Here is a 72,089-nt window from a genome sequence, read left to right as displayed (position 1 = left end):
TGATCCCGCAGTCGCCATCTTAAGCGCCACCTCGTAATTCTCACGCTGCCTGGCTCTGCATATCTCTATTTTTAGCCGCGGTCTGCCTTATCTTCGCACACAGGTCGGACCCAGGAAGGGGGTCCGCTGCCGTTTCTGCTACAATTAGAGGTGCCGGGGGCTCAGGATAATGTCATATGAGGAAGCCCTGGTCTGGAGCTCCTAGACCCAGCTTCCTCCTACATTGGCGCATGCGCATGTTGGACAAACTGGAGAACAGTTGGATTCGCTTCCTAATGCTTGATTTGAATGCTATTTTACCTGGGTTGACCCACCCGGGTTGTTGAAGATGATATCAGTCCATAACAGGGACTCAAGTGAGTTGGCTCTAGCCTGCCTCAACTTGTGACCCGGTTTAAGAAGGTCCCTGGCGCTTTCAGAGAGTAATTTACAAGACCAAGCTCAAGACGAATCTGGGCTGTGGACGAGGTTTTTGGTAGATGCAGCACCTTTTTGTAGATTTTAGTCTCATGTTGATTAAGTGCAATGCTGAGCTTGCCCAAAGAGATCTCATAGCGGTAAGCCAAGGTGGGACCTATTGTGGCCCAAAATTACCTCCAGCACTGAAGTTAAGCACGGACCTATCAGCTTTTAGAGAGTTTGGAGAGAATGGCTTGGAGAGCCAGGGCTTTCATGGCAATTTGACTATGATGTTTTAGTAAAGTGCCCCTTGAGTCGATGTGAAAACCCAGGTATTTATAGGTTTTTCCCGTTGAAATTTGAAGGTTGTTGCACGACCAACTACCACCTCTATAAAACTTCCTGACCACAATGACTACTTGAGTTTTCTTTAGGTGTACCTCCTAGTTGTTTGTGGTGGTGTAGCTATATAATATATTCAGCAGGCATTGCAGTCCGACTCTCGTGAGACTGAAGAGAGCGAGTTCATTGGCATATAGGAGATTGCTGAGCCGTGCATCACCGATCCTCTGAGCGTGGCTGCTTTTTACATCCAACTCTGCTGAGATGTCAGATAGAAACAGGTTAAAAAGCAGGGGAGCTAGCACACATCCCTGTTTAACTTCCCTTGACGTCGATACTTATCTGGATAGGTGAGAACCGGGGCTGATCCAGGTGATGGTATGGGGCTGGATGATTGACACCAGTAATTTGGTCAGAATTCCCCACTTCCTGAGCCTAACCCAGACACGTGATCAAAAGCTGCTTTGAAATCTACAAAGCAGCAAAAGACCACGTAGAAGAAGTGTTTGCTTCATCACTGAGAATGGATAAGGCTAGGAGGTTGGTCAGTATTATGTTTTGTTACCAGGGTATTTGTAGAGCTCGCAGCTACTCGGCTGAGTGTCCCGGTGCTGAGGGAGTGTGGCAGGCTGACTCAATAGAAGATCGTCGGTCTATTGCTGGAACAACCAAGTTTTAAGGGCCTTCCTGAAGGGGAGTAGAGTGCATCTGTCTTAAAGTAAGCGGCATGCAATTCTAAAGTTTGGCTACTTGTACCAGGAAAGATCGACCTCCAGTACGAGAGTGGAGAAACCCGGGGATGCTTACTAGTGATAAGGACGAGGGGCGCAAAGAGCGCCGTGGCTGCAGTGTTTTGGACCACCTGGAGGTGGGTGAGTAGGTACTCTGGTAGTCCAATATATAGAATATTTACATAGTCCAGCCTGGATCCGATCAAGGCCTGGACTACTGTTTTCCTATGGGGGACCGGGAGAAGGGGCAGAAACTAATTTATGTTATGTTATGTTATTCGCTTTTATATAGCGCTCAAATCACCTGGGGGCATCTCGGCGCTTCACTCTAAATCAACTCCAAGGGAGGACCGCACAAGGAACAGGGACGGGTTTAGTACAGGAAAGCTTTTAAATGTTTTCTGAAAATAAGGTAGGAGGGGGTTTCTCATAGAGAGAGTGGAAGGCTGTTCCAATATTTGGGGGCAATATACGAGAATGCCGTGCCTCCGTATCTAAGGAGTCTAATGTGGGGCACCTGAAGCAACTGCTGCGTGCAAGATTTTAGGGGGCGAGTAGGGGCATATCTTTTCAGTTTATTCTGGAGATATAGTGGCCCCTGACCCTGAAGCGCACAGAAGGTAAGGCAGCATATTTTAAAGAAGGATCTCTGTTTAATCGGAAGCCAGTGTAATTTTCTCAGCAGTGGTTGAGAGGGGGTGCCGGCTGGCATATTCAAAACCAGACTGGCTGCCGTATTCTGAATAACCTGTAGTTTTTTCAGAGATGTGGTTCCCACTTCGACCAGCAGGGCGTTCACGTAGTCCATGCGGCTCATAACTAGGGCCTGGGTTACGGTTCTACAATGTTCCATGGGGATGAACGGCAAGATCTTTCGCAGTAATCTTAATCTGTAATAGCATGCCCCTGATATTGCGGTCACATGGTCTTGCATGGACAAAGACTGATTTAATTTTATGCCCAGATTGTTGACACATGGTTTCGGCGTTGGGGGGGACCTAGTTGTAGCGGCCACCAATCATTCAACCATACTGCTGAGGCCTTCCCAAGAAGCATGACTTCCGTCTTGCTTGGATTTAACTGTAAACAGTTGTTGGTCATCCACTCGGAGATTGCCGAAATTCCCGTAGCAAAGTGGAGTCTGTCAGCTTCAGGGTGTTGGCTGATGTTAAATCTGCATATGATATTATTTCAAACCCCAGGGCTTCCACCACCTTTGCCAAAGGAGCCATATATATATTAAAAAGAGTGGGGCTAAGGCAGTAGCCCTGGGGGACACCCTTGTCTAGTGATGTTTTCTCTGATTGGTGGGGTCCCAGTATGACCGTTTGGGAGCGGTCTGCCAAAAAATTCCATAGCCATTTATGAGCCAGTCTCTGGATACCGCAGGAGCTTAGCCTCTCCGCAAGCCTGGAGTGAGATATAGTATTAAAGGCCGCGTAGAGGTCAAGCAGAATCAAGACCCCTGAACCCCCCGCGTCCACTATTGTTCTCAAGGAGTCAGTCACCGATAACAAGGCCGTTTCTGTACTGAAGCCTCGACGGAAGCCGCACTGTGAGGAGTCCAGAATATTGTTAGATTCCAAATAGCTATTTAATTGCTTGTTAATCAGGCTTTCCAATATTTTACCCAAAAGAGGGAGCAGGGAAATGGGGCAGAAATTGGACAACTCAGACGGGTTGGCCATAGGTTTTTTTAAGATGGGGCGCGCAGAAGCTTCCTTCCAAGGTGCTGGAATTGTCCCTTCCCTGATGGAGCAATTAAAAATCTTCTGTACTGTGGGGGCCAAAGTCTGAGATAAAAGTGCCCAAATTTTAGGAGGGCAGAGGTCCGCTGGTGACCCTGATTTGGCAGAAATTAACGCCTCCTGGGTCTCGAGAAGAGTAATAGGACTAAAGTGTTCGAGGGAGCACTCGGACCCTAAAGTATCATCGTCCGGATTAACGATGACCGGTAGACTATCCAGATTGTCTATGGGAAAGTTAGCATATATTTTTTCGATCTTCTCATGAAAGAACTCGGCCAATGAGTCACAGAGATCCTTTGACTCAATAGCCGGCTGTTTACACACCGTAGGTTCCACAAAGTCTTTTACGACGTCAAATAGGGCCTTGGCAGAATTATTAGACTGCTCAATTTGGTTTGCAATGAACACGCAACGTGCAACCTTAAGGTTTCTGTGGTATGTTGCCTGGGCACATTTACATAGTTGTTTAGATTGGCCCGTTTTATTGCGTCGCCATTGTCTTTCCAGTTTTTTACAAGCGGACTTTTCCTGACTAAGTTCTTGGGTAAACCGTTTAGCTGAAATTCGGCTGGGGGTGGATCTGGGTTTATGTTTCATAGGGATAATAGTGTCCAACACTTTCTTCACCCTTCGTTGAATTCTATCAGCATATTGTCCACATCTTGATCTTCTAGTTGTGCGGTGGTCCAGGAAGCTTCCTCAAAGGCTTGAGGGGTAAGCTTGTCCCACTACCTCTGTACAATGGGGCATCTTCCTGCGGACTGGCCGCAGGGATCCTGAACAGGCAAGAGGGACGAAAACTTGATCATGAATGATCCGACCAGACAAGGGGCTGTGAGAGTTCGTATTTGAGAGCCTCAATGTTGGTAAAGACGAGGTCAAGAGTGTGGCCACCGTTATGTGTAGGCCCTTGTATTCTTTTGTGGATGCCCAACTGCTCCATGTCTGTGAGGAGTTTGTTTAGTTCTGGCAGGGCCTTGAGTTCCCCGTGGAAATTAAAGTCCCCGAGTGCCAAAAACTTAGTTGCTGCCAGGGCGTGCGTGGCTATCAGATCTATACTATAAGTGTGTCCGTAAAATCTGTTTTTTGCCCAGGAGGCTGATAAACTAATGCTCCCGACCAGCTCTCTGAGGCTGAGAACAATACTTTAAAAATGCCGATTTCCAACTCCTCATCCATGTGTACATTTAACCATGAGATATTAATATGATGTTTGCAGGCAATGGCTATGCCCCCCCCCCGTTTTACCCGTCCTGTCAAGATGAAGAAATTTTTAATTTTCGGGGGTAGCTATTTTAATTGTCGGATGATTCGTGGAGTTCAGCCATGTTTCGGTCATAAAGCAAATCTCAGGGGAGTGGGAGTTTTGCATGTCCCATATTTCAAACTGGTGTTTGGCGAGGGGCCTCACATTACATAAAATAAAAGTGTGCGCCTCCTCCGTGGTGGACCCAAGAGTATGTCTGAATGCAGTATGACTTAAGAGTTTATCGCCTTGAAAGGCACAGCAGCGACATGCTACTGGACCTTCGAGCTGTGCCCGAAACTTAGTTGGGCAAATTAGCATCACCCCCCTGAACTCAGTGTCGTCCTCCGGATTTCTCGAAGTTCAGCTGAGGTGTAGACTAAAGCGTTGTCACGATTTAGGCACTTATGGGGAAACTACAGGTCCCAGAATGCCTGGAGGCTAGTCTGTTTTCCCTTTCCTTTGTTCTGTCATTCACATTTCTATATCTGTGTCTGTGTGGAAGCCCTCGGTGCTTGTCACCTGTGTTTAGCCACTATTGTGTAGTTGCAACATTGCTGAGCGTTATATCCTACTACGGGAGAATCCCTGCTCTTCTGTGACCCGCCTTTGAAGCCGCGCTGAGACGCGCTGTGACTCGCCTTGGAAGCTGCGCTGAGACGCGCTGTGACCCGCCTTTGAAGCCGCGCTGAGACGCGCTGTGACCCGCCTTTGAAGCCGCGCTGAGACGCGCTGTTTTGGTTATGACTATTCGGGTGAAAGGATGACTCGAATCCAGATCCCCCATTACCTCATTTGATTTTCCGCATTTCCTGGAACTGAAGCTAGCGGCGGACTAGCGTGCACAGTGTGCTTTTGTTTTGTTCTGCTCTACTTCCTGCTTTTGGATTAAACCGAACTTTTGGAATTTCCTTGGAGCTGTTGAGTAGTTCGGACTGAGTATTCTTCTCAAGGAACTTTTGCAGCTGACCGGTGTTTGGTCGAGTTGCACACGCAGAGAATACACTACGCTTCAGATAAGTAGCGTTTTATATTGACTATGAGTGAATCACAGAGACTTCTGTCATATTTTTCCGTTTAGGGTTCATGGGCAGTTCCCTACTATTTTTGTTGTTTACTTTATTTTTCCTACTTTTGCCCTGATGAGTTGGAATGCTTGCTGGAGCCTAGACATGTAAGTGTACTTGAATACTTAACGATTGGCAAGTAGAGGTGGCCTTGCATGTGAGACAAAGAGTGATTTCTGTGTGTTTTGTGTCTCCACACAGGAACCTGTACACAGACATAAGGCATGGTGCTTCTCCTCTTGTCGAGCCCTGTGGATGGTTTAAGGCTGCCAGCCTTTTTCTATTTTATTTCTCCATTTTTCCCCTTCCCTGGGTGGGGTCCTCTCAAGTGAAGGTCAGCTACAGATTCACTTGCGGTACCACATCTAGGGAGGAGAGAAATTAGCTGCGACATCGCTCCCGCTGTATTTGAACAAACTAAGGTTAGTCAATCTGCAAATCGTGACAGAGTGACAAGCCCAAGGTATATTACGGCCTGAGCGATGGACACCAATACTGTCCTGGCTACTATGCTAGACACTCTTAATGCATTACGAGTGGAGGTAGATGCAGTGAGAGTAGAGAACCATGATAAGAGAACTGAAATGACTACTCTTCGACAAGAGGTAGCAGGGATAGCACGGTCTGGTCCCGCTAGTGGTAGAGGAGCCCATTACATTAGAGAAGCCACGTTAGCTCCTCCTCTTCAGTCCCAATCCTCTGTTACTCAAGGAGCTCAGGGACCTTCCACCATTAATGTCATACAACCTATGCAGTTGCCTTTGGCACCCCCAGAAAGGTTTTTAGGGGAGCCTAAAAAATTCAGTACGTTTTTGGGACAGTGTAGGTTACATTTCATGTGCAAACCCGCTGTCTTTCCTGACGATCATTCCAAAACGGCTTTCATGTTATCCTATCTAGGGGGTAATGCAGCTAGTTGGTCATTTCCTCTGATTGAAAGAAAAGATCCTGTTCTAGATGATTTCGAGGAATTTTGTGAAGAGATGAGGAAGTTGTTTGATCGTAAGGCACATATGCTATCCTTAGATAGGGAATTAATTACGCTTAAACAAGGCTCACAAGATCTGCTGTCTTACATCACACAATTTAATCGTCTTGTTGTTGAAACTGATTGGCCAACAGCAAAGAGAGTATCCTTGTTTTACCAAGGACTGAAAGGAGAATTGAAGGACGTTCTTGCCCAGGTGGTGTCTTTGCCTACTACGTGTGAAGAGTTAATAGATCTCACAGTTCAATTGGATCATAGATTACAAGAACGGAAAGGCGACAAATATCGACATGAGTTCCGCTTCCCATCTACCAAACCCAGAGCAGTCTCAGAAACCCCTCCTACCTCAGATACCACAGAACCTATGCAAATAGGAGGGATACGAGGTCCTTTGAGTCCAGAAGAACGTACTCGTAGAAGAAATCAGAAACTCTGCATGTATTGTGGAAAACCTGGACATTTTATCAAAGATTGCAGAGCCAAGACAAAAGGGGCAAGAACTCTCTCTGCGTTGGAATATCCTGTATATACTTCGGGAAACGAGAACGCTCAAACGAGTCCAAGACCCCTCGTTTGAGCCATGATAATGAAAAAGAGGTCTCTCACGCTGTCGCAAACACTATGCAACCTGCTGTGCCTCATATGAATGTATGCGTCACCATCACGTGGCCAGGGGAGACACCTGTGATGGTACATGCTATGCTGGATAGCGGAGCTACAGGCAATTTTATTGATCGTCAATATGCCAAGAGGTTGGGGGTCCCATGCATCCAGAAAGACATACCTGAAGCTGTGAAGGCTGTGGATGGGTCTGATTTAACATCAGGACCGGTGTGTTACCATACTCGACAATTACTAATGCAAATAGGACAAAATCATTACGAACTCATTTCATTTGATTTGATAGATGCCCCTCAGTTCAACTTAATTCTGGGTATGCCGTGGTTAACCTTACATGACCCTGTAGTGAAATGGGCTGCTCGTACCATCACCCTTAGTTCTGTCTACTGTTCTGAACATTGTGCCCTGCCTTGCTTTTCTGAGGAAATCCGGATGGAAACTCCTGCAAGCACTCTAGCGAGTGGAGGGAGGACTTTGAGCGTGAACGCCATCTCTGTACTTCCAGAGGTCTACAGGAAGTACCAGGATGTTTTGAACGAAAAAGAAGCCAAAAAGTTACCCCCCCACAGGGAATATGACTGTGTGATAGACCTGGAACCGGGGGCCAATATACCATGCAGCAGAATATATGCCCTCACAGAGGCAGAAAACACCTATCTGCAACAATATTTATCGAAACTATTGGCATCAGGTTTCATACGCCCCTCTTCCTCTCCAGCCTCGTCGCCTCTGTTCTTTATACCAAAGAAGGAAGGGGGCTTGCGTACATGTATCGATTATAGAGCTCTCAACAGAATTACCAGAAAGAACCGGTATCCTCTCCCTCTGATACCTGTCCTATTGGACCAATTGAAAGACGCTAAAATCTTTACCAAGCTTGACCTGCGTGGTGCATATCATCTTGTGAGGGTCCGCTGTGGGGATGAATGGAAGACCGCTTTCCGCACAAAGTACGGGCTCTACGAGTACCAGGTCATGCCGGTTGGCTTGTGCAATGCCCCTGCTGCATTTCAATTTTTTATGGATGAGGTGTTAAGGGGCTTGCTGGACGTGTCATGCATCGTCTACATAGACGATATACTCATCTACTCGGCCACACGAGAAGAACACATTCGGCATGTGATGGAAGTTTTGGAAAGACTACAACGACACAAACTCTTTGCCAAATTAGAGAAATGCCTCTTCCATACCAAGGAGGTTGAATTTCTAGGGTACATCATTGGTCCGGATGGACTGCGAATGGATCACAAGAAAACACAAGCTATAATACAATGGGAATCCCCTTCTTGTGTGAAGGCCTTGCAAAGCTTTTTAGGCTTTGCGAACTTTTATCGCCGATTCATTCATGGATTTTCTACTGTCATCCAACCTCTGACTCATTTATTGAAAAAAGGAGTAATCTTCAAATGGACGGAACCTGCTGAACAGGCGTTTCAGGCGTTGAAGGCCCGTTTCGTGTCCGCACCCATCCTTCGTCATCCAGATGCCGCTCAACCCTTCGTGATGGAAACAGATGCGTCACATTACGCTATTGGAGGCATCTTATCCCAAAGACATCCGGATACAGGCCAGCTTCATCCCGTCGCCTACTTCTCAAGGAAATTGTCCTTCAGCGAGATTAATTACAGCATCTCAGACAAGGAGTTGTTGGCCATCAAACGGGCTTGTGAAGAGTGGCGACATCATCTGCTGGGGGCTAGACACACCGTAGAAATCTTTACAGATCACCGTAATCTTCTTTTCCTGAAAAGTGCTAAGGCGTTAACACCTCGCCAGTTACGGTGGTCTTTGTTTTTCTCGGATTTTGACTTTGTAATCAAATATCGCCCTGGCCCTCAAAACGGGAAGGCTGATGCTTTATCGAGACCTGAATCAGTCTCTTCGGAGCCGGCTTTGGAAGCTGAAGAACCTCCCCTTCTTCTTCACAAAGCGACATTTAGTCCGTTTGTGTCAGCCATAACCTGTCCCACAGATTTCCTGAGACATGTGGAAGAAAAGAGTGCCTTGGTTGATGCTCCCTCCTGGATAGCTAATGAACCCAGACAAAGAATACAAAAAGGGAGACTTCTCTTCAGAGACAAACAGTTGTATCTCCCTGATCAGGACTCACAGCATCTAGTTTTGCAATGGACACATGATTCTTCCTTGAGTGGACATCCAGGAATCCTCAAGACCCTCCAGAATACATCGAGGTACTTTTGGTGGGAAAACATCCGGAAAGATATAGAAGAGTATGTAGCCAAATGTCCTATATGCATTCAAGCCAAAGCTCAACACCAACGAAGCAGTGGGTTACTGCGTTCTATACCGGTACCTCCAGCCCCATGGCACACGGTTTCGATGGATTTCATCGTGGAAATGCCTCTCAGTTTCGGCAACAACACAATTCTAGTGGTGGTTGACCATCTCACTAAGATGGGTCATTTCATTGCCCTGACTAAGTTACCCACATCAGGAGAATTGGCCCTAACCTTTATGCAGAATGTGGTACGTTTACATGGCATTCCTTCTGTGCTTATCACAGACAGAGGCTCACAGTTCACCTCCAAATTCTGGAAAGCTTTGTGTGAGGTTTTGAAAATTGATGCGCGACTCTCAACAAGTTATCACCCTCAGACAGATGGTAAAACGGAAAGACTAAATCAGACGCTAGAGCAGTATCTGAGATGCTTTACACTGCAACAGGGAGAAGAATGGAGAACGTTGTTGTGGATGGCAGAATTTGCCCACAATAACACCACTCATTCTTCGTTAGGATGCTCCCCTTTCTTCTGTCTTACGGGTTATCATCCCAATTCTTTGCCTTTTGACCATCCATGTCCTTCTTCACATCCCACTATACAGCAACATCACGAGCATCTTCATTCTGTTTTACATGATGCTAAAGAACAGTTGGCAGCAGCCAGGAACCGTGACAAAGTACAGGCCGACAAGAGGAGAACTCCAGAACCGGCCTATGCTGTGGGCGATAAGGTGTGGTTGAGTACCAAACATTTGAGGCTTAAAGGGAATACACGTTTGCAACCCAAGTTCGTAGGTCCCTATCCCATCATGGCCGTAGTTAACCCGGTCGCCATGAAACTAAAACTACCTACTTCCTGGCATATACACCCCGTGTTCCATGTATCTCTGATGAAACCCTATGTGCAGGGCACGAGACCGATGGTCAGACCGCAGCCGGTGGACATAGAGGGGGATGTTGAGTATGAAGTGAGAGCTGTACTTGACTCCTGACGGGTGAGGGGTGCCTTGCAATATTTGATAGATTGGAAAGGGTACGGACCTGAGGAGCGCTCTTGGGAACCTCTCTCTAACTTACATTGTCCTGGGTTATTGAGACGTTTTCATTCCAGATATCCTTCTAAGCCTGGTGGACCGCCGGGACGTCGGTCATTGAGAGGGGGTTCTGTCACGATTTAGGCACTTATGGGGAAACTACAGGTCCCAGAATGCCTGGAGGCTAGTCTGTTTTCCCTTTCCTTTGTTCTGTCATTCACATTTCTATATCTGTGTCTGTGTGGAAGCCCTCGGTGCTTGTCACCTGTGTTTAGCCACTATTGTGTAGTTGCAACATTGCTGAGCGTTATATCCTACTACGGGAGAATCCCTGCTCTTCTGTGACCCGCCTTTGTAGCCGCGCTGAGACGCGCTGTGACTCGCCTTGGAAGCTGCGCTGAGACGCGCTGTGACCCGCCTTTGAAGCCGCGCTGAGACGCGCTGTGACCCGCCTTTGAAGCCGCGCTGAGACGCGCTGTTTTGGTTATGACTATTCGGGTGAAAGGATGACTCGAATCCAGATCCCCCATTACCTCATTTGATTTTCCGCATTTCCTGGAACTGAAGCTAGCGGCGGACTAGCGTGCACAGTGTGCTTTTGTTTTGTTCTGCTCTACTTCCTGCTTTTGGATTAAACCGAACTTTTGGAATTTCCTTGGAGCTGTTGAGTAGTTCGGACTGAGTATTCTTCTCAAGGAACTTTTGCAGCTGACCGGTGTTTGGTCGAGTTGCACACGCAGAGAATACACTACGCTTCAGATAAGTAGCGTTTTATATTGACTATGAGTGAATCACAGAGACTTCTGTCATATTTTTCCGTTTAGGGTTCATGGGCAGTTCCCTACTATTTTTGTTGTTTACTTTATTTTTCCTACTTTTGCCCTGATGAGTTGGAATGCTTGCTGGAGCCTAGACATGTAAGTGTACTTGAATACTTAACGATTGGCAAGTAGAGGTGGCCTTGCATGTGAGACAGAGAGTGATTTCTGGGTGTTTTGTGTCTCCACACAGGAACCTGTACACAGACATAAGGCGTGGTGCTTCTCCTCTTGTCGAGCCCTGTGGATGGTGTAAGGCTGCCAGCCTTTTTCTATTTTATTTCTCCATTTTTCCCCTTCCCTGGGTGGGGTCCTCTCAAGTGAAGGTCAGCTAAAGATTCACTTGCGGTACCACATCTAGGGAGGAGAGAAATTAGCTGCGACATCGCTCCCGCTGTATTTGAACAAACTAAGGTTAGTCAATCTGCAAATCGTGACAAGCGTTCACCGGGATCGCGACTATCGAGATGTAACAGGGGATTTAGCCCCTAGCCCTGTCCGGCTGTGGACGGGCGCAGACGGGCTTACCTTTGGCACACCTTCGGCGCGCAAAAGGCGCGCCCGCTGCCCGCGTCCGCTGCGCGGAGGCATCACCCTGTTCTTATAGTGATGCCGTTCGCGTCAGCTGCCTGTGCCGCACCCCCACCGCCCCGCCTGCGAGGTGGGTGTGGAGTGTGTTCGCAGCGGTAGGGAATGGTGTGTACACCGCGCCTAATCGGCGGAGCCTGTGGATTCAGCACTTCTAAGGTGCAAGTAAGTTTACAATTGCAAGGCAAGGTCTCAGAAATGAAAGATTACAAAGTTTAAAATTAAAACAAACACACGAAGCCTAACTTCCGGCTTTCCGCCTCAGGAGTGACAGAGTAGGGCGATCTGAGCCTGATAGGTCCTTATGTAGTGACACCGTTCGCGTCAGCTGCCTACGCCGCATTTTCATGAAGTCAAAACATTGTCCGGCAACCGCTTGAATCTGGATTTTCGTACTTAGGGTGTCATCCAGGTTCACCCTCAAGTTTGTAACTGACCGGACCGAGGTGGTGGGCGGATGCATGTCCTGTGGCCACCGGCTACGCCACATATCGTTTGGGGTTAGGCCAAAGAACATGATTTCCGATTTATCGGAATTGCATTTTAGTTGGTTTAGTTGGAGCCAGGCAAAACACCTCCGATAAACAGGAGTTGATCTCTTTGACATTGAAATCAATGTCCTTATTGCAGGTGAAGAGCAGCTGCATGTCGTCGGGGTATGACACTATTTTTGCTCAAAGAGATTCAGCCTGATTCGCTAGGGGGGACATGCAAATGCTAAACAATGTGGGGCTGATAACAGTGCCCTGCGGGACTCCCACTTTTAAAGGGGGAATGGGAGCGGAGAATGGCGGAGCCCCAAAAACTTGTTGGCGGTCCGATAGAAAAGAGGTAAACCCCCCGAAACCAGACTCCTGGAGTCTCAGCAGGAGTCGGTCATGAGGGACGGTATCGAAGGCCGCAGATAAATCCAATAATATCAGCACGACTTTGCCGCCCCTGTCAAGGACTCAGAGATTTCGAGGAGTTCCGTTTCAGTGCTGAAATGTGGTCTGAAACCAGATTGACTCTGGTGCAGTATGTTGTTGGTTTCTACAAACGTGGAGGTCACCAAATTAACATATTTTTCCAATGTTTTGGAGAAAAATGGTAGAGGGGATATGGGCCTATAGTTAGAAGCCAGTTCCGGGTTTAAAGTGTGCCAATATTAGCCATAAAACTTCAGGCTCCTCACCCACGCACACAAAGCACTCCACAACGCCGGACCAGCCTACCTGAACAGCAGACTCAATTCTACACCCCCACCCGCCAGCTCCGCTCCACCAGCCTCGCCCTCGCCCTCGCCGCTGTCCCCCGCATCCAACCAACAACCTCCGGCAGCAGATCCTTCCCCTACCTTGCCGCCAAGTCCTGGAACACCCTCCCTACCCACCTACAGCAGACCCAAGACCTACTCGCCTTCAGAAGACTCCTCAGGGCCTGGCTCTTCGAGCAGTAGCAGCAACCCCTCCCGTCAGCGCCTTGAGACCCTCACGCGTAAGTAGCGCGCTTTACAAGTACTCTGATTGATTGATTGATTGATTGATTGATAAACCCCGGGTTTTTTGGAGGGATCTGGCCCTTTGAGTCAGCTCAGCGTTTTAGATCTTGGAGCATCAAACTGGCAAAGAACTTTGCCTCAGTGTCCATTAGGGCTATCAGCCTATAGTTACTTGGGGCTGATCGAGAGCTAGTCTTATCAATTGCCTGAATTATCGCACCACGCCAGGAGTCAGGGATGGTTGAACTCTGTATGGTGTAATTAAACAGATTAGCTTACTGCTTAGTCCAGAAACAAATGTTCTTTTTAAACAAGGCTTGTGGTAGGCCGTTTGAGCCTGGAGCTCCCTCCGATCTAGCTTTAGGTAATATTTTGCCCAGGTTTATAGGTGAGATCGAGCGTTCTTCAGTCGGATGTTGCTGTGTTCTTTGCAGGTACACCCTATGCTCCCTACAGGTGTTAGCCATTCTGCATAGCTTTATCTCATCCCTCTGGAAGTGACCTGCCAGAAATGTTACCCATTCCTGCTCTGAGATGTTTGCGGAACCTAGGCAGAGATTTCCATTTATTTGCCTATTTACTAGCACCCAGAAATGTCTGGTGTTTCAGCTCTTACTTGCATAGTGAAGAGAGCACCAGATATGTTGGAAATGCTGTTGTTTGTCAATACAACATGCCCCTCTATAATTAATTTGTGCGCTTTTGTAGTTAGTCAATAAGTCTTCAGATTGAGGGTGTCTCCTTACTGCCCTATGAGCAGTGTTTCTGGTTTTCTTTATCACCATTGTTTCAATTGATAGAGAGTTACCAATAGTAACAGCACAATATTGGCTTTTTGTACATAAACAGGTCATAACACTTTAACAGATTTTCTGTAACTTATATTGTGCAACTACTCAGCAAGCTGCAACTTACAACTAAAAAAAGCATATTATCAATCACATAGGCAAAACCTAATGCTTTTACCAATACTTGTTTTTAGCTGAAACGTAACTTACGTTTATCTCAGTGAATTTAGAGATTGTGGAGAGTAATGATTACATCACCAGCTGATTTACTTCCATCACTGGTGCTGAATAGGCCTGAGTAATTCACACCTCGTTGCTGTCAAGCAGTCCTTTCTTTATGTTGAGCATGCAATGGCGTATGTGCTCCTTGTGAGACTACAGCTACAACAAGGGACTTGCAGCCCGCCCATTGCTTACCATTCGTTGGCTTCTTTGATTCTCTTCTTTGGTACCGTCTAATTGGCCAGCCTTGTGAAGTGTAACTTCCTTTCCTTTCTGTGGAGCATGAATCAAGCACAGGTTGATTCAACTTAATTAGCGCCCATCGGCTGTTCGCACTGTGATTGAGCTATATTTACCACCTTCCTCCAATGTACTTGTGGTATCTGTTTCTTCCACCATCCCGTAGATCATCTGTTGCTTCCCCATCCATTACAGTCTGGCGTTTTTTTAATTTTTCTCCCCTGAAACTTCCTCTGTTGCTCCTGCGACTCTCTGCTGCTTGTTTTTCCTCCCATGTTGACTTTGCCCCCTTCCTTTCCTATTGGCTCCTCCTTGCTGCTTTTGATTTTGGATCTATTCAGAGAGCAGTTTGCTCCCACATAAAGGATGTGAGAGTCTGTTGTCCCACATTATATAGTTTAATCTTGACAGAATATGAACGTGTCTGTGAATTTTTGTTTTCTTGGGTGTTGGGTGGGGGATGAAGGGGGTAGATGGGTCACTACAAACAAAATGTTTCCAAAGCATAGCATATGGTCAACAAAGCAGCAGGTCAGCCACTGGGACATCCCATGTAAAATGGAAGTTTCCACCACACACAAGGAAATTCCCGATCAAAGGAAGTGAATTTACTGACGGTAAATCAGTGAGTAATGTTAACTCTTCCACAGTGGTTCTGGGGAGGGGGCTGGTTCAGGGGAGGGTGCCCAAGAGGGACCCCCCCCCCCCACCCTGGGCTTCTGTGACATACTTTTAATCCCAGACCACCTTAACACAGCTGCCAGAGTGCACACTTCTCACAGTAATGTTTGGTGTTCTAAAAAAATACACACAAAAAAAAACACACTGCCTTGCTTCGCCCTCAAAAAATACCCCTCCCACACAATGGCCCAAACACGACAAATCAGGAAACATATAACACAAGAACACCTAGAAAAGTGGTTTCACTTTATAAAATGAAACACATAAAAGACTCTCTTTTTAAAATAAGGCTTGGTGTTTTATTTATGCAATGCTCTCTAACACAAAGGCTTTCCCAGATCTAAAATTAACAACATTCAAATGTATATAGAGATATATATTTATATGCAAGCAAAATACCACACTTGGCAAATGTAACTGTTGAATCCATGAATAATAATAATAAAATGCACAAGCAGATAATAATGGAAGTCCTGCAAGAAATCAGAAAGTTATATACACTAAATACATCAATTGATTACTTTGGATGTGCACTCAGACTCACTCACACATCCCAAAGGATACACCTCAAATGACCACAGCCACTGGAAACTGAATATGCACGCACAAACAGCCTCGCATCACAATGGCACTAGTCAGAAACAAATCACCTCATCGGTCGTTCACTCAACATCCTTGCCAACTCAAGCTGGAGGAGCCAGTTGACAGCCAGGCATGGACTCGTGACCAGGACTCAAGTTTTGTTCTTTTGTGATGACATGTCTGCTCCACAAATGAGCTTCTAAGCTGCCTGTCAACATTCTCCAGCTTTAATAACTTTTACTCAACGTAAGGCGAAGGTTTGCGAAACCTCGCCCCCTTTCTTATTTTACAAAAACTGAGTTGATCGTACTGGTCTGTGTCAAGGTCAAGACAGAAGCTGGCCAGGCCCCTGTATTTTGACTCCGAGACAGAGCTGTACATACCACACATTTCTCTGGCAACAATAATCTCTGCTCTGAAAGGCACCAAGCACACTTCCCACACATTATCCCAGAAAGCTTACGAAAGCCTCCATCCAGCAGAAAACAAAACAACCTTGAAGGTGGATAAACAATTTGAGCAGTCTGGTGGTCTGCCTGTACACGCAGATCAAGACAGAGTCAGAATTCAGGATGACATGAGGCCATGTCAAAGCCAATAGTAAGAAAGAGATAATACTTCCCAATGTACAATACAATGCATATTTGTGCACCACTGCCTATAGCATCACATAAGTCATCTCTCAATGTACAACACAATGCACATTTGAGTCCCACTGATCATAACACTGAACTTCTGAACTAGAAAGTATATTCCACACCTCTCTCTCTCTCACTCGCTCTCTCTCTCATGCTTTCAAACTTACATCCCACAAGTTATGTTCTTGGCGAGCTGTTCTACTCTGTGACAGCTCTGACTTTAAGACTGCAAGATTAAATCTTCATGGGAAAAAGGCATTTGCAGGAGTACATTCATGCTAGGGTAAAATGGAACACCAAAGTCAATTGAAATGATGGTAGTCAAAGGTCATCATGTGGTGTCAAACCATAAGAGTGCCTCTAGAACTACACACACTGACAACACTTCACTGCGGCAGCAAACTATTGGCACATGGGAGATGTGCAGCACAGTTCAGTTGATATTTTGCAGCTACATCCCTGTATGTTACCATCTATGTATGTCTTTCTATCTGTCTCTATCTATTTATCCTAGAGGCAGACACAGAGGCAAATAACAAATATAGATCAAATGCAGCCCATGGGCGCTGCCATCAATGGGAGGTCCTGTTACCCAAAGCCTGAGCGAGGCATGCATGTGCACCATTTCACAAAACACATGCATGCCACGCCAGCCTGCAGTGAGTCTCAGACCACTGTCCATGTGCCACCTACCAACCAGAGAGCCTCTAGGAGCAAGATCATGAGATCTTTTGACTCTCTAAAGTCAGAGACCGGTTTAATACTGTGGCACAAGCACCACTGAAGCAGTGCAGGCTGATATCTTCCACAGACATACTTCACTTTTACCAATAGTGATACAAGCCACTGTACTTTGTTATAAAGCCTTGGAATTGCAGATTGGGTTGTCCAGGCGTGAAGTAAGCACACTTTAAATGCATTAAGGCCAAGCCGCAGCACGTGAATTGAGTGTGCATTCTAAGCAATCCACTTATTTGGGGACTGAGAAGCAACCAGACATAATATTTCACTAACTTAATTCACAGCCTGGCGGTGTGCCCAGTGCTTTGTATCTCTGAGCTGGATGGTCTTTTAGCTGCAGTGCTTTGCCTGGGATGTTAATAATAATAATAATCCATGTTTGTGAAGCGCGAACATATTGGGCCCGATGTAGGTAATCCCAGATTACCGATTCTTAAACACCGAATCATACCGATTCGGTATTTAAGAACAGGCAAATGGGATGTAGGTATTGTTTCTTAAATAATTACCGAATCGGTAAGTTACGGTAATTACCGAATCGGTATTTACCGATCCGGTAATTGCCATTCATTCCTGTGGGCCTGGTGGCCCATAGGAATGAATGTCAATTACCGAATCGGTAAATACCGATTCGGTAAATGGGGGAAACACTGAAGGGTGGCAGGGTGTCACTTTGACACCCTGCTGCACCCCTCAAATGTGTATGGGTGCACATGTTGCAGACATACATGCCCTAAGGGCATATATGTCTGCAACATGGCACTGTTGGAAAAGCAAAAATAATGCTTTTTCTAAGGTTTTCATTATTTACCACCAACTTCTAGTTGGTGGTAAATAACGAATTCTAAGATGGGAAAAACACTCATTTCAGTGCTCCCTACATTTCAGATTCGGTAATTTACCGAATTCCTAAATACAAATTCGGTAAATTACCGAATCTGAAATAAAGCTACCTACATATCAAAAGCCTAATTCCGGTCGGTAACGGCCGAAATTCGGTAATTTCGGCCGTTACCGACCGGAATTACGGTTCCTACATCGGGCCCATTGACCCTTAAGATTTCAAGGCGCTGGGGACCGTTGAGGAGATTAAGCGAGCTAGTGCCCAGAGTGCGCTCTGGAGTCAGCCTCTCTGGCTGCTGAGCCACACCTCCCCCACTGTTAACTGCTTGTTACTCTAGGGTTCAGCTTGCACAGCATTTTGCAAATAAGATGTTTCAGGGCTTTGCTTCAAACAAGTTTGGGGGCTAGGAGGTGGGGCTCTAGTGGTTTGGTGCTCATGGGGCATGTTCTCCACCTATAAGAGGCTCTACTCCTTTTTCTATTCTGCATAAAGGATTTCTCAGTCCTATGGGCGCTCACCCATCTCTAACTCACTATTTTACGTTGTCTCCACAGATGCTTCCCTTCTTTGTTACTGTGATTTTACAGAGCAAATATCAGTGCATATTCCTTTACTACCATCTCGTCCAGAGTAGGTTCTCCCATTGGCTGCATCACACTGCAACCGAGAAACGTTCAGAGCTGGACCCAATCTCAAGCAACCCTGAGGAACATTCAGCCTGATTCATGTAGGTAAATTGCACTCGCAAAGGGCCAGAATCTGAGAATCTGGCCCTTTGCGAGTGCGATTTTTGCATTTGGTATTCATGATACCAAATGCAAAAATCGCTATGTAAGAATTCGCATATTTGCGTGGAATGGCATTTAAGGAATCTCTAATAGAGATTCCTCAAATGCTATTCATGACACAAAACAAAATAGCGATTTTGGACTTTTGGGGCCGCTATTTACCGAGAGGTCAGACCTGTCGGTAAATAGCAGAAACTCAGAAAAATGCTTTTAAAAGCATTTTTCTAAGTTGCATGTTGCACACACACATGTCCTTTGGACATGTGTGCGCGCAACACCTGTTCAAATGTGCATTTTAGGGGTGCTACAGGGCGTCCTTTGGACACCCCTGGCACCCTTAAAATCGCTATCTCATTTGCGAGTAGCAAATTGCTACTCGCAAATGAGGGATACTCCCCATTCATTCCTATGGGCCTCTTGGCCCATAGGAATGAATGGGGAGTATTTGCGAGTAGCAAATTGCTACTCGCAAATAAAGAACATGTAGGAATCGCTATTTAAGTAGCAATTCCTACATGAATGCCGTTTTGCGTGTCCTCAATAGCGAATCGCTATGATTCGCTATTAGGGCCACGCAAAACGGATTGTACATGAATCAGGCTGATTATTCACAGAATTATTCTAAAATGTTACATAGCATTAGCATTTTGAATGTTTTTTAAAAGTTTTATTTTGGGTTGTAGAAACAAGCATTTGCAAATCCAATAGGTTATCACTCAATGTATAAAGGCGATACCGATTGACTTTGCCAATGCTTGTTATTGCATAATTGGAAATTGACGTCAAGAAAAGGGACTGGGTTGAAGTGGGAAGTCTCAGAACTTATGAGAGTTTGAACGCAGTTCCAGGTACAGAGCAAATGGAAACTAGAAATAGCACAGAAAAGGGAATGAAAGGTGCAAGTGCCAGAATTCCAGCGCAGACCCTAGAAAGACGAAGGTGTATATGACAGAGGCTCACTGATTAAGCTGCCCTGCAGTTTCCATCATATTCAAGGCAGAGACCGGAACACTTCTGAATGAAAGGAGGGCAGTGGGCCTGAGTGTGAGATACTTTCTGTCCTCCCTCCACGCGAACAGCTAGACTGTGATGCAGAGCCACTGGAATTTTACGATTTTGCAACAGCTGCATTTTTCGCATAATTATGGATTTGCCACATTTGCCACATATTCCTTCATCTTATGCATATTCTGCAGATTTTTATCTAAAACAAAATGTGTTTCTTTCGCAAACTGATAAAAAGTTACTAAAACTGTGCTACCATGTATTGCTATTAAGGGAAAGTTCCTCCACAAAGGTTGGTTGGTCACCTTTCTGTTGCTTCGGTTTTAAATTAGAGCTCAAGGTGTTACCTTTGGCCAGACAAAGTTATAAAGTGTAAAAAATTAAAAAATAATTAAAGAAAACTTTCACAAAATATGCCTCCTTATGTCGCATAATTTAGTCAACCCTTCCACATAACTTTGTTCTCTCCTGCCACATAATTCCAATGACCCTACTGTAGGATCTTTCCTTCCCCCTATTCCCTTCTATCCTACCTCCCTCCTTGAGATGAGGTTCAGCACAAGGCTGGTAGACACCTCTTTGTGCTTCCAAGACTAAAAGCGTAAAGGAAGATAAATTAATGAGGGCTAGAAAACATAAATCTAAAGAGACCTCCATCCTTGCCATGTACCTCCAGTATGAAACAAGCATTTGGAAAGCAATAAGTCTTACATTTGCAAGACTTAAAGCTATTGTTTTTTTTTTTTAAATCTTTATTTTGTTTTTAAGAAGAGAGGACACAGGAAAAAAGAAGAAGCGACAATTCCGCACAACTTCCCACACAGGGGGCAATCAGAGAGGCAAGCCGCCAGGCCAGGACGGCAAGGACATTGGAGCGAACATTACTCAGTGTGGAAGATCAGATCAGTAGGCAGTAGATGGTGCAGCCAAGGTCGTAGGAGATTTACAAGCCAAGAGTCGTAGCGGGGAGGATGCTCAATTAGTTAGAAGAGCCACACGGAAAGAAATGTGCCCGCCGTTAATGTCCTGCGCTTGCCGTATTGTCATTGAGAGTGTCGCTAGAAGAACAATGAACAAAGAACACCCCCCGTCCCACCCCTTTATACCGCTGCCTTTATAAGAGCATGTCGGGGAGGCCCACCCCTCCCTCCCCTCGAGGTCTACGGAGAGTGGCAAAGGAGAACCGCGCTCGGCCCCCCTGCCAGACAAACCGCAGCATCTGAGTCTTGAGACGCCGGAAGAAGTCAACCTCTAATGGTATAGGGAGCGCCTGGAAAAGATATAAGAATTTAGGGAGAACGACCATTTTAAGTGCTTGGATTCTACCCAGCCACGAGATGTACTTGGGCTTCCAGCGCTCAAGGTCCGCTCGGGTCTGCGCCAGTAACGGGGGAAAGTTTGCAGAGTACAATTGCTCAATCGAGGGAGTAAGCGGGATCCCCAAGTACAGGATGGAGTGGGGGGCCCACGATAGGGGAGTGATGGTCCGCAATATGTCCACCTCTTCCGGGGAGAGCGTAAGGCTAAGGAAAAAGGATTTGTCGTAATTGACTTTGAAGCCGGCCACGTGTTCGAAGTGCTGCACAACCTGCTGGACGTAGGGGAGAGAATGAGCCGGGTCCTTAATAGAGAGGAGAACGTCATCAGCGAATAGGGTAATCTTGTGCTGCTCTCCCGTGAACGGGAGACCCCGTATCTCCTCGTGCTCCCGAACCGCGAGTGCTAGCGGCTCAATACTCAGGGCGAAGAGCAGAGGGGAGAGGGGGGCAGCCCTGCCTGGTGCCGCGCGAGTGCCGAAGGCGGCCAAGGTGTGAAAGAGGAAGCCCCAGTCCACTCGGTCAAAGGCCTTTTCGGCGTCAAGGCCCACCAGGACTGCCGGGATCTTGAACGTATGAGCCTTCTCAATCAAGTGGATGATTCTTCTCTGGCGACCCTGAATAAATTCAGATTGATCTGGGTGAATGAGCGCCGGCATTAGGTCCTGAAGCCGCCCTGCAATGATAGAGGAGTACAACTTGGCGTCGACATTGAGAAGGGCTATTGGGCGATATGAGGAGCATTTAGAGGGGTCCTTCCCCTGTTTGGGGATAATAGAGATCACGGCCTCATCCATCGATCCCGACGTTTCCCCGGCATCCGCCATGGCGTTAAAAAGGGAAACCAGGAAGTCGCTCACCTCCGAAGCGAAAGTTTGATAGAACAGAGCGGTATAGCCATCCGGCCCCGGTGTTTTATGTGGCTTCAGGTGTTTAATAGCCTCCAGGACTTCCTCTCTAGTAAACGGGGCCGCGAGCAGTTCATTCCATTCCTTGGAAACCCGGGGCAGCGGAAGACTGTCCAGGTAGGTCCGTTGACTCTCAGGGTCAGAGGCCTCCCCCCTATAGAGCTCCGCATAAAAGCGTCCGAAGAGATCGGCCTTGACTTCGTCCCGATGGTGCAGAGTCCCTGCTGCATCTTGGATGCCCCCAATATACTCACGCTTATCCCGAAGCTGGCGAGCTAAGTGCTTCCCCACTTTGTTCCCCTGGGAATAGGAGAAATGTCGAAGTTTCAGCAGAGTGATCTCCGCCCTGTTGTTATAGTGGGCCCCGAGTTTCCCCCTGACCGCAGTCAATGGGCGAAGGGGCAACCTAGAAGGGTTCCGTTTATGAGCCTGTTCAAGAGTAGCGAGTTCCCCCTTTAACTCCTCACGCTCCTTACATCTCAGTTTATTAAGATTGGCATTGAGGGCCAAGCAAGTGCCTCTCATCGATGCCTTAAAGGCATCCCAAGTGGTGAATATCGACGTGTCAGATATGGGGTTGAGATCGAAAAACTCACGCATGACCTTACGCAGCCCCTTACAGGAGGTTTCATCCCGGACAAGCGAGGCTGGGAAGTACCACTTTCGCAGACCGTCACCCCTCGCCAACCAGCTCAAGCACAGCACGAGTAGGCTGTGGTCAGAAACAGAGAGCGGGAACATACAGGCCTCGCGGACATCTCCTCTAAGGGTATGGCTTAAAAGAATATGGTCCAGGCGGGAATAAGTGTGATGGACGTGGGAAAAGAAGGTGTAGTCCCGAGACTGGGGATGAAGAGAGCGCCATCCACCCACCAGCCCCAGTTCACCTATCAGGCACTGCGTTTCAGTGGAGAACACTCCAGCATCGGACCTCTGAGTGTGAGAGCTATCCATTTCCTTGTGCCAAACCAGATTGAAGTCCCCCAACAGAAAAAGGCCACCCTCCACAAAATCATCCGCTCTCCGCAGCAGGTCTTGGATAAAGCTATTTTGGGCCGCATTCGGAGCATACACTACCACAAAGGTGCACATTCTATCATACAACAGCCCCCTGACCATGAGCCAACGACCCTCCTTATCACTGCGCACGCCCAGGGGTTGAAAATGCAGGGTAGACCGGAAGAGAAGGGCCACCCCCCTATGCTTCGTGGAAGCCGATGACCTGTAAATAAGGGGGAAGTTTTTATGCTTGAGGCGGAGTTCATCCTTGCGTGCCAAATGGGTCTCCTGGAGGCCCACCACATCGAGCTGGTGATCGTGCACATATTTCCAAACTTTCTGGAGTTTTTGCGGGGAGTTCAAACCCTTCACGTTCCAGGTTCCTATATTAAGTGACATTATACAGTTAAGATTCTACCCCCTGCTACTCGCATGTAGTATAGAGACCTCCCCATCTCTCCTGCCCAAGGCCACCAAAGGTCACGTCGCGCAAATGCACCCAAACATGCACTCCCCCAGACAGTCAAACCCAGGGGAACGTATGACAGCCAACACCCCTCCGGGCCTCCCCCCTCACTTCTCGGCCACCATGCGCCCCATGATCTCAGACCCGCCAGGCTGGAAGGCAAAAACACGGCATACCACCCTCTACCATTCATCTGCATACACACACCTTGGTCACCACCACTGTACCCCCCGTCCCCAACTACCCCCCCCTCCCACAAGAGCCCCCCCACAAATCCCCTCCCCTCCCAACCCCTCAACCCCAGCCAAAGAACATCTGAACAGAAGGAAGCAATAGAGAAGTTCGAAGGAAAGTCTCACCATACTGGTCAGAGGGATCGACAGACCCAGGGTTTGGTAATCTGTAGGTACCCTCAGGGAATGGGGGCCTGGGTGACAGTCAGTGGCCCCCCAGTGGCCCGGACCAGGGTGTCTTCCCAAAAAGTACATAAGGACCCACAGTACCTGAATCGGAGGAGCCCCTCCGATGCCATCTAGTCAGCCACTCCGGGCTCAGGCCGCTCCAGAGCTGCCCTGTGATGAGGCCACCGTCACCGTGGTCACAGAAGCAACCGCTGCTCCCCTCTCCTGCAAACTGGTCGCGGGATCCGGTCTCCTCAATGCGGTTGCGTTGTCCACTCTTTGCCAGGACGAAGAGCGTTGTCTCCGCCGCGATGGGGAGCCTCCACCCCTCGGGTAGGGGGCCGTGTCCTCCAGACCCAGGAGGTCCTTGGCAGCCTGCAGGGATCGAATCTGGACCAGCCTGTTCTGCCATCTGTAGATGAGCCGAAAGGGGTGGCCCCAAGAGTAAGCCACATTTTGATCGCGCAAAAAGGTGGTGACAGGACGGAATTCGCGTCTCTTCTGAAGCGTCGAGGCCGCTAAGTCTTGGAACAGCTGAGGATGGTGGTCCCGAAATTGTAATGAGGGAATCCCACGTGCTTTCCGAAGTATGCGTTCCTTCAATTGGAAGTCGTGGACCCAAACCAGGATGTCAGGAGGGGAGCTCCACCGCTCCTCGGCAGGCCAACTCTATGGACCCTGTCCACACGAACTTCGCGAAGATCTTCCTCTCCCAAGATCTGCAGGAAAAGGGCCTCCACATAGCCCCGCAGGTATCCAGCTTCTCCATCCCAGGGCACTGCTCGGATGCGGATGTTATTCCGGCGGGACCTGTTTTCCAGGTCCTCCGCGTGGGCCTGAAGGTCTAAGTTCTGTTCCGTGAGGCGGATCACATCCTGCTGGAGCTGGTGCACCTCGCCAGCCATTCCCAGATCATGGTCCTCGAGCGTAGCTACTCGCTCCCCAATGTCATCGACATCCCTCCTCATCTCGCGGAGGTCCGAGGTGAGTTGGGAGCGGAGCTCCGAGATATCTTCCTTAATTGCATGAAGGCTTTAGTGGCGGAAGCTTCGTCGTCCCTTAGTTTAGGTGAGGCGCTAGTGCCGGGTGATGCCGTCAGCTGAGACCCCCTCGGGGGGGCGTCCTTGCCCGATTTCTCCTTACGAGCCTTGTTGGACATTGCCTCGACGTCGTCTGAGCAGTCACTATAAGTGGAGTGTCAACTCAACGGTCCCGCCGCCGGAGGGTCCGCTGCCAGCCCCCCAAAGCTCCGCAGCCGTCGCTGCTTCCCGAAGGCCCCAAGACTGGGGGAAGGCAGAGTCCCTAGACAGCGAAGCTAGTGTGTGATCTCTCCAGCTGCGTGCCGGGGGGGAGGGACCCCCAAACGCAAACCCATCACCCTGATGTCGTCGGTGCTACAGAAGGCCAGCAGATTCACCATGTGATGAGCAGCCCGGGGGACCACCTCCGGCGGGAGCAGGGAGTGACTCGGCTCCCCCAAGAAGGCAGCAATGGCAGTTCGCCACTCCCTCGCCGCACTCCGGACCCAGGTGGCAGGATTGTGCTAACTGTTCGCACCAGGCAGGTGCCGCCTGAGTCGCTTCCCTCAATCACCCCAGGGGGCAGTCGGCCAGTGTCCAGGCAGGGAAGAGGGCGAAGGCCGCACAAACGGAGGGGCACACAGGTCGGAGATACCCAGGTTCAAGCAGCGCCGCAGATCCCACATCCAGGCGTGGCACAGCGGGCACTCACCGCAGCAGCAACGGGCTCAGGCGATCCCCTTCACTGGGGTCCGAAAGGTGGGCCACTCTCTCCTCGACCGAGGACCGCCAATTCTCCAATAGCCATTCGGGGTCCGCGCCCCACTCCACGCGCCGGTAGTCACAGGGCGCACGCACGGGGGCAAGCTCCCGGCGGTACTCCGAGTCACCAGGTCGGACAGCACCACCCAGCAGGAGCCTCCGTAGGCTGCAGGTGCTCCAGGCACCCCGCGCAGGCAGGCAGGCAGGCCTCTCCCTCAGGCTCCGGCTCCACGGCTCTGCCCCGGATGGAGCGAAGGCCCAGCTCCCACGTCCCGGGCTCTCCAAAGCTCTCTGAGGCTCCTCCGACAGGGGGCAAGAGACACCAAGATGGGCCCCGGTACCCGGCAGCAAGGATCGAGGCCAACCCTCCGCCGGCGCTATGTCACAGTCCGACCAGCAGGCCGTCGGGATGGGGCGAAGTGGCTGCGCCAGGCCCGGCCCGGCCCGAGCCCAAATCCCGGCCTCAGTTACAGGGCACCGCCAGCGTGCCGCCGGCCTACTCCCGGATGCCCAACGTAGGGAACAGCAATGAGGCCGTCGGTGCAAGAGCGGGCAGCAACCGCCGCCTGCGCCGCCCAAAAGCCACAGGCAGCGGCTGTCGCAGTCGTAGCCGGAATGGTCCCCTCAGCCGCCGCGGAGGGCCACGCAAGACCCCGGCTTCACTGGCCCAGCCACGCGGCAGGCCTCCAAGCAGCCAGGGACCGAACTCCCCCCAGGCAGGGCCGCGGAGGTCCGCAGGCGGCTCAATATGTTCCCCACCGGCACCAGAGCAAAAATCACAGGGCGTGCTCGTCTATGCAGGTCCCGGAGGGGTGCTGGACAAAGCTAAAGCAGGTGCGGCGTCGGAGGGACTGGAAGTACGTCCTACACGGTCGCCATCTTGGACACGCCCCCCCAGCCATTGTTTTCTTAATTATAAAAGCGGGTGCTGTTCTCAAACATAAAGCGCTGCTCCCGTGTTGTAAATATAAAAGTGGGTGCCTTGCTAAAACATAAAGCGTGGTGCCTTGCACTGTAATTAAACAAGCATTTGCAATGCAAGAGGTCTCGCAATTGCGAGTTTTTGAGCTATTGGCATTGTAAATGACAATGCCTTTTACTTATGTGTTTAAAAAATCTGCAACAATAAATGGCATTGTCATTTACAATATCAATAGGTCAGAGTTTCTAAAATGCGAGACCTATTGCATTGCAAATGCTTGTTGTTTACAATCGCACCATGCTGCGCTTTCATCTTAATAGAGGCCACGCCCCTTTCTTTAGACGAGCTGTGTCTTAAGAAAGGCCTGCAGCTGCTATTAAAGTGAAAGTGCAATATGGGGCGTTTTTTTGTCAAGCATTTGTTTGTCAAGTTGACAAACAAAAGTTTTTTTGTAAAAGCGCACCGTGAATTAGTGCATGGCACACTGAATGTTGCAAGAAAGCATGTTGTGCTGAATGTTGCAGGAAAGCATGTTGTGCCTGCAGTAGGAGAAACTCAGTAAAGCAAATAGTGCTTACAGACTAGATAAGACGTATGTGTAACAACAGAAGTAAAAGGGACAGTTTTCATGGGAGGTTACAAATGAAGACAAGGTGGGACTAACAAGCCTATTAAGGAATCACAAGGCAGCATTTACGTAGGAAAATGATACAAGCCAATGACAAATATGGGCAGAAAGTGGGCGGGCTTTAAGTCCATACTTAAATACAGCATGCACCGCAGAGCAGCGCATGCGCCACCCAGGCGTGACCTAAACATGAGAATGACTAATGTTCGTGTGCAGATTCCTCGCTTACATGTGGTATCACAGCTGTCCATGTGACCTCCATCTCCACAAAAACGGGGATCCCTTAACCCTGCAATCTAGAGTAAACCTTAATTATACCCAGGCGAGATAGCTAGGCTTTCCAGTTTTTTTTAAACTGCATCATGGTACATAAAATAGTGTTATAACTGAACCACAGTATGCTCAATATTTTTATACTGCGGTTTAGAAGAACGTGGGAACTCTTATAAAGCACTTACATTCATGATATATGAATGATAGTAAACTGCAGTTTTCCCCAATTGTAAAGGCAGAGAGTTGTCAATTCAAGCCACGAAGATACATCCTCCCGTAAGTCCACCTCTTTTCCTTTTAGGGAATCCTATTATGATCCTATTATTAACGACTATGGAATTGACTAAAGATTGTAATTTATTCCAATTGTTTATGAACTATGATAATATTTATCTGCGTTGTCTTCATTTTGTTCATCATTCCTTTTATCGTCTTTGTCTTGTGGTTGTTACCCCTAAAATTGGAAATATCTGTACCACAGTTATGGATAGCAAGGTAACTCTGCACTGGCACTGATTAATGGACCCAATATTAAAGATATGTAATTTCTACTCCTATTAGGGGACAAGTGTGGCCAATACAAACACAAATTTAGCATTAGCTGCAAGCTAGGGTTTCAGAGGCATGTCCCAAAGGTGAGTAGATTGCAATCCTCAAGATTCGGGAATCTCATCCCAGGTGACGCAGGGTACTATAGAAGATGCCTTTTACCAAAGTCAACGCGAAAGTAAGAGAAAGCCTCCCCTTTTTTGCCTGTAGGATGATCCTGTGCTTTGCCAAATAGTAAATTCAGAGACAAGTATTGTCCTATATTGAAAAGAAAAACACTGATCGTCGAGCTAAAGAAAGTACCTTTAATCCAATCGATGAGTTAAGTGTTATTGAGAGACCCAATAAAAAAAATAATCAGTTCATCCCAAATATTTTTATTTACTTGCTAGATAGACCTAGGCTACACTACCTTTTAAAAACGTTTGTTTGTATGTATTGTGCAGGCAATGGCCAGTGTCACATAGTTAAGCTAACTCCACAAATCTATTGGGGGAAAAACCAAAACTATCAATACAGAACTAGCACGTGCCCTGTGCCATGTGGCACTTCCTGCAAGTCCTTACGTGCTTGGGTTTTTTAGCACGTACTTTCAACATCAAGCTGTAAGTCCCAGAATGCAATGTGCAGTCAACTAAAACACCGCCAATGGTTCAATGTAGTGTCCTGGGAAAGGGTCACTGTAGCATGTTCTTCAGCAAGGCTGTCCCTACACTAGAACCCACCCATCCACCCATAGGCGTTCATCAGAAGAATTGTTGTCAATTCTCCTCGTATTTTCCTTATTGCATGTGTGCTGCAATATGCAAGATACATACTAAGAGGAAAAATGTCTTAAAGCATAATTTTTGTGTAGCAAGGGACCCACAAGAGTGCCAGAGCAGGGAGAGGGCAGGCCCTGGCCACTTTTAAGTAGATATGGTGCAGTGCTGCTCTGTCCCATACACGCAGCGCAACAATCTTACTTGCTGCGCTGCATTGTGTGAACTCTTTGTGAATACGGCCCAGTGCCTTCTTGTGCTGCAGTGTATCCCTAGGGCATACGACATCATAGTGACATCACCAGGCAACTTTTTCTATTTTTTCTATTTATTGTGTATACAAGTCTTCATACAGTTATAGACCCCAACACCTAAGATTCAGAATAAAGACACTCCCCAACACCCCGATTTGCAATTTGTATCTTGCTTTCCGTCTAATAAAAGCTAGCAAAATCAGCCACAGAAGAAAGACTACAGGCCCTAACCATTGGAATACCAGCATTTGTAAAGTGCACAGCTACATCCGGAGAGGTGGCCCTGCGCTAGTGGACCTTGGGAAGATCAAGCAAGCTATTGCCCAGAGTCACATGGTGCTGGGCAAATCTGCTGCTGGCGATCGAACCATGAACTTGTTATAACGTACTTGTCTCTTCCCTACTGCTCAGCCAGAGTGAGTGCTGGTGTACTTGATGATGTTTGGAATGTTGGATGTGTGTGATGTCACAGGATGCTTGGGGTCTGGAGATGTGTGGAGTGGCAGTTGGTGGATGCAGGCTGAGCAGCAGGGAGGCTGCTCCTGGTGGGGTTTTTGTCATCTTTACTTATTTACTTGAAACCTAAATTGGAAGTAATCTTTATTAAATCCAGCTTGTTATATATACCTGGCTCAAGGACTTCGTTATTTAATTCAATTCAATTCAATTCAGTTAATTTATATAGCGCGCTACATACCCAGAGGGTCTCAAGGCGCTTGGAGAAGGGTGGGGAATTACTTGTCGAATATCCAGGTTTTAAGTTGCTTTCTGAATGTTAGGTGGTTCTGAGTGAGGCGAAGGTGAATAGGAAGTGAGTTCCAGGTTTTTGGCGCCAGGTAGGAGAAGGATCTTCCTCCCATGGTGGTTTTGTTGATGCGAGGTACAGCAGCAAGGGCTTGGTGGGAGGAGCGTAGCTGGCGGGAGGGGGTGTAGAAGGAAAGTCGTGTGTTGAGGCATTCGGGTCCAGGTTCGTAAAGTGCTTTGTGTGCGTGGGTTAGAAGGCGGAATGTTATCCTCTTATTGACGGGGAGCCAGTGGAGGTTTTTCAGGTGACCAGAAATGTGGTCTTTACGCGGGATGTCTAGTATGAGTCTGGCTGATGCGTTCTGGATGCGTTGGAGTTTTTTCTGAAGTTTTGCGGTGGTACCGGCATATAGGGTGTTTCCGTAGTCCAGGCGGCTTGTCACCAGTGCGTGGGTGACCGTTTTTCTAGTTTCGGTGGGGATCCAGCTAAATGTTTTTTTGAGCATGCGAAGAATGTTGAAGCAGGATGATGAAACGGTGTTGACTTGTCTGGTCATCAAGAGTGAGGAGTCCAGAATGACGCCCAGGTTCCGTGCGTGGTCTGTCGGGATGGGTGCTTTTCCAAGGGACTCTGGCCACCACGAGTCGTCCCAGGCGGAGGGGGAGGTGCCTAAGATAAGGACTTCTGTTTTGTCGGAATTCAGTTTCAGACGGCTCTGCTTCATCCACTCGGCTACTTCTCTCATTCCTTTATGTAGGTTGGTTTTGGCGGTGTTAGGGTCTTTGGTGAGTGAGAGGATCAGTTGAGTGTCATCAGCGTAGGAGATGATGTTGAGGTTATGTTGGCGGGCGATGGCCGCGAGGGGGCTCATGTATACGTTGAAGAGGGTAGGACTGAGTGAGGATCCCTGTGGCACGCCGCAAATGACTTCAGTGGCCTCAGATTTGAATGGTGGGAGGCGGACTCTCTGGGTTCTTCCGGAAAGGAACGAGGTGATCCATTCCAGTGCTTTTCCTTGGATTCCGATGTTTCTGAGGCGTTGTAGCAGGGTGCTATGACAGACTGTGTCGAAGGCTGCGGCGAGGTCGAGGAGGATGAGGGCGACTGTGTCTCCATTGTCCAGAAGGGTTCGTATGTCGTCTGTTGCTGCGATGAGTGCGGTCTCAGTGCTGTGTTTGGCTCGGAAGCCGGACTGAGAGTCGAGGGATTTGTTGGTTTCGAGGAAGGCGGCGAGCTGGTTGTTGACAGCTTTCTCGATGACCTTGGCCGGGAATGGAAGGAGCGAGATGGGGCGGTAGTTTTTGAGTTCGGTGGGGTCAGCTGTGTTTTTTTTTAGAAGGGCGCTGAGTTCGGCGTGTTTCCAGCTGTCCGGGAAGGTGGCGGAGTGAGGGAGCAATTGATGACATCTCGGAGGTGTGGTGCAATGATGGAGTCTGCTTTGTTGAAGATGTGGTGAGGGCATGGGTCTGTGGGGGATCCTGAGTGGATGGAGTTCATCAGGCGGATGGTGTCCTCAGTGGAGATTGTGTTCCAGTCATTAAGGATGCTCAGGGGGGGTGACGGTACGGCAGAAGGTTGGGTGGGTTGGTCTCCGGGTTGGTTGTTGAAGCTGTTGTGGATGTCTGCGATTTTGTCGTGGAAGAACGAAGCTAGGGAGTCGCAAAGGGCTTGAGAGGGGGTGATGTCGTTGGAGTTGGCATTGGGGTTGGTAAACTCTTTGACGATGTTGAATAATTCTTTGCTGTTGTGGGCGTTGGTGTCAAGTCGGTCTTTGAAAGCGGCTTTCTTGGCAGTCCGGATCAGTTGGTGGTGTATGTGGATGGCGTTTTTGAAGGCGTCCTTGGTGCTGGTGTTTGGGTCTTTTTTCCAGGCCTTCTCAAGGGAGCGACAGAGTTTCTTGGATTTCTTAAGATCATTGTTGAACCAGGGGGCGTTTTTGCTGCCTATTTTGATTTGACGTTTTTTCAGGGGAGCTAGGTTGTCGGCGCTGTTGGTTAGCCATTGAGTGAGGTTAATGGCTGCTTGGTTGGGGTTCGAAGAATGGGCAAGAGGGTTTTGAAGAAGCGATGAGGAGATCTGGTCGAAGGTGATTTTGTTCCAGTTTCTTCGCAGAATAGGTTGAGGATGGTTGTGGGTTGTGGTCTTTTTGTAGATAAAGTGAACGCAACTGTGGTCCGTCCAATGGAGAGCTGTGGTGTGACTGAAGGAGATATGTTTGCTGGAGGTGAAGATAGGGTCGAGTGTGTGGCCTGCGTGGTGAGTGGGGGAGTTGACAAGTTGTTTGAGGCCGAGGTTGGCGAGATTGTCCAGAAGGGCGGTGGTGTTGCTGTCGTTGCTTTTTTCCAGGTGAAAATTGAGGTCTCCCAATAGAATGTAGTCCTCGGAAGGGAGGGCGTGTGGGGTGATAAAGTCAGTGATGTCTTCACTGAATTGTGCACGGGGTCCTGGTGGCCTGTAGAGGAGGGTGCCTCTGAGTGTGGTCTTGGGGTCGGTGTGGATCTGGAAGTGAAGGTGCTCGGCGCTAGCGAGGTTGACGTCTGAGCTGGTTGAGATGCGGATGGAGTTTTTATGGACGATGGCGATGCCTCCTCCTGTTTGCTTGGCGCGGTCTTTCCGGATGATCTTGTAGCCTTCCGGGATGGCAATGGTGATGTCTGGGGCTGAGGAGGCGTTCATCCATGTTTCTGTTAGGAAGGCGACGTCCGGAGAGATGGTGTCTAGTAGGTTCCAGAGGTCGATGGCGTGTCTGTGGACTGAGCGGGTGTTGAGCAGGATGCATTTAAGGTGGTTGGTGTCAGGTCTCTGTTTGGTGTTAGTGGATGGGGAGTTGGTCTTGGTGCCGTCATACTTTGAGGAGTTGCATGTGAAGGGTCCATGGGTGTGTCCAGGAGCGGCTTGGGCGCAGTTGGGGAGTCGGCTGGGGTTAAGGGCTAAGAGGGTGGAGGCGGTGTAGGTAATGCGGGTGGAGTGGGTAGTACGGGGGCCAGGGGGTCTGGCGCTGGGCGCGGTCCAGGCGTAGACGGGCTTACCTTTGGCGCACCTTCGGCGCGGCCGCAGCGCGTGGACGCAGCGCGTTGGGACATCTGACTTAAAAGGGTAGTGTAGGGGGCGGAGCGTGGGAGGGTCAGGTGGGAGGCGGTCGCGGGGAGGCGGGCCAGGGGAAAGCACAACAACAAAATGGTGGGAGGGATTGAAAACGAAACTTAGCACAAAGCCCAAAATGAATAATTGCACCAAACAGTGAGAGCGCTATTCAGTCAACACTGCTGCAATTCCACAGTATAATTCCCAATGCAATGCTATTTAATGAGAGCGCTACCCAATCTCAATGCTGCACAAAGCGCTATGAATTTTACAGCAATAACACGCACGAGTTTTAGCAGCAGCAGAGCAGCAGAGCTACGATACCAATCACGAGTGCTCCAATGAAGTGAATTCAGCTGTGAGCGATGTAGCAGTGATAGCGAGCTGGAGCCAGGGAGCGTGGGGGAGCGACCGTTCGGGACGAGGTCCAGGCGGTCACAGATTAGCCAGGGAGGTGTAGAGCCCTGTGCCTGTGTTCGTGGGTGGGAGGGTCAGGTGGGAGGCGGTCGCGGGGAGGCGGGCCAGGGGAAAGCACAACAACAAAATGGTGGGAGGGATTGAAAACGAAACTTAGCACAAAGCCCAGAATGAATAATTGCACCAAACAGTGAGAGCGCTATTCAGTCAACACTGCTGCTATTCCACAGTATAATTCCCAATGCAATGCTATTTAATGAAAGCGCTACCCAATCTCAATGCTGCACAAAGCGCTATGAGTTTTACAGCAATAACACGCACGAGTTTTAGCAGCAGCAGAGCAGCAGAGCTACGATACCAATCACGAGTGCTCCAATGAAGTGAATTCAGCTGTGAGCGCTGTAGCAGTGATAGCGAACTGGAGCCAGGGAGCGTGGGGGAGCGACCGTTCGGGACGAGGTCCAGGCGGTCACAGATTAGCCAGGGAGGTGTAGAGCCCTGTGCCTGTGTTCGTGGGTGGGAGGGTCAGGTGGGAGGCGGTCGCGGGGAGGCGGGCCAGGGGAAAGCACAACAACAAAATGGTGGGAGGGATTGAAAACGAAACTTAGCACAAAGCCCAAAATGAATAATTGCACCAAACAGTGAGAGCGCTATTCAGTCAACACTGCTGCAATTCCACAGTATAATTCCCAATGCAATGCTATTTAATGAAAGCGCTACCCAATCTCAATGCTGCACAAAGCGCTATGAATTTTACAGCAATAACACGCACGAGTTTTAGCAGCAGCAGAGCAGCAGAGCTACGATACCAATCACGAGTGCTCCAATGAAGTGAATTCAGCTGTGAGCGCTGTAGCAGTGATAGCGAGCTGGAGCCAGGGAGCGTGGGGGAGCGACCGTTCGGGACGAGTTCCAGGCGGTCACAGATTAGCCAGGGAGGTGTAGAGCCCTGTGCCTGTGTTCGTGGGTGGGAGGGTCAGGTGAGAGGCGGTCGCGGGGAGGCGGGCCAGGGGAAAGCACAACAACAAAATGGTGGGAGGGATTGAAAACGAAACTTAGCACAAAGCCCAAAATGAATAATTGCACCAAACAGTGAGAGCGCTATTCAGTCAACACTGCTGCAATTCCACAGTATAATTCCCAATGCAATGCTATTTAATGAAAGCGCTACCCAATCTCAATGCTGCACAAAGCGATATGAATTTTACAGCAATAACACGCACGAGTTTTAGCAGCAGCAGAGCAGCAGAGCTACGATACCAATCACGAGTGCTCCAATGAAGTGAATTCAGCTGTGAGCGCTGTAGCAGTGATAGCGAGCTGGAGCCAGGGAGCGTGGGGGAGCGACCGTTCGGGACGAGGTCCAGGCGGTCAATTTACAACATTTTTGGCGACGTTTGGAGAACCTACAGCCTACAGGAAACAGCCTATATAAAAAGAACCTACAGCGTGCAGAAAAGAGAAAGAATTAAAGAATTTACAAAAGAGAAGAGACTGTGTATTTAAAGAACCCACTGAATAATATTGAAACTACTGAAACTACGCAAAAGAAAAGAAAGCGCCCTGGTTAGCCCCACCAGTGTCCTTTGCCATCTGGACAGCCTGCAAGCCCAGGGTGTTTGAGTTCTTGCTGCAGAATTTGGACTGTTTGGCTTGCATTTTCAGTTTTGCCTCTGTGCCTTATGAGACAGAGCGCTCTGTTGAAATCCAATCTGGAGGTAGCTGATTTATGGCGTCAGCTGTGCTCTGTTTCTGACGGGGAGAGAGCTCTTGGTGTGCTGAACGTGAGTTAATTGCCTGCTCTCACGTTGTGTGATGTGTACTTGTGAACTGGCAGCTGCTGTGAAGCCAATTGTTGACTTCTGAGGGGGTCGGATTTGGGAGAGCTGCATACAGCCCGGGTCATTTGCTGTACGCAGCCCAAGTCATTTGTTCGCTTTCTGAGCCTGCTGCAGTTTGTGGGAGGCGGCACACAGTTGCTGTGTTAGGATATGTGGTCAACCAGCGCAGGAAATTAAATTTGTCCTGAATAATTTTATTTTCACTGCGCAGTATTTCACAGTTCAGCGGTCATTCTATTTTTAAAAGAGAGCGCGAGCAATGTAATGCGCATGGAATTTACCTTGTGTGTCCGCCGCTAGGAGGAATTCTCTGCTCCTTCTGACGTCGTGGGAGGCTGGCTGTTTCAATGCCGCTCTCTCACGTTTTTCAAGCATCGGCGTGCCGAGAGCCACCCGGTGCGGCGTGTGATGCATGCCGCCATTTTGAGAATCACATCGGATTCATGTTGGTTTGCCGGTCACCATGGAAATATTTCTGCGCAATGACTACAAGTCTTTTGGAGATAATCGGTGCGTCTTGTGAGAGAGTAATGTACTTTCGGCAGCTATCTGGCAGTAATCTTTATGGAATAGACATGTTGTCTCTGGTTTCATTTCTGGTGATTCTCCAGTCAGCAACTCGGCAAAATTATCCTTTATCTTAACTGTTCCCTGGTGTTTTGCAACTTGTTTGGAATACTACAGCTATTGGCAAGTTTAGGACAGCGTTTTCTAATGCATTGGAGACCTCGGGTGAGAGACCGCTCACCGGAGCACGGGACTTTTCATTTCATTATGTTGCTGGTCATTATAATGCATGTTTTGTGTTGTGTGTGGGTTTTAGGTTCTAGTTTGTGCTTTGGGGAGGTCATGGTGGTGGTGTATCCTGTCATGATGTGATTTGTTAGTTCCTGGGGTGGTTAGTGGCCAATGCACTTTATTTTAGGGTGGTGAGTGCCCTACAGTAGTGAGTTGGCAGGGTGGAGAGTGCCCCAGTGCTGTGTATTTTGGAGTGGTTAGTGCCCCATTTATTTGTGGAGTAGTTGGTGCTGAGTGCACTAGTGTAGTTCATTTCTGTACCAATTTTAGGGTGGTTAGTGCCCTACGGTGGTGAGTTTCTGGGGTGGTGAGTACCCCAGTTCTTAGGGTGGTTAGTGCCCTACGGTGGTGAGTTTGTGGGTTGGTTAGTACCCCAGTCCTTGTTGTTTTATTTTTTAGGGTGGTTAGTGCCCTACGGTGGTGAGTTTGTGGGGTGGTCAGTACCCCAGTACTGTTTATCTTAGGGTGGTGAGTGCCCTACGGTGGAGAGTTTGTGGGGTGGTCAGAACCCCAGTGTTGTTTATTTAGGGGGTGAGTGTCCTACCGTCGCGAGTTTGGTTAGTTTGTGGGTTGGTGTTATGTCGCAGTTATGGGGTGGTGTGTGCCCCAGTTTTGTTTCACCTCTGTGTGTGTTGGCGTGGTGTTGTTTTCCCTAAGGGAGGGGGATGGGGTTAATCCCTATTAGTGTATTTATTGGGGGATGGGGTTAATCTCTATCAGTGTATTTATTTTTTCGTATTGGTCAATTCCATAATTTCATGCATGTATTGGTGGAATACTTCTATCTTTCTTATGTTTTATATTTAATGATGTTTTCCATTTATCTGCATCATTCCTATTTTATGAATGCATAGTGTGGGTTGTTTCCATCACTTCTTATGTTATGTATTTAATGATGTTCATACTTACTTGTCTCTTCCCTACTGCTTAGCCAGAGTGAGTGCTGGTGTACTTGATGATGTTTGGAATGTTGGATGTGTGTGATGTCACGGGATGCTTGGGGACTGGAGATATGTGGAGTGGCAGTTGGTGGATGCAGGCTGAGCAGCAGGGAGGCTGCTCCTGGTGGGGTTTTTGTCATCTTTACTTATTTACTTGAAACCTAACTTGGAACTAAGCTTTATTAAATCCAGCTTGGTATTTATACCTGGCTCAAGGACTTCGTTATTTACAACAGAACCTGGTGGTCCGGAGTCTGGCTCCCTGGCCGCTGCGCCACACCTCTACCATTCACTCATCTGAAAAGAAAAGCCCTGCATGGGCTGCTTACAGCTAGGTTGTAATTTGGATATTCATTACATTCTTGCAGGACAGGTTTGCAAGTATTGGGCTCCGGAATCAATCTGGCAATCATATTGCCTGTGTATGGGAAGCTTTTCTGCCTGAGTTTCACTAAAGACAACTGCAAACTGCTCATACTGCGAAGGTAACACCGTCTTCTTCTCAGCTGCAGTCGCCACAAAAAATTTGTAAGTTAATGCATCAGCCTGAGAAAAATTGTACTGAGCAAAATGATTCTGACACTCCTCTGATAGAAACCATACTGTTTTAGTCCTCCAATCAATAGCGGGATTAGGATGACAGAACCAAGGCATCACCAATATCACCTCGTACTGTGGGGCCTCCATAATGTTCAAGGATAGTTCCTTTACATGCAGTCTGGTAGCATCCGTCACTGATAACATTATGGGCTCAGTTTGATATGTAATGAGACCAGATTTCAGAGGCTTCCCATCTACTCCCAATACCTCTTCCAGTGTCTCACTGGGAACTCTACCTAAATCAAGGCTTGTCACCAACCCACTATCAATGAAATTCCCCGTGGCCCCAGAATCCAACATGACCAACACCTGATGGAGGTGGTGATTCCACTTAAGACTCATAGGGAGCACGATGTGGGATTCGGTGTCTTTTAATGCAGTGGTCGATAAAGATGGGATCCTCCAACACTTATCTGTGTCACATTCTGTTCCGGTCACCCCGGGTCCTCCTAGCTCTGGGCGTGTGACTGAAACAGCCAACTTCTTATTCCTACACAGGCGCCTGGTGACTTGGGTTTGGAGGGGCAGTCTCTGATGTAATTCCCTCTATTCCCGCAGTACATAAACAGTCCTTGCACTCTACGACTCTCCCTTTCTTCTCGGGGTTCTAATGTCTCCTATTTCCATTGGCTTCACCCCCACCTCATTGCTTAACATAGCCCTATGGGTATTTTTGTCAGACCGATAACAGTCTCTTTCCACCCTTTTTCTCTCTCCCCCTCTTTCTGACATCCGACTATCCATCTCAATGTCAAATTAATCAAATCTGTACAATTATTAGGCTGAGGGTCGATTTGTGCCAACACATCATTAATGTCATCACACAAACCTTAATAAAAGGCAGACATTCTCTTTTCTCCCGCCATTCGGCTTCGGCCACTAACCGGTTGAAGGACGTACGGTATTTTTATTTATTTATTTTGAAAGTTTTATATAGCGCGAACAAGATCTTTGCAGATATCAGAGCGCTTCACAGCCGAAAGGAACAACGTGTGATTAAATGACAATTGGGGTGGGGGAGGTACATGTGGGAGCATAGTCAGCCAGATACATCAATAATGATACAAGTACAAATAATTGATAGCGTAAACCCACAGGCAGGTCAATAACACGATTAATACAGAATGCAAAACAAAAAGATCATTGGAACTGAATGGTACAGCGTCTGTAAATAACATCCCCAATAATAATTAAGTGTATTTAGCCATGAGGATAGCTTTTACTTCTCTCTTAAAAAGTATGGTAGAGGTGATGAGCCTTATTTCAGGGGGGAGTGAGTTCCAGATCCTTGGTGCCATTCCTGAGAAGGAGCGTTTGTACGTTTTTTCCTTGCGGAATCTTTGGGGCTTTAGCAAGAGATTGTTTGTGCCTCTAGTGTTTCTGGAGCCTCCAGAAATCGTCAGCTTCTGGGCGAGGTATCCGGGTGAGCTCAGGTGGACAGCCTTGTGCGTCATGCAGGCGATTTTCAGATGTATTCTGGCTTCAAAAGGCAGCCAGTTCAGGGCTTTCAGGTCAGGGGAAATGTGTGAGTGTTTTTTTGATCCGGTGATGAGTCTCGCTGCGGCGTTTAGAGAAGCTCTTATGGGCGCCGTAGTAGTTAGGGGGAGACCGCATAGGGCGATACTGCCGTAATCTATTCGAGGGATGACTAGAGCTTGTACAGCAGTTTGGAAATCTTTGGCTGGAAGGAAGGGTTTGAGTTTCCTTAATGTATTGATCTGGAAGTTCGCCCCCTTAGTTGCTTTGTTGATGTGTTCCTGCATGTTGAGGTTGGTGTCAAGTGTTATGCCTAGCGATTTTGCCGAGTCCACGATGGTGGGATGAACATTGAGTGCGGTTAGGTGTTTAAGCCAGATTTGAGTGGTAGTGATCTTCGCAGGAGGGGAGATCAAGAGGAACTCTGTTTTAAGAGCATGGAGTTTAAGATGATTAGCGGCCAGCCATGATTGGGTGCTTCTAATCGTTGAATTCAAGAGCATAATGTCTTTGGGTGATTGTAGTTTGAGATAAAGTTGGGTGTCATCAGCGTACATGTGGAACTGAACATTGGATGCTTGTAGCAAGGTGGTGAGAGGTTCCATAACTAGATTAAACAAAGTTGGGGATAGGGAGGATCCTTGTGGGACGCCTAGCGATACCGGTATTGGAGCAGACATCAAGTTGTTACTCTTGAATTTCTGCGATCTGTTGTGTAGAAAGGACGTGAACCACTTGAGTACAGTTCCAGATATACCCATTCTTGTCTTTAATAGATCGAGTAAGTTCTCGTGTTTGACGGTGTCAAATGCAGAAGAGAGATCAAGAAGGATAAGGAGGCAGGTATCGTTTTGATCTAGGATTTGGAGGGCGTCGTCAATTATGTGAGTCATAGCAGTTTCTGTACTGTGGTCCGCTCTGAATCCTGATTGATGAGGGTTGAGTAGATCAAACTGATTAATGTGTTTAGTCAATTGAGTTTGTGCGCATTTTTCCAACAATTTGGCAAGAGTCGGAATATTGGTAATGGGACGGTAATTATTTAGATCAGAGGGGTCGGCTGAAGGTTTCTTTAGTAGAGGTGTGACTTGTCCAACTTTGAGGGAGTCAGGGATGGTCCCTTGTTGAAGTGAACTGTTGATAATTTTAGTCCAGAGTGGGAGGAGCGACGGGGTAAGGTCTTTGACAGCGTTGGCAGGAAGGGGGTCCGTGAGGTGATTGGCTGGTTTCACGGTGCTGAGCAGTCTACCAATTTCTTCTTCCGAGTAGGTGACAAAGGATGACCATGTAGCATTGTTTTTTGGTTCAGTGGGTGCTGTGCAGAGGGGTTTGGGGTAGAGACTTACGTCAGTGAGGAGATCGTTCCTTATGTTGTGGGTTTTTTGGATAAAGAAAGAGGCGAAGTCTTCACAGGAGGGTGCTTCGCCCCCATTGCTGAGTTGTTGGGGTTGTTCCTTGGATTGTGATCTGATTAGCTCAAACAGCTTTCTCGGACGATTTTTGGCTTGGTCGAGCTGACGGCTGAAAAAATCTGATTTTGAGCGTTTTATTTTCCTGAAGTAGGCATTTCTCTTTTTCTTCAGCGTTTTTAAGTGCAGTGCGGAGGGAGCTGATCTCCAGGTGCGCTCTGCCATTCGCATGGCCCGTCTGTCGTCATTGAGACTCCCGTCGTACCAAGGATTGGACATTTTTGTGGATGCTCTTTTTAGCTGCATAGGTGCAGCTTCATTGACTATAGAGGTCATAGCGTTGAGATAGTGATCCGTCAAGGATTGGACATCCGTAACGCCAGTAGGGGGGAGCAAAAGATTGCAGCTGTCGGGGGGTAGAGAGTTTGGGTTGAGTTTTTTTAGGTCTCTTTTCCAGACTTTGGGCTTGAATGATTGAACCGTGTTAAGTTTGACTTTTTCGTTGATGAAGAATGTGACAATATGATGATCAGACCAGTCACAGGGTTGGATAGAATCGAGTTGGATAGATTCCTCTTTGGAGATGATGAGGTCGATGATAGAGCCTTTCTCATGGGTCGGGCTGTTGCATATTTGGGTGAGGTCAAGGGCGTCGAGGAAGTTTTTAAGACTATTTACCACCGCGTCATTATGATCGTTCCAGTGGAGGTTGAAGTCACCAAGGTATATTTGAGTGAGTTGTCGCCCTGAATTGGTTGTGATCAAATCCATGATTTGTTGCGAGAAGGTAAGGTTGACCCCTGGTGGGTGGCAAATGCCGTGAAGAGAGCATAACGGTTTGCCTTTGCTGACAATGTTGAGGCAGATGTATTCACAGGAGGATGGGGAGGGTAGGGAGGGAGAGGTTACTTTCATGACAGAGAGGTTACTCCTGTGTATGCATGCGATTCCACCACCTTTTTGACCAACCCTGTCTAGTCTAGTGATGTGGTAGTTGGGGGGAACCAGTATGTCCAATATAGGTGTAGAAGATTCAGTTAGCCAGGTTTCAGTCATGATGATTAGGTAAGGTCCAGTGATAAGATGAGATCAGCGATTGCAGAGGAGTGCCTAGAGGCCGATCTGCAGTTGAGGAGGGTGCATTTGAGACGGGGTGTGTCGGGGGTGGGAAGGAGTTCTAGAGAGAGGGGGACTTTTCTCAGGTTACTAGGGATAGAAATTCTGTTGTTTTGCGTGGTAGGTCTAAGGGGATTTGGCTGAATCCTTGGAATGGCGCGGAGGGTGGAGGGTATGTTGTTAGGGGGAGCTGGGTCATAGGAGCGGAGGAGGGTGGCTGTGTCAAGGTCCGATAGTGTGTTGCAGGAGCGATGGGGACAGTTTTCACGATTGCGAACAGGGATTGAGGTCCAGTACAGGGGGCATTGAGTGCGAGAGTCAGCCGACCGGGTGGAGGTCCTGTTAGGAAGGGTGGTGCTGGTGAAGGCGGGTGAGGGGTGCCTGGGGTGTGTGCAGAGTAATTGTTTGATGATGTGATTGTCTTGTTTGAGCTTGAGGAGGGTGGTTGGTGAGGAGTGACTGGAATGCGTGCAGAGTAGTTGTTTGATGATGTGAATGTCTTCTTTGAGCTGGAGGAGGGAGGCCGTAACATAGTCTAGTGTGGGATTTGTGATGGTGGTGGGGAGTGGAGGATTGGAGGAGGATGGCATAGGGTGTCTGTTGGTGGTATGGAGGAGGGTATTAGTGGTAGGTGGGGAGTGCATGGTGGAGGTTGGGCGTATGTTAGTAGTGATGGGGGCGCAAGTAGGGAAGTGGGGAGTGAGAATGGGGGGGGAGTGGGATTGTATGTAGTTCTTTTTTGAGGAGGCGGGGTTGAAATGATAGAGGCATAATCAGTGAGGTTAGTTAATGGGTGGAAATGGGGGCTGAGAATGGGGGGTATAAAGGGTGGGGTTTGTCTGTGTGCATGTCGGTATGGTGCTGAACTCCGTTAGGCGGATTGTGGGTGGGAGCTGCGGTGTCATGGGTGAAAAGAATGGGAATGGGAATGTGGGCTGGTGAAAGGGGGGAGGGGGTACGGTTGGTGTATGTGGGTGAAGGGTCTATGTCTGTGCTTGAGGGGTGTAAGGTCGCACCCGTGGGTGGGTGCATGACTAAGGTGCCGGTGGTAGGGGAGAGGTGCGTGCCGTTTTGGGGCTGAGGTATGTTAGAGGCGTTGTTGTTGGGGGCTGTGATGTCAGGGGAGAGAGGAATGGGAGTGGTATGAATGGAGGTCACGGAGAGGTGCGTGTCGTTTTGGGGCTGAGGTATGTTATAGGCGTTGTTGTTGGGGGCTGTGATGTCAGGGGAGAGAGGAATGGGAGTGGTATGAATGGAGGTCACGGAGATGGTGGCAGGGGAGGGGGTGCGGTTGATGTGTGTCGGGGAGAGATCTAAGTCCGTGATTGAGGAGTGTGAGGTGGTTGCAGTAGGTGGGTGGAAGACTACGGTGCCGGTGGTAGAGGAGAGGTGCGTGTCGTTTAGTGACTGAGCTGGGTTAGCATCGTTATGGTTGGTGGCTGTGAGGTCCAGGGTGAACGGACTGAGAGTGCTATGAGAGGGGGTCCGTGGATTGGATAGGTGCTGTAAGAAAATGGGGAACAGGTTGTCTAGTATTTCCAGGTTCCTGTCTGTGGATTGGATTAGGACAATCCCATTGTTATAGATAATGATGGAGGTTCTGCCTGGGAAGAGTTGGGATGGTGTGATGGAGAGTGTTCGGCCATGAGCGTTTTTCCTGGAATTAGATACGGTGAGTAAAGAGAGGAACGTTTTTCTCCATTGAGCTCTGTGTGCGGTGTGGAAGATGATATCGGTGTTTACGGCACCATTGACCGGTGAGAAGTAGGTGTCTGCAAAGGGCGTTTCAGGGTGGGACCTCAGTAAGTTGTGCTTGAAGCGTTTAGCGGCTTTTTTGGTGAGTGTGGGTGGGTAGTTGATTCTGTATGTGTGCTTGCCGATGAGCTCCATGTTGGGGTAAAGGAGTCGGTAGGTGTGGGAGGGTGCCCAGTAGTCGCCAGTTGCAAGGAATGAAGGTGACGCTAGTGGGTAGCCAAAGTGTGTGCGGTAGTAATCAGTGCAAACGGGGATAAGAACTGTAGTGGGTGCACGTTGCACAGATGTAGGGTGCACAATAAAGATATACAGGAGCAGAATACAAACACATAAACTAATATCCAGTTGCATGGAACAACAGTGACATTAATGAGCAGCCAAAGTATATGAGGTAGTAATAGGTGCATACAAGAATAAAACTTGAAATGGGGGCAGGTTACCTAAATGTAGCAGGTCTATATGAGCAATTAGTCGGTGGATTACAGTGAAGTCGTAGTGGGTTATAAACAAACAAACATGTACAGAATAAAGTATAGGTATAATACTGATGATATAATAGTCTGCAATACCGATGCCGACGGTAAAATACCTGAGATAAAAGTGACACTAGCGAGTAGTCAGCATGGGTGTTCCAAGATAAATGAGGTACATGAATCAGTAGCCAAATAAAGTTGCAGCAAAAGTTATATGCGGTATAACAATAGTGAGTAGTCAAGAATAAATGAGGTACCTGAATACGTAGCAAAATACCATTGCAGCAAAATTATATGAGACCTAAAGTGACACTAGTGAGCAACCAAAATATATGAGGTAGCAATTGGTGCATAGAGGTGAAGAAAAAGTGGGATGTGCAGGATACCATTAGGAGTATGGACATATAATACCACCGTAAGAGGCAGACACCCTATCATAATCTTACGTATAAACATATGTAAATATATGAGGTAGCGTCGGTGCATTACAGTTGTAGAAAAAGTGAGATGTGCAAGATACAACTAGGCATATATATACATAAAGTACCACTGTAGTAAGGCAGACATTTTAACGTGAGGAATGACTAGTCCATGATGGTCACCAAGGATAGACAGTCTAAGATGGCCGAACCGCTAGGGGAGATAGAGAAATTAGTCCTCTGTCTGCTGCTATTACTTTGAGCACAGGGAAGGGCAGTACAGCAATACAGCAATAGAAAGTGAGATGGGTGCAGCTTATAACAATAGTACAGTATACAAGTAGAGGTATAATGCTAATGATAAACTGGAACCAAGTACAGGTGCAAACAAAGAGCTAAATGAGTCAAAAATGTGACTAAAGAGCAGCCAGAAATAGATGAGCTAATGATCGGTGCATTAAAATCAAGTAGAGGTATAATACTGCAATAAAAGGCAGACATTCGCTGGTTGAAAATAGTCTAAAGAGGCCAGTTCTTAGAGTGTGGTCAAATCGTGAAAAAGACTAGTCCATGATGGCCGACAAAGAGAGAGAGAGAGAGGCCAGTCTAAAATGGCAGCCAAATTGTAGTGATTATAGAGTTTAGTTTCCCTTTCTACTCTGGGTAGGTCGAGTTAGTCCATCTTCCATGTTGCTTAAAGGGGAGGATAGAGTTCAGCTTCTATGCTGCTAGATGGTGAGGAGAGAGAGAGGCTTATCTCTGTCTTGCTGATCCCTGCCCTCGTTGGTATGTAGCCTCATGGTCATCTTGTGGGCAGGGATGCGATTTATGGCTCCAGTTTATGGCCCCAGCCGTATTAGCCAATGGAGAGTGTAACCATCGCAAAGCCCGCGAAAAATACAAAGCACACAGATATCAGCTTGAAATTCCAGGCATAGGGTAAAAAACCGGCATGTTTGTTTAAAGTAGCATTTTTCCGTGCATAATTCCGGGCAGCAAGAGAGAAACCGACATGAGTAATTAAGGTGAAAGATTTGCGTGCAGTTACCTTCCGAGTCGTCCCTGCCGTTATTAAATCATTTCTCCCTTGTTTCAAGTCTAACAATTCACGATCAGCACTGAACGTGGTCGCTCTTCTATCGTATACTCTCTCAAATTCGGCTCGGAAGGCAGCCCAATCCGACAACACTGGATTGGTATTCCTAACCAAAGGGTCGACCCAATAGGCTGCGTTGCCCTCCAAATAAGATATTGTAAATGCTACTCTAGAGTGGTTGTTTGGAAAGGATACAGGTTTGCATGAAAAGTGCAGCATTATCTGAGTCAGGAACACCTGTATTTTCTGAGGGTCACCTGCATATCTCTCTGGGTTAGCCAGTAGTACGGGAGGTGGAACAGTGACCTGTATTTGTGAGGTAGAAGTTGACACGTCAAATGGGTTTCTGGTTAATTTGTCTACCTTTTCTCTTAACGCTGCAGTTTCTACTTTGGAAGAGGCCAGTTCCTGTTGAACTAATACTAAAGCCTGAAGGACATCTTTTATGGACGCTATATTATTGATACACCTGGATCGGGAGGAAAATGATTTAGTGGGTGCGTAAATCTGTCAGAAATCTCTTTCTTCTGAGATAAGTACTCTGCGGAATCCAGTTGATGCAATAATGGGTCCACCTCCTGACATCCCCAACTCTGAATATAAACACAGAGTTTTAGGGTGATCAAGTGAGGGAAGGGTAAGAAAGGAACCACGAGGAAAGGGAACCTGTAAAACAAAGAACAACACCATAAATAAATGAATGCATGGAAACTACTCTCATATGATCTCGCTAGATACTCTGCTCTACCTTGATCATCTGATGAAAACCCCTCTTATTCTTCATACCATTTGAAATCTCTCTTCCGTCATGAACACAATTCTACAAGGCATAAAGCAACAGATTAATTCACATCAGAAGACAACACCTCACCAAACAGTATACTTCATTCAGACCCCTTACATACCTGTTCCTAATAACACCTTAGATAATGAAAGGACGTCCAATAAAAAGGAAAAAAATGTAATGGTAGAGAAGCAGAGTCTTAATTCAAAGAATAATAATCAATAGTTTCTAAGCCCCAAATATTCAGTTTCCAAAAGAAAACTTAATTAACACAAAAGAAAAGTCGTTATCTTCTTTTTCCTCCTCCAACAGTAAAGAAGAAAACTCCAGCAAACTGCTATTCCCTCAATAGTCAAAAAAGTTACTGATCCCTGGCTCGTCGAGCCAAACATAAACGACTAGACATTGAATAGAAGCAATGGGGGAGCGACTCCTCCAGAAACACAGAATCGGTAATGCGTGGTTAGGAATCACCACCGCATTCCGCTCTGGAAATCCATTATGCTCTGGGTCCGCCGAGCAAGATCAAAGCCACAATGCACACTAATGACGGCGTGACAGCGCGAATTCTTCGCTGCAGCTATGTGCGAAACAACAAAGCCACAAAGAGCTGCTCCCAGGCCGCCGCAGGACTCTCTCAGCCGAGAGAGTGAAATCCGGAAACATGAATTACGTACGCCTGCAAGCGTGCGTAGCCTGCATAGAAGGCCTCTCCTCTGGCCCAATGCATCCTGGGATATGTACTCATGGTTGTCTCGCCAAGGTAGGCGCTACCTGACCCGATTCCTGACAAGGTCAGTTCCCATTGTCCCGGCTGCTTGAAAACCGAAAGCACACATGCCGTGCTAAATGTTAGCAATAACAGAATCTTAATAAAGAAAATAGTGCTTACAAACTAACTAGCACGTACCGTGTAACAACCGAAGTAAAAGGGTCAGTTGCCATGGGAGGTTATAAAAGAAGACACGGCGGTACTATAGAGGGACTAACAAGCCTATTTACGAATCAGAAGCCTGCATTTACGAAGGATAATGACACAAGCCAATGACAAAACTGGGCGGAGAGTGGGTGGAGCTTCTATTCCATACTCCAGTACAACAAGTCTCGCAGTGCAGCTCATGTATGCTCACTCTAGGCTCAAGCTAAAAATAATGATGAAAGGGGGCGCCACACTAAAATAAAAAATGTGGCGCCCGTGCATTTTTAGGTTATGTGTATGGCGGCCTGAGAAGCGGGTGCCATGATGAGGAAAAAAAAACATGAAACCGGGTACCGTGCCAGGCGCCATGGTGATAGTGAATCACTAGCACAAAACAAAAGAAGTAGTCCCTAAACGAAGCATGTGAACACTTACAGCGTAACCAAACTGTTGTTGTCTAATGCTCCTTGCAATACAATGGAAGTTATGTATCAGGAGCGCCAAACAATAAGGAGTTAGGAAAGAAGAGCAACAAAGGAGTTAACCAATGGCAATCAGCAGGCGGGATTACACTCAGACAACTGCATACATCAGGTTTTGCAGACAGTGCATGCGTGCTGCCCAGGGTCGACCTAAAAAGCACATGCAAGTATTTGAAGCAGTCTCTGTGGCTCATTAGTGACGTTGGAAACAATTCCTTTCTGGTGGAAGGTACCTATGATTTAAAATGTTTAACCAATTTAAGGAGACAGCTAAAAGGCCCTAAAAAACATAAAACAGCAAACAATCGCCGGAAGATACCCTTTCAGCCTAGTGTCTGGTGTAAGAATTGTGAGAGCTGTAAGAAATGAACAAGAGATTGGGATTAGGGGATTTAACGTTTGTCTCCCTCCCAGTTGAAGGGCCCACCCTCATTTCATGTTTATCCACTTCTGCAGAAGTATTAAGTTACCTGAAGAATTGGGAATGGTATACTCAGAATGATAGACCTGGATTTAATTTGAAAGTAAGCAATAGGAAGTGCAGTGGTAGGGAAATGGGAAAGGACGAAAACCTAATCACTGCCTGACAGTGCAGGATCTCTAATTACTGTCTCATGTTGAAGCACAGGCAGTACATTTTCATAGGACTTCAGAGCTGCTGGTCACCAGGTTCGAGTCAGGGTGTCAACATCCTGTGATTCTGGGCAAATCACTTAATCGCCCCCTTGCTACAATTTGGTGCCTTCAGACCCTCGCGGGTGATTTGCAGCGCTTTACAAATCCTCAATTTATTATGCAGAGTGTGAGACCAGTTCTCAGACTAGACATGTACCTGGCCTTATTGAGACTCGTGAACATTTTAAGCAAATGACGAAATTAGGAGTATTTTTCATGAACAAGGCAAAGAGGAATAGGGAACCACTAGATAATGCACTGCCCTTTCTGCCACACTCTGTATGCAGGAATGGATGCTGAAAGGGCTGTCACCTGCCTGGAGTAAAGTGAACCACTGCCTGACAATTTTAACAACCGTAGAAGTTAGGGAAAGTTCATTAGAGAAAAGAATTAACTAAATTTTTTAAATATTATTCTTGTGTGTATTTGTATAACGTGTGCTATTTTATGATTATTATTTGTAACTATTTGTTCTGTGGTCTTGCTTAAAGTACATAATTTCTCATTGCATATTGTACGAGGTTAATGTTTTGGAAATAAGTGAGAAGTAAATGCAGGCTTTTTTCTTTGCAGAGCCTCATTGACCATGGAAGTCTGTTGGAGTGCATGCTTGCTTCTGGCTTTCTCATGGGCAGACAGTCAGGTTTTTCCTATCTCTCCCTCTTACTCTCTCACAGAAAGTTGTGAATGACTGCCTCTGTGTTCTTGTTGAGCCGATGTCTTGGAATGTGCAAGCTGGGCTGTGGAAAATTCATTCCACTGTGATGAATTGTTCGTCTTCATTTTTCCTTTAAGATTGTTTTCTTTAAGATGTGTTTTGGATTCTGTGGCTGGTGCGCTGAAGTAAAATGTATTGAGACTGAGTTACTGAAGTTTTGAAAGCAAAATCAGAGAAAATAGAATTTAATTTTGAAGGGTGGAGAGCGCTGAAATATAGAGGGATGGATTCACTGAATCTTGTTACAGCTGTGAGCACTGGGGGCACTGGAAGGGAGTCTTCACATGCAGGCCACAGATGTCAACTTCTCCGCCCCACGCATCTTACCGGCCCCTTAACCTGTCTCAATGATACCAACGCCTCCATTTTCCCTGACTTCCTGTTCTTGTAAAATACTGTGGGTTAGATGTAATTTTGAGATAGTGGATTTCCTATTCTGTTTCAGATCAGGGCTCTACCACCCCGGGTATCACATTAGACCAGCAAACCTAGTTTTTGAGATCTTCTTGTCCTGCTAACACACAGGGGAGGGACTTGTAAGCTGAACTTTGTTGGGATTTGCCCAGAATCACAGGATGTTGACGCACAGATTCGTCAGATGGAGGTTTAATTCTAGATGCTAAATGAAATTGAGAATACTGTGTCAGTGATGCTGAATGAGAGACTCCACCCATTGACTGCTCCCCTAATTCTTGAAAGGATTGGTGCATGCTCCTCCTCATAGACCCTGCATGCTGGCTATGTGGGGTGTATCCTTGCAACCGACCATTTCATGATTCACTTGAACCTCATAACTGGCTAGAAGATCGGGGTCTTAAATTAGCCCCCATTTCTTCTCGCTCGGCCAAATCCCCACGCACCTCCGCCCCTTGGTTTACTGAAACTCTTAGGAAAAGTAGTAGTATGTGTAAGCGGCTGGAGACGGTGTGGAGGATTCAGTTTGCCCGGAGGCTAAAGCAAGATACAAATCGGCTTTGAAAGCCCATCATAAGAATATCCGAGAGGGCAAGAAACACTTCTTCTACTCTAAGATTGAAGGAACTAGAAATAAGAGTAAGGAATTATTTTATGATTGTCGAAGAATTTTCCTCTCCGAGTACGGTGAGTACGCCGCTCACCCCCTCGTCTATCTGGGACAATAACATTGCTGACCATTTTTATAATAAATCATTCAACAGTCTTTTGCCACCTCCTCGTCTGGTATGCAAGATGGGGCAAGTCTGGTGGGTTCGGCCAGCCCTAGCATTAGTTACTCTTTCACTGAGTTCTTGCCTATTTCCCTTGAAATCCCCGAAGATCATGCACTCTTTGAAGTCCGGATCTCCTTCAGATCCGTGCCCTGCAAAAATGTTCTTGGAGATTGCGGAGATCCTAAATCCTGCGATCCAGATGCGGTCGGTAGTGGGAGTAACTGCCAGACGGTGACGTGGGGAGGGAGAGGGGCAGGGTGGGGGGTAGTAAACTACGGATTACGGAGGTTTACAGGTAAGTAAACATATAAATAAATAAAACAAATTTCGTTGCACGCTCTACATCGCATTTGGGGATGCAGTGCACGCAACTAAATTCATTTTATTTATTTTTATGTTTACTTACCTGTATACCTCCGTAATCCATAGTTTACTACCCCCACTCAACCCCTCCCCCTCCCCACGTCACTGCCCGGCAGGTACTCCCACTACCGACCGCGGCTGGTGCGATCAATTTGGTTTTGAACTCCTCATTGCAACAGGGGTTGGTTCCTGGCCGATGGAAAAGGGCCAAAATCATCCCCTTGCCTTCTGCCGACCCCAAAGTGGCTGCAAACTACAGGCCCATCTCACTGCTGCCATTTCTCTTAAAAACCTTGGAGAAATGTGTCAATTCACAACTGACTGAGTATGTAGAGGCTAACCATATTCTCCATGATAGTCAGTCTGGTTTTAGTACTGAAATAGCTTTACTGGAAGTCTATGAAACCATAAAAGAGCAACTGGGTGGTGGAGGAAGTGCTGTGTTGATACTTTTAGATCTTTCCACAGCTTTCGATACTGTGTCCCATGACCGGCATTTGCTAAATCTATCTAATTGTGGCATCAGGGGCACGGTACTTAAGTAGTTTGCCTCCTTACCGACTGTCATCAAGAAATCTGGTCCCCCTTTTTGCGGCCTCCATCCCTCCTATGGGGTCCCGCAGGGGTCCATTTTGAGTCCATCACTTTTTAACATATATATGGCCCCTCTTGTTCTTTTAGCAGAGTCACACGGCGCTAAGATATTATCTTACGCCGATGATACTCACCTGCTATTCCTGCGTGATAAAGGTTGTGATTTTAATAGTGAGGAGATTAACGTCTGTCTGTCGAAAGTTTTCTCTTGGTTGCGGCTCAATCAACTGAAATGCAACCCTGAAAAATCAGAGATTATCATCTTTGGCTGTCCTCCTTGTGAATCTTGGCTTAATTGGTGGCCTGGTGACATGTTGCCTCCTGCGGCCCCTGTTAGTGTTGTGAAAAACCTAGGGGTAAAGTTAGATGTCACCTTAACCATGAAAGCCCAAATTCAGACTGTTGTTGGTACGTGCTTTGGCATATTGAAAATGCTAACAAACGTCCTCCCTTTGCTGCCTGTTGAGCACCAGAAGACAGTAGTGCAAGCCTTGGTCACCTCCAGGCTTGACTATGTCAATGTACTGTACTTGGGTCTTCCAGAATATTTACTGAACTGCTTGCAGGTGGGACCCAGAACACACATGTTCACTCATTTAAAAACTCTGCACTGGGTCCCAATACGCAGAAGGATACCGTTTAAGACATTGGTCTTGGTGTTTCGGGTCTTTCACGGCACCAGTGCCGCTTACCTTAGGAGACGGGTACAACATTATGTGCCACATCGTACCTTGAGGTCCTCTGGACAAGCCTTGATACCTACTCCTAAATTTTCCCGCTCACGGGCAGGTGGACGCTCTTTTCAAGCACTGGCCGCCCGCCTATGGAATAGGTTACCCCTTCATCTTAGGTTAGTTCAAGACCTGCTTACGTTCAGGAGACAGTTAAAAACGTGGCTTTTCCTGACATAACACCCATGTCTGCTGTAGTGCGATTGGCGTGAACTCTGATTTCTTTGTCTTTAATTGGTCCTGCAGTGCCGGGACACTCTGTTGGAGTAGCCGCACGCTTTATCAATAACACCTTTCATTTCATTTCATAACAAGACGTCCCTGAGTTCCCTCATATCTCCTCCTGCCTCCAGCCTATGGCAGAACCCATGTTGTTAACTCTACATGGTCCCCAAAAATATATATCTATATTGATAAAAATATTTTAAAAATAAAAAAATGTGTGTTGGGCCTGGCTCTTTTTGCAGGGTCAACCCCAAACCTTTTGCCTTCCTCCTTGCCTTATTGCTGAATTGTTTTTGTTGGCTTCAGGACACTAGGCCGTTTACCATTGCTTACCAGTGCTAAAGTGCATTTGATCTTTCACTAAAACATGGTAACATTGGCATATCCACAATTGGCATATTTCATTTACTTATAAGTCCCTAGTATAGTGCACCACATGTGACCAGTGCCTGTAAATTTAAGGCTACTAGTTGGCCTGCATCACTGACTGTGCCACCCACTCAAGTAGCCCTTTAAACATATCTCAGACTTGCAATTGCAGAGCCTGTGTGTGGGGTTTTAAACTGTCATTTTGTCCTGACAAGTTAACCCTCTTGTCAGGCCCAAACCTTCCTTTTTAATACACATGTCACCCCTAAGATAGGCTCTAGACATCCTAAATGGCTGGGTTCAGTGTATTTAAAAAGTAGGACATGCACTTTTACGTTTTACATGTCCTGGTAGTGAAAAAGGATTACATTTGTTTTTCACTGCTGCAAGGCCTTTCTATCCCATTGGTTAACATTGGGATTACCTTATTACATTCTATTAGTGCAATTTCCAATTAGGAATAGATGGATTTTTCGAGTTTGGTGTCTCTGGACTCACAATGTAAACTCAAAACATACATTGGATTTCAAATTGCCACTTTTAGAAAGTTTGCATTTTCTTACTTTAACTATTCTGTGCCTGTCTCTGAATACACGTCTGGGCAGGGTGACAGCTGGGCTTTGTGCATTCCCTCCAGACAGCCATACACAGTGGGAGCTTAGATGTGCATGATGGGCCATTCACATCCTGATGTGCCATTACCAGGCTGATGGTGCATCCCGGGCAGCATAGGATGGAGGAGTTGACACTTGCACCTGAATTTGGCTGTCCCACACAAAGAGCTGCATACCCCCTGTAGTGAGTCTGGAGCCAGGGCGGGAACGGCAGGGTCCTTGTGCACTTAAATGATTCACATTGAACTTTCCCCCACTTCAAAGGCACAACTGAGTATAAGTGCTGAACCCCTGACACCACCATCTCAGTAAACTTCTGGACCTGAGGACACTTTGCCAAGATGAAGAACTGCTGTGTTGCTGAAAGTACTGTCACTCTGCTGGACCCTGCTGGAAACCTCCTCTGCTGTACCTGCCCTGCTGGCCTCCTTGCCTGGTAGTGAGAAGGACTGGACCTGCATCTTTAGCAGAACCAAGTGACTACAAGGGTTTGCTGGCTTGCCTCCTTTTCTGAAGTTTTAGGGATATCAAATACTTCATTCAACCATGCTACAGCCACTGGACCCTGCCAACTGTGTGTCCTGCCCAGCCAAGTGGTGCCAATCGAGTCCTGGCCCCTTGGACGCGGGTTTTCTGGCTGTCCTTGAGAAAATCTACGCAGCGTAGAGTTTGCGTAGGTTGGAACTGATGTATTCCCTGTGACACCGGCCAACTTAATGGTCCCATTTCAGTAGGTACCAGAAAGCTCTCTTATCTCGGTTCCCAGCCCTAACCGGATCAAGCTTTGACACCTGCAAGACTGACGCATACCAATCATTAAGGGAAGGTGGTGTAGGATCTTTCCATTTTTTGCAGATTTCCCTTCTGGCCAATAAGATGGAATAAAAAAGAAGATTTTTGGCCGGGCTCCGGGCGCCATCAATAACTCCAAAGATTACAAGGGGGAGCTCTGCCGACACTTGAAAACCCAACGAGGATGTAAGTGTGTTGCTTATAGCGTCCCAAAATGAGGCCAAGCAGGGGCATTCGAAAAACATATGAGCGTCAGAGGCAGCTACTAAGCCACACCTGGCACATGCCACAGGGTTTCCTTGAGAACATTTTTACAGCCTTTGTGGGGAGTAATAAGCTCTGTGTAGAGTGAAAAGATGGTTCCTACGTAACCAAGCAGGCTTAATGATGTCCCACAATACCTTGCACGATGTAAGCCACAAATCTTGCACAATATGACCAACAAGGATGGGACCCCACAGCAACTATGGTAGTTTAAATTCGGCATCATTCTGAATCAGATTATACCATAAGGAGATCTCCTTTTTGGCCCGAAGTTTGTCTAACAGTAGGGACTCCAAATGACAGCCCCCACCAAGTGGAAATCTACTCCCACAGGAGGGCCGGGAGGTGTAAGAGTGGGCCCAGCTAGCAATCTGCATGTATTTAAATCTAGAAAGATTTGGCCCAATTTTATTTTTTAAGAATTCCCATGGGAGCAAGCACGCTTCCATGAACAGGTCACCCCAAACCTCCAACCCTGCATCCCTTAAAGGTACAGCTAAACTGTCTCCCAGCCATCCAGGACTCCCAGGAGGACCCCAAAGAGGTGACCTACTAGAAAAGTACCCCAACTTTATTGAGATCCTCAATTTAGCCCAAGTTTTTGCCATCCCCTGCAAAACCTTCAGTTTGATTTTCTTAAAGAACTTGGGATCTCCAAATTTAAGCAGGAAACCTGACTGAGCTACTCCTTCCCCTTTAAGCAGAGCTGAAAACATGCTTCCAATGCCAAAGTCTGTGGGCATCTTTAATAACATACGGGCATGGGAGAGTTGGAACGCCCATGCAGAGATTTGCAGATCTGGAGCTGCTAACCCTCCTTTCTCCCTGCGTTGCCTAAGTTTCTTCCATGCGATCCTTGGGATATGTTTGTCCCAGATAATTTCTCCCTGTAATTTTGCTAATAAAGGTGGATCAAAATAAAGAGGAATAGTGTTAAATGAAAAGGAAACTTTTGGTAAAATAGTCATCTTAATCAAATTGACTCTACCCAACAAAGATAGTGGAAGTTGGGACCATGATCGCATGAGTTTGCGACAATCTTTTGCAACAGCAGCAAAGTTAGTTAAAGCAATTTTGTTTATGTCTTTAACAATATTGAGTCCTAAATACCGCAAGCTTAGACTAGACTGCATGTTTATGTCACGGACATTGTTGTTCCAAACCATCATCTCAGTTTTAGAGGCGTTAACCTCATATTCGGAGATTTCCCCGAATTCCAGAGCCAACTTAATAGCTGCTGGAAATGCAGTACGTATTTCTGATGAGAAAATCAGAATATCGTCCGCGTACAGGGCCACCTTCATTTCCCATCCCCTATAATTAAAGGATTTGATGTTTGTATCCTCCCTCAAGCACTGAGTGAAGGGTTCTATGTATAGATCAAATAGGAGAGGGGAAAGCGGGCAGCCCTGCCGCGTCCCCCATGTGATGATAAAGGGGTCCGATAGTTCTCCATTCACCAAAACACGGGCTGTAGGGTTCTGGTACAGAAGTCTGACTGCTCGACGGAAGCCCTGACCGATGTTAAACTTGGCCAAGGCCCCCGACAGGTATAACCAATTTACCCTGTCGAAGGCCTTGGTTGCGTCAAGCGTGAGAACAGCCAGAGGGAGGGAGTCAGTTGTTGCCATGTAAATAGCGCCTATCAAATCATACGTCAATTCATATAGTGCATGGCCCTTGACAAACCCCTGCTGATCATCATGTAAAATATCAGGTGCCACAAGGCCCAACCTCTTCGCCAGAACAGCAGCAAAGATTTTATAATCTACGTTCAGTATTGAGATTGGCCTATATGACACAACACAAGGCTGGCTTCCCTGGTTTTAAGATCAGGGTGATTGATGCGCTATCCCAAGATACAGGGGGTGGTAAACCTTCCTGCAGAATTTGATTAAATAGAATAGTAAGAAAGGGTACTATTTCTTGTTTCAGGACCCTATAGATTTCACCTGGGAGACCATCAGGTCCTGCAGCCTTTCCCTTCTTACTACTTTGGATAGCAGCCCTAACCTCTCCTTCCGTGATGATGCTATCAAGAAATGTTCGTTGTTCAGAAGAAAGTGCGGGAGAGAAATTTTTCTCAGCCAACCCTCAATATGCTCCGGTTCGATCTTTTTATCTTCACGATAGATGGTCTGGAAAAATTGTCTAAATATTCTTCTGATATCATCATCTGAAGAAAATTTCACATTATTAGCGGTAATAGAATCGATAGTCAGACTGGTCAGTTTTTGACTTCCAGGCCAAAATTTCCCAGCTTCTTTACCATACTGGAAATGGGCTATTTTACTAGCTTCCCATTTCTGCAAAATTCTCTGATTTAAAACTGAGCCCAGCTGACCCTTTAGGGAGAGCAACGTATTGTGTAACGGTAGTAAAACAGTATCGGAGGAAGCAATATTCAGATCAATATCATCTTGGATTTTAACTATGTCAGCCTCAATGGAAGCAACTTCCTCTCTATACTGTTTCCTCCGGTATGAGACCTTGTTGGTAATAAGACCTCTCAAAAAGGCCTTAAAGGAATCCCATAGACTTCCAGGTGCAGCCGATCCAATATTACTGTACATAAAGTTCTGGGCTTCAGTTATAAGAAAGGAAATGTCGTCTGATGACGAGAGTAGAGAACGGTCAAATGACCAAATTCTAGGAGAAGCTTTAGGAAACCCGGTAAGTTCCATAAATACTGCTGCGTGGTCGGATAGATGAGAAGGAAGGTAGCAAATACTGTTAACGGAGTCCACCAGTTTGTGACTAATTAATATAAAGTCTATTCTCGACTGGTGGTGGTACTTGTAATTACGAAAAGAGATGCCCTGTAGCTGTCCTGACCTAACCCTCAAGATATCTATATATCCATATTGCTTCATGCAATTAAGCAAAAAGGCCCTGGTCTTAGAAAGAGCTAGAGGCCGACTGTTAGGGGGTTTATCCAAAGAAGGATCCAATACTATGTTAAAGTCCCCCGCCAGGATGGTTGGTTCCGGGAAGGACAATAAATGCGAAAATATGGATTCCAAGACCGAGGGATCGTCCTGGTTAGGCCCATAATAACCCAAGATTGTATTTTGAGCCCCAGCAATAGTTACCGTGGTAATGACCCATCTGCCACCTGGGTCGACCAACTGGGAGACTAACCTAGCTTTTAATGGTCTCTTAAAGATAATAGTCACTCCCCTAATATTCATAGCTTGTGATGTAGCTACCGAGAAATAAATCCACCTATTTTTCTTAACTAGAGAAAGCATTTCGGTCTCAATCAGATGTGTCTCCTGGAGTATAATGATCTGCGCATCCGAGTCACATAGATGCTGCATAATTTTATCCGCTCTGGGTCTGATGCGCATGCCATTAACATTCCAGGAGAGAATTTTTGGACTACTCATGAGAAACAAACCCATCCACCAACATACCACTCATTAAGAAAAAGAAGATTGACAATAGCCTGCCATAACTGTGAGATTAGTTCATTAGACATAAATTCCTTAATACTAAAACTAAACAGAACCAATCGGAAAAATGAGGAAACTGTTGAATTTTATCCCTAGCCACCCCCCCTCTTACCCCAGTGCCCCAAGCTACCCCACCCATCCCTCCCTCGGGAAACCCTTGCTCTATCTATCCGGAACAAGTCCAGAAGAAGCGCCCCTACCCGAGCTCCTGCTAGGTTCCTATATCATGACAACTAGAGATTATGAAGTAGAGACTCCATAGTGCCTAAATTAATTTGTGTTGTATTTTTTCTTTTCATTACGTTATATATATTTTTTAAATTATATATATATATATATTTTTTCTATACTTACTGTTTTGTTCCTATTATATTACTTCCTGTGACACAGCTATGCTAAGAAAACCACTAGGATAGTAGTAGCCTGTATCTTGTACTCAACCAGAAGGCCCTTTATCATTCCCTAAGGCCATAAGCAACTCATCTGCCGCCTGTACTGATCTGATGTTGTACATCTTGTTGTTATACATTATTTTCAGCGTGGCAGGAAACGTAAGTTGCGCCATTGCACCTAGTTTCCTAAATGCATCTAACCATCTCCCAAACTCCCACTGCTTTTCAAGGGTAACCCTAGATAGATCAGACCAAATCTGAAAGTTAAACCCTTTCCCAGCCAAGGATTTCTGCTTTAGGGCTAAATTGAGGATAAGCTCCTTAAGTGTGTAAGTGTGAAAATTCACGAGACTCTTCCTGGGTCTAGACCTTTGGGGATTTCTTCTAAAAGGATCCCTATGGATACGCTGGATATCAATGGCCAATTCCTCAGTTGATTGGTCCAAACATAAAGATTCTTTCAAAAGCGAGATTACATATTGTTTAGGGGTTTGATGTTGACACATTTCCCAACTGCGCAACTCGGAACAAAAGCATCACCTACAGTCCTAAGGATCGACACTGACACATCACCTTCGACCACTCCACGCACCTTGCTCCTCGCTTATGATGCTTACTCCATGAAGGTACTGTTTGCAGCATGCACTGCATGGCTCCTGTATCGGACCTGCGCTCCATCATGCTTAGCCTGATTTTTCAGATTTTCCCAGGTGTAGCGTGTAGGAAGGTAGATCCCTGACTATGGTTGCCCCCAACTTTTTGCCTGGTGTTTTGCTGGTTTTCTGACTTAGTTGACCTGGGACCCTGCTATTCAGGGCCCCAGACCTACTGCTCTCTCTGTAAGATGGATTCCATGTACCTTAGGTACATATCTAAATTGGATACTGAGTCACCTTATCAGTCCCTGTACAGTGTACCTTAGGTACCCAGGGCATAGGTTTACCCAGGGCCTACCAGGGGCTGCAGCATGTATTATGCCACCCCTGGCTGGCCATCCAAATCTGACACAACTGGCTGCTTGACAGCTGGGGCAAGGTGGTGTAATCACCCTTTGCTTTAGATATAGTATACCTATATCTAACCCTAAAATGGACACACAGATCTCCTATCAGTCACTCCTATGGCAGGCCTTAACAATCCTGAAGGCAGAGTGCTTGGAATCGTGTGAGATGGTGCTCTCGCATGAGCTGAGCCTGTCTGCGGCTTTCAGGATCCATCCCTTAGCCGTTTCCATGATATCGCATACCATATACTCTTAAGTGCATTATAATCCTCGCGGTTATATGCCAACTCTGCTATCGCTTTATCAAAACATGTCGAGTAAGGTGTCATACGAATTGGAATACTAACCCCTCGCCAATTCTGGTGACGGGGTTAGCATTCCACCCTTCTAGAGGGACACGACATGTATGTAACCCCTAACCCCGGTTAAAGTCAGACAGAGCCTTAGCATCCACAAAATGGATGCTGCCACCGAGACACAAGTCTGCCCTCCTGCTGCTGGGAGTCCTCCCAGAGCAGGAGATAAGGACAAAGGGTTTCCTGCCAGGGGCGGTGCCAGCACCGTCCCAGACAGGATTTTGTGTATTGTAGGTAGGCAGGGCTTCAGAGGAAGGTGACTGCACGTGGCACCCCGGTGCTCACTGTGCATAGGCTGGCTTGAACCAGTTCCAGGGACACTCCAGACCCTGTGCTGGGGAAAAGCCCGCCAAGGAAGTGGGTGTAACCACCCCCCTCCTGGTCCCACCCCTAGGGCAGGACTTAGTCACGTGCCAGCCCCCTTTTCCCAGATAAAGGTAGGGACTGGCCCCCTTCCAAAGCAGATCATCTTTGGAATCAAGATACCACTTTCCACGAAAGGACTTGACGATTTCTTCTCCAAGATTCTCCCTTGTGGCTAAGGAGTAGTCACCCTGCATCCGCAGGCACCATCCAAGAACACTGCGGTCTGCTGCACGTCCTTCCTCCGGAATCCGACTGCCCAGCTCGACGAGACCCGGCTTCCCTGGCACCTCTGACCTCTACCCACCTCTACAGCACAGCTGAGAACCGTGGGTGCGACGAGACCTCGAGGGACCGGCCATCGCCAAGACTGCACGACTTCTGCACAGCAAGCCCACCGAGTAATTTCCTGGTGAGTGCTTTGGGGTCCGAGAAGCCCCCACCCTGAGCAGCTCCAGCACCGAAGAGCAGCCCCCCAGCATCTCCACGATCGGCGTGGGGACCTTCTGCTTGTTGCTGCTCACCGCGCTGTTTGGCTACTAGCCCGCTGGCTTGTGGCCTTCCGAACGACGCCCGATGACAATACTGCTGCTAGTCTGGTTGCTCCAGACTGGCCCTTGCTTCCCTCCATCGGAGAAGTACCCTGGACCCTCCTGGTCCGGCTAAGACGCCATTTTAGGTCCACCGCGTGGGCCTTGCATTTGCCAAGACTTGTTGCCCAATCCTGGGTCCAGCGACGTCGACAGCAAGAACCTTCGTGGGACAGCTCGCACCTCCATCCTGGTCGCCGACAACGCCTCCTGGTCCGAGAGACTGCAGAGCCCAGCAGCGCCCACTCACCTGACTGCGGTGACTTCGCCCGGTGCCATCCTGGTGCCCACTTAATCACTGGCTAGTGATTCAAGAACTTGGTCCCCTCTGCTTTCAGGTTTTCTTCTTCCTTGATCCAGGCTTGGATCCATCGAACTTTTCTTCACTGGTCGCCTGCCAGCAACTTCCTTCTTCCAGGCTCCTGGTCCGGCACGAGGATTCCCGACGTCTTTTCAGACCTATGCAGCTGCAGCCCCTGGGCTAGGTAACTTCGGCATTTCGGTGCCCCAGCATAGCCTCACTATCCAAGGGTCAGGATCCACTGTCGTTTTCTCCCTATCAGGTCGGGTTCGCCCGTGAACACTAACTTTGTGAATTCTAGCTTCCATAGACTTTGTCCCGCATCCCTCGTGAGAGTGCACACTCTGCACCCGAGTTCCCTAGGCCTCCTGCTAGTAATCTAAAGGTTCAGTAGTCCAGTCCTAGCGATCCCAAAGCCTCTGAGAATCGTTACTTACCTGCTAGTAATTCGCATTCCACTTTTAGAGTATATGGTTTTTCGTGCCCCTCGGGCATTTGTGTATAACGTGCTAACTTAAGTATTTTCATAAGAGTTTTGTTGTGTGCTTAGCACCCTGTCCTCATAAAGAGTACAGGGTTGTTGTGATTCTAATAAATACATTGTTTATTTTCATAACACTTGTGTGGTGTCCTTTCACTGGGTGTTCAAGGGGTAATGTGATGGTAAAACAGCTGGCTTAACACGCCCTCTAGAGTCTTAGCCTTAGACTGCTCGTATCCATGCTACTAGGATAGCTGGTCTATAAGGTTGACTTACAACCAATCATCAATAAGGGTTGTTTGGACTGATATATAGTGATCACTAGAATAGTGACCACTGCACATCAGGCCAACTTCTCACATAGCGCAACCAGATATCCGGGGTAGGCATCTTAAGTTTCTAACCACTATATTTTAACACCTTGGGAGCTTCGTAAATAGACCTCCCCAGTGCTGCGCTGTCCATTATCCAGTGCTGAAATGGACGTCCAGCGGTCGCACGCAGCACTGGGGAGGTAGTGCCCGTGACGACCGTTGGCCGACGGCAGCACTTAAAGGGTTAAGATATTCTTTAAAAATTCATAACTACGGTTCTAATGCTTGGATGTTTGTCATTTTGGTCTGGTTTTGTTAATTAAATTAGGCTCTATTTGTCTAACCTGGTGTGGATTATGTTTGTGTGGTGGTTTCATTGTTTTACTGTTTGAAGTATTGCTCAAATATTTTACACGGCTCTTAAGTTAAGCCTGACTGCTCTGTGCCAAGATACCAGAGGGTGAGCACAGGCTAATTTAGGGTGTACATATAACTTACCCCGACTAGGATTGTCATCTAGGAGGGTGTATACCTCTGCCAACTAGAGACCAATTTTCTAACAATGTGTTTCAAATCATAATGTTGAGTGCCATTCAGTTGAGGTATGATAAGGGGAGTGTAGTAGAGTATAGTGGAAGACACATTCATAGAGTACAGTATTGTAGAGTGTAGTTTTGTACAGTGGAATACAGTATAGTGGAGTAGAGTGGAGTGGAGTGGCATGGTGAACAGTGGAGTAAAGTGTCGTACAGTGGAGTGCCATAGTGTATCAGATTGTGCAAACTGAGTGAATCGAGGTGGCCTGATACACTTTCCTTCAGATGTCTATGATTTAGATCCACACGATGACTCTGAACAACATCATCAGGTGTTTCAAAATCACCCAGCCCCAAGACATTTTCGTACTTTATAACAAGTATTTGTATATTCTCAGTCCCAAATTCAAAATGTGAGTATGTCACTGCTGCATGGAAATCAAAGCATGTCCATTCCTTCAATTAATCTTCAGGGAGCCTTCTTTCCATGTGCTCACAAAGAAGTTTAACGAAAGACACATTCAGCTCACTTTCATACTCTCGGTCTTCCCTCTACAAAGGTATCAGATCTCTTACTGTTTTGCTCCAAAAGATAGTGTCATCTAAGAAGTGTACCTTGATTTGGCCAATTTTTGTTCTTACATACTGTGTAGCTTCGACAGTGGTCAAAGAAATTTTCAGAAACAGCTTGCACAAAAATGTAAATTTACCTAGAGTGCCATTCAGTGCAGCAAGCAAAATATTATAATTTGACTCACATACTTTTGTGTAGTAGAATTTAGCAATTGAGTCATTCTCCTCGTGTTTCTTATGTTCAATTTATTTAGGATCAGACTCTTAATTATGTAAGAGTGCACCAATTGCAAAATGCTTAGACATTCAATGGCCAAAAGGAGATCGCTTCACATTAGGCGACCAAATAAATTTAGTTCAGCTTGGACTTCCTTACAGGAGACTAGGAGAACACAGTGCAGACAGTCCTCGAGAAGGTCTCCATTTCCTTGATCATCAGCACTGTGAGAAATCAGGTTATTGGTTGACTGGGATGTGGGCCCTGGTCAGGCAACACCACAGTCCCTTGCAGGGAGAACCACAATAAGTCACTAAATTAACCTGTGTTTAACCCTCGGAAGCTTGGCACAAAATGCTGTCAGGCTTAACTTAGAGGCAATGTGTAAAGTATTTATGCAGCACACAAGCTGTAACAAAGAGAAAGCACAACACAAGAAAAATGCTAAACCAATTTAGAGCAAAATAAATATTTGACTTCTAAACAGCAAATATCCAATCAGTAGAACCAGAGTTATGATTTTTGTACTTTAAGGTTCGAAATAGCGTCTGCAAGATAAAAGCACCAACTAAGGACATTTGGTCACCTTTAGCACCACAACCAAGGGTCCATGAGTGGATGGAGACCTCCTGGGGGCTCAGGACTCATTCGATCTGGGTCCAGGTGAGTGTTCAAGATGGTGGGAGCATGTTATGTTCCTGTGACTCTGAACAGGAGGCCAACAAACTAGCCCTTGGATTGGCATCTGGAAGTCCTGGGTGCAGGTGAAGAAGCTGGGCTCAACAGCAGGGCTGGCATCTGAGGGATCATGCCAGGCTCCATTCAGCAAAGCAGTCTTTCCAGTTCCAGCAGCAGTCTAGCAGAGTGCACAGCAATTCACAGCAGCAGGCAGTCCTCTGAGAGTTCGGCCGCAGGTCCAGTAGTGATCTGAAGAATGGGTCTGAGAGCTGTATTTTTAGACCCTGATGCCCTGCTCTTAGAAGGTAGGTGAAGTTTCCTGAAAGTTTCTTCGAAGGTTTGGGAGTGTCCTGCCTCTACTGTCCTAGCTCTAAACTGGTTGCACTGACAATACATGGTTAATAAGCCTATTGTGAGAAAATAGAACATAGCCTATGAGGGGCTAAAAGGGGCTGTGCTTAGGTCCACCCTTTACCATCAAGCCAGTGGGCCGTCCAGGCTCTGCTATTCCCACGATCTGGGGGGGGGAATTCACACAGTCTGTCAGTTATAGCCAGACATGTGGCCCAAAACAGGCTGTAGCTACAAAGGGCTAAAGGCAGGAAATGTATTATTATTTCAGAATGCCAACAAGAAGTCTTTCACAAGGCTTTGACCTAAAACAACAGTTACAAAGGAAGGGAAACAGTTAACAGGTAGTGTTGCATCCGATCCAAGGGAAAAATATGGGCCTTTTGTTTGCAAAGGCCCGGACAATACTTAAATAGGACAGTAAATAACATTGTCTCAAATCATTTGTAAGGAACATTAGCTTTCTGTCTTTGTTTACTTTTATTATTAGTCAGGGATCACAATCGCAGCCTTAACACAAGTAAGAATAGATTAAACGAAATATAAGGAGAAAGCACACTTGATTATTACCTAGAGGTATGATACTGATCCCTGACTAATATTTAAAGTAAATAAAGACAGAACATTCAGAATAAAATGTGTTAGGTTTGTCAGCTCGCCAAGAAACAGATATGTCACATTGGTATACAAAGGCCCATCTGTAAGCCTCTGTAACATCAGCTGTCTGTCTGTGTTTATTTTATAAATGTTAGTCAGGGGCTCCCCAAGAACTATATATGAGAAGAAGTATGAGGGGAAAGCTCTTTTAAAAGCTCTCTAGTGCTGCAATAACAATCTCTGACTTACAATTAAATTCAACGAAGACAGGAACTTAATGTTCAAATGAATACATACAATTGTGTTTAAAGTACTGTTTTAGTATCTTGTCCAGACCTTTGCAGTCTGTTAAAACAGCAACAATTACCCAGTATTTTTCTTTTTCTCTATGGCAGGTGGCAACCCTAATTCCAGGGCCCGGACACAGCACTTAAATGGGGCTTCATATATAAAACCCTCTGTTACTACAATAGCCCCATTAACCTGGCAAAGAAACTCGACATTTCTGGTTCCAGTCTAAATTTAAGAAGCTCGAATAATCTACTCCTGAAACCACCCAAATTCAACAAAAAAAGAACTACAATCGCACCTTCTCAGGGCTGGCGCCAAGAATGTAGAATGCCCTTCCGACGGAAATCAGAACCAGCCCCTCAACTGCTTCTTTTAAGAAACAAGTCAAATGGCTACTTTGGAAGAACTTCAACAGCAATAGCCTCTATGTTCGTGTGATAATCACTTCCCTCGAGTGCTTGACAATCTTTTTTACCTTGTGTAGTGTATTGAAATGTATGCCTGACAATCTTTCTCTCTAATGTGGTTTAAATGTGTACTCAATTCAAAATATACTGTATCGTTCATGGGGTGTAGTGCTCTGCTTAAACTGCACAGCCTCTTCTAGTAGGGCTTTCACCTGGTCCTTCCTATGCTACCTTTGTTGTATTGTAATTTTACTGTCTCCCCATGGCAACGCTAATTGTCCTCTCTCTACAGAGCTCTGATACCCGTTCTGGGTCTTGTTCATGCTTTATAAAACCTTTCAAATAAATAAATAAACTACATTAAATTAACCAGTTTGCGTAAAACAGCCAAGCCAGCATGTATCTGCTGACAAGCGTGATTGATTTTCTTTAAAGCAGACTCTCCCCCACCAACCTCGATAACAGAGCAAGCAGCATCTGTAGGAGTCACATGCTCTGAACTCTATGACCCTGCTGCGCCTGCCTGCAGAGCGAGCCCCAAGCCTGCGGCAGCAGTGTGTGCAAACCACAGTGTACCAGTCCACGTGACCCTTATGATGTATGAGGTCAAAGATAACCTTTATTGAAAGCTATCCTAGTGGTAGATATGGAAAGCAGCCTTCAGGCTTAATTTTGAAAGAATGTAAAGCAGCTTGTTTGACCAGAATATCACCTCCTAAATGACTAAATGAGAGGATAACTACACAGTGTTTATATAAAAATATGTATTTATTAATATAACACTCTATACTAGTCTCTATACGAGACTAGGGCATCAAGCATGCAATGCTGAACCAACAGAACATTCATAAATAGCACAATACACAGTGGGCTTCAAAGGGAGACCAAACCATATACAAAAAAAATGGTTTAACAACAACGCCTTGACTAGACACAGTGCCTAGAGCACGTAGAATCGCTGGGACCCCAAGGAACCACCCAGAGGAGTGACAGAGGGAGCCCACGGAGGACGGGTGCAGTGAGTAAACAAAGACGCATGCTCCGTACAACTCAATGGGAAAGTCGCGGTTGGAAATTTACAAGTTAAGGACACTTCTAAGAGGACTTCGAGCAAACCCTTTGGAACTTAGGCGGTTCTAATGACAACCCACCAGTGAGTACTGAGGTACCTGTGTTACTTATCCCAGAGGAGCAGCATATGTAGGAGCCACCTGCTCTGAACTCTGTGACCCTGCTGAGCCTGCCTGCAGAGTGAGCCCCACGCCTGCGGGAGCAGTGTGTGCACACCACAGTGAGCGCTGTCAGCTGCTGTGAGAAGGTGGGTTGGTATATGCTGGCCACTAATTAAAGTGGGCACCTTGTACCAGTCCACACATCGCTTATGATGTATGATGTCAAAGATAACCTTTATTGAAAGCTATCCTAGAGGTAGCTATGGAGAGCAGCCTTCAGGCTTAATCTTGAAGGAATGTAAAGCAGCTTGTTTTACCAGAATATCACCTCCTAATGACTAAATGAGAGGAGAACCACAGTGTTTATATAAAAATATGTATTTATTAATATAACACTCTCTACTAGTCTCTCTCTTTTTAAAAAAATATATTTATTGAAAATGTTTTACCCTTTTTTTGCAGGGCACAGTATACAATAAACAAAGAGAAGGGAAAAAAACAATTAAACAACTTGCAATATATACAAAGGGTAACTCTGAATCAAAGTAATGCGTAACACTATAAACATGTATGGGCACAGGTCATTAATATTCCAGAAATAATATAACTACCTAGCATATGACCATAACGAAAAGAAAAAGAAGAAATGAGGGGTTTATAAAAGCATGAGGAAACCACTTGTTTCCTACCTTTCCTTCCAGTTATTAAAGGGTTCCCATATGTTAAGCCCTAATCTTCTTCCCCTTTTACCCTTCCTTGCATATATCCCCTTCTCAAGGTTATAGACAGAAAGAAATGTAGCCAGCCATTGATGGAATGTAGGCGGTATTTGGTCAAGCCATGCTGAGGCGACGCATAATCGTAACACTGCCATTGCCAAAAATATAAAATAACATGCTGAATTAGCTATACCCTCCCCATCTACTCCTAACACGATCCTTGACGGTGTAAGGGTAGTCTCAATTCCAAGTGATCTCCCTAAAAAGGATTCTATAACCTTCAACAATGGCTGTAAATGTAAACAGGTAGCGAAGATATGCACTATCCCAGCATCTGTGCTGTTGCAACGAGGGCAAGTGATACCGGCTGTGCCCCCCCATTGCGCAATCTTAGCAGGCGTATGGTTTAATGAGTATATTGTTTTATAATGCTGGGCTTGGAGTGCAGTAGAACACAGAATATTCCATGCCAGTTCTAATGAGAGGTGGAAGTTCTCCTGCCCTACCCCAAGTTTCTCAACCCATTTACTTTAATATTTTCCTAGGTCATCCTCTCTACTTACAATCAATTCTGCGTAAAATCTTTTAATCGTGCAGCATTCCCTACCTTCTATAACTTCCATAATTGCATTTTTTCCAAACCCAGCTGGACCACCTTTTTTAGACATTAAAAAACTCCTGACTTGTAGATATTTATAAAAACTCTTTGTGTCAACTCCATACAACTGCTGGATATCAGAGAACTGACGCATTCCATTTGTGCCCAACGATCCCCAACTTTCAACACCCCACGCCGCCCCCAATCTGTAAAGACAGAGTCTGCAAAAATGTCCACAGGGAGGGAATCGTTTCCATACAGCCGAATATATGCATTGAATCTCCCTAGGCCGCTCTTTTTCCTGATTGATGACCATATCTTATATGCGGCCATCAAGGTCTTAAACTTGGTTCTCTTAAAATAGCTAGGATCTGTATATTTCAGAAAGACATTCACTGCACCCCCCTCTAACAATATTGAATATGTAGAAATAGAACCTAAAGTATCCTCTGTCTCTGCTATACCTCCCCCTATGAGCCCAGACATGTACTGCAAAGCTGCTGCCCAATGGTACATTTTAAAATCAGGAACAGCCCAGCCATCTCGGTCTCTAGGGAGTGCCATGTATCGTAAGGCCCTTCTCGTCTTGCCATGTGCCCATATAAATCTATTTGTCAGGTGCTCTAGGATACCAAACCATTTTGCCTCAAATACAAGTTGGATTGCCCTAAATAGATATAAAAACTTTGGTAAAAGGATCATTTTAATGACATTAGTCCGCCCTACTATAGAAAGATGGAGGTTATGGAGTCTATCAAGGTCTTTTTTTGCCTTATTAATTATGGGTTCTATGTTCCTAGCCACCACCTTGTCCAGATCCGCCGAAATATTAATCCCCAGGTATACTCCAGATTCCACTACTCGACTGTCAGAGCAAACCACTGTGTTATTTTTAAATATTTGTGTTTTGGGACCGTTAAGGGCATATCCAGATACTCAGCCAAACTCCACAGCCTCCCTCTCCCTCTCCTTCACTCCTAACGAACAGAATCTTGGGGAGACTGATAATATCCCTACAAAATCCAACTGCCAGCTAGTGGAATTCCCACTGCTTAATGAAGACTCCCTGAATGCTTCAATGTTAAAAGTGACATCGGGGTCTCCCACCGATCCTGCTCCCCCGCCCCATCTATTGAAGGTTGCGGATACTATTAGGCCAACTATTTTAAATACCCTGAATGCCTCCATCACTACAGGAACCGTACCAAAGGCATGGAAATGTGCCCGAATCAGGGCGTTACTGAAAAAACCCAACCTCGACCTAGCAAACATGGCTAACTATCGCCCAATCTCCCTCCATCCCTGGATAAGTAAGCTGCTTGAGAGACACATCAACTCCATCCTGGTGGACTACTTGGAATCCAATCATCTACTCCATGATTCTCAAGCAGGCTTCCGTCCTAAGCTGGGGATGGAGGCTGCTTTGCTGACAGTAACAGAGCTAGCCCGGAAGCACATGGATCAAGGCGGCACCATGGCAATTATGCTGTTAGACCTGAGTGCCGCCTTTGATACCGTGAACCACAACATCTTAATCTCTCGCCTAAAACATCTTGGAGTGGCTGGGCAGGCCATCGATTGGCTGCGGTCCTTCATAGGGGACCGGGTGTTTCAGATGTCGGAGGGTTCCACTCAATCCAAAGCCTGGCCCCTCAACCGGGGAGTGCCCCAGGGCTCCTCACTAAGCCCTACGCTCTTTAATGTATATATGGAACCTCTGGCAGAGATTGTTCGTCCCTATGGCTTTGATATTATAACCTACGCAGACGACACCCAACAAGTGGTGGCTCTGAATCAGCCAGGGGGCTCGCCCAACAATCTGGGCCATTGCCTAGTAGCAATAACAAAATGGATGGCCCTTTCCCATCTAAAACAGAATGGGGAAAAAACGGAGCTGATGTTCCTGGGTAAATCAGCTGCACCAAGACCCACCATTGAGTGGCCGACCTGCATGGGTACCCCACCAGAACCAAAGGATCGGATAAAGAGCCTAGGAGTCTGGCTAGATGACACCTTAAGCTTCAATCAGCAAGCCACCAAACTCTCTGCCACATGTTTTGGGCTGATGCGAATGCTGAGGAAAATCCTGCCTCTTCTCCCTTTTCAAGCTCGAAGGATAATGGTCCAGGCCATCATCCTGTCCCGCCTGGACTACGGGAACGCCCTCTATTTGGGCGCTCCTGTCAGTACTATTAAAAAACTTCAAGTAATCCAGAATGCGACGGCACGTCTTCTCCTCTGACTTTCTCGAAGACACTCTGTAGGTGCTGGAGTGACAACTGCCACATCATCAGCGTATGCGGGTTTTTACACTCACCACCAATGGTCTTTATAGGCGGGATCCTCTCGTTCGCTTCAAATCTACGAAGCAGGGGGTCTATATACAGTGCGAAGAACAGTGGAGAGCATGGACACCCCTGCCTTGTGCCTCGCTTGATTTCTAGAGTCTTCGTTTATTCAGTATTCACACGAACGCGTGCTGTGGGGGCTGAATATAACACCTGAATAGCCTGTATGTAGCCGTCCCCAATACCCGCCCATCTTAGAGATGACCAGAGATAGTCCCAGGAGACCCGGTCAAATGCTTTCTCAGCATCCAGCAACATAACAGACATCGGGTCTCCTGGAACTTTGTGGCATTAAATAAGGTGATGACTCTACGAATGTGTTGGGTCGTCCCTCTTCCTGGAATAAACTGTGTTGTGATGCGCTAACCAATGTGCTTATCACTTTTGAGAGCCTAACGGTCAAAGCTTTGGAGAAGATTTTTGCATCGGCGTTCATCAATGTTATTGGTCTATAAGATCCAGGGACTGTCGAAGGCATCCCTTTTTTCAGGATAATTGCAATATTTGCTCCCGCCCAAGTTTTAGGGACAGAGCTCCCACCTGGGCCTGTTGCAATGTATCAATCAGGTCCATACAAATTACATCCTAAAAAGTTTTATAAAACTCAATGGATATCTGGTCCGGAACTGCGGCCTTACCTGACGGTAAACCAGCCAGGGCAGCCATGATCTCTTCCGCCTCCAGAGGTGAATCAAGCCCTTCTCTATTCTCCTGCGAGAGATATGGGGGAGGAATGTCCGTGAGATAAGATTGGATTTCCGAGGGATCTTTTGGTTGTTCTTTGTCATATAATTTGGTATAAAACTGACTGAACACCTCACAAATCCCTCTCAAATCCGTAAGCATATGTCCGGTACTGTCCATAATCCCTTCGATCTCACCCATAACTGCTTTCTGCCTTGTTTGAACTTGCTAAAGTGTGGCCCACCCGTTCGCTAAATTCGTAGCAGTGCTCTTTCTTTGCTAGATAAGTGGCAGCCACCTTGCTAGAAATATTTTCCTCTGCCTCAGCCTTTGCACTCGCCACCTTGATAAGTACCTCTTCTAAGGGTGCGCCTATTGTTGAGAGCCCAACCAACTCCTCCTCAGCCTCCACTAAGGTCTAAGGTCTTAGTCAGTTCTATAGCCCTTGCCTGCTCCTGTCTTTGTTTAAATAAATTAGAACTTAAAGTTTCACTGTGGACACCTGCCTTGAAGGCATCCCAGGTGAATCCTGAGGAGGTACTACCCCTATTAATGTCCCAAGATCCTTTAATCCAGTCTTTCATGTGCTGCACGTAACTATTGTACTTTAATAACCCACGCTCAAAGGTCCACGTGCGCTCTGGCCTAGTTCTCGTTGCATTGTCTAAGGAGAAAACTAAAGGATTGTGATCTGAAACGATCCGGGGCAAGTTTTCGATCTGGGAGTTTACCGTCAAACTGTTAGAAGCCATAAAATAAGAGAGTAGAGTAATAGGTGGTCCCAACATCGCGGGGCTTTAGTTTAGTCCATACATCTACTAATGCGTTATTTCTTGCTAGGCTTAAAATTGCCAGGCATTCTTTCTTCTTCCGCTCCGGGTATTTCTCTGTTGGCTCTAAACCAAGACCTCCTGCACCATTGATATTAAAGTCTCTACAGGGAATCACATGTGGGGCCCATGCTGCTAGCTCTAATTCTAAAAAGGAAAATATCTCTGGGTCATCTTCAGTAGAGCCATAAATTGATCCCAAAGTGACCCAGCCCCCATTAATCATACATTTATAGGAGAAAGCAGATATACTGGGGTCCTGGATAGCAGGATCCCAGTCAGACTAGGCCAAAAACAGTGTGACATCAGCGGGGGCAACCATAAGAAGCAGATACTACTCCCGTGCAATGAAATTTGTTTTATTTATTTACATTACTCCCTTCGGCCATGACCTGGAGTTTACTACCTCCCACCCTGCCCATCCCCTGCCCCACCTCACCGCGGCACTCCCTCCACGAGTCGCTACTAGCCGTTACTTGATCTGCCCCTCGAGGGTGTAGCGTCACTGCATGTTAAAACAAAAAATAATTTTGGTGAAAGAACTTTCATATGAGAGGTTTTTACAGATCACTTCATAATCCAATGGAGTTCTCGATGGAACCAGTGTTCCAAAGATGGTAGTGTTTTTTTATAATAATATGTCTACAATTTTCATTAAAAAATCCTTTTCCATCCTGTGCTCTGGTTGTATAAGAACATTTGTTTTTTCCTCAAACTAGATCCCTATTGCCCAGAATGTAAACGCAAGCACTAATTGATAGATTGTAACACCTCATTCCGATACTTAATCTGTATAAGGCTGCGTCTTAATCATTACTGAGCCAGGCATTAAATAAATTAAGGCACATGTTG

General features: G+C 46.9%; 1 long non-coding RNA gene across 2 annotated transcripts; it reads left to right on the top strand.

Moving 5' to 3' along the window:
• Nucleotides 1–35,549: 35,549 nt before the first annotated feature.
• On the top strand, nt 35,550–65,430 carry LOC144800111 (uncharacterized). 2 transcript variants are annotated; one of them, XR_013604038.1, is made up of 5 exons: nt 35,550–35,688; nt 37,286–37,445; nt 45,645–45,758; nt 48,695–48,764; nt 64,584–65,430. It is a non-coding gene; the product is annotated as an uncharacterized LOC144800111 (long non-coding RNA). The 2 variants fall into 2 exon arrangements; XR_013604032.1 differs by lacking the exons at nt 45,645–45,758; nt 48,695–48,764.
• The last annotated feature ends 6,659 nt before the right edge of the window (nt 65,431–72,089 follow it).

The sequence above is a fragment of the Lissotriton helveticus genome, chromosome 1_2 (genome assembly GCF_964261635.1).
Source record: "Lissotriton helveticus chromosome 1_2, aLisHel1.1, whole genome shotgun sequence".
Taxonomy (NCBI): Eukaryota; Metazoa; Chordata; class Amphibia; order Caudata; family Salamandridae; genus Lissotriton; species Lissotriton helveticus.
The sequence above is the reverse complement of the archived record's forward strand: the minus strand, read 5'-3'. Positions and strand labels throughout refer to the sequence as shown.